This window comes from Choloepus didactylus, chromosome 11, assembly GCF_015220235.1.
Source record: "Choloepus didactylus isolate mChoDid1 chromosome 11, mChoDid1.pri, whole genome shotgun sequence".
Classification (NCBI taxonomy): domain Eukaryota; kingdom Metazoa; phylum Chordata; class Mammalia; order Pilosa; family Megalonychidae; genus Choloepus; species Choloepus didactylus.
In genome coordinates, this window is record NC_051317.1 from 16,482,566 (window position 1) to 16,554,654 (window position 72,089).

A 72,089-nucleotide genomic window follows, 5' to 3' on the forward strand; every position below is an offset into this window, starting at 1 on the left:
GTCTTATTTTTTCTTTCCCAATTTCCCAAGTATCTATTAAAATTCATCTCAAATGCTCCAACATATCTGTCAAAGATTATCAAATATGTTTTCAAAATACCAAAATGCATGAGATAATCTATAAGTTCTGCTTGATACTACCACCAGAGACCTCATTCCTTTGTCCTTCTGCTCCAGCCTCACTTGGATGTTACAGTAACTAGTCTCCAAAGCTGTCCTTTACCCAAAATTCCTGCTATTCACACCCTTTTATTGTCCCTTCTTCTTGAACCTGGGATAGCCTTATGACCTGCATTTTGAATAATAGAATGCTGGGAAATGATACTGATGACATTCAAGGCAAAGTCATCCTAAATTATGCTGAATGATAGTCAGTATTCTTTCTGAGTCTCTTGGAATGCTCACTCTTGGAGAATTCAGCTATAAGAAGAAATCCATCTACCCGAGACTGCCATGCTGTATGGAAGCCCAAGCTGCTATGTGGAAAGGTCACGTGGAGAATCAGAGTTGCTTGTCCAGCCCTCAGCTCTTTTAGTCATCCTAACAATTTGCCAGACATGGAAGTGAGAAATCACCTTGGACTACCAGTCTAGTCTGGTCTAGTGTTTAGATAACTCCAGCTCTGCCCACTGCAACTGAATGAAAATAGCCCAGCTAAGTGCAGTCAATTCAGGGAATCATGAGAAGTAATAATGAATTATTGTGAATACACTGACTTTTGGGGTGGTTTGTGTAACATCAATAGATAACTGAAACAGTTGCTCTATATGTCTACTGAAATTTTCCTTCCTCTGTTTCCTAGACCCTGTGCCTTTCTGTTTGCTGGTTAAGTCTTCTTCTTCTTCTCCCTTTTTTTTTTTTTTTTGCCACAGACTTCCCTCCCTTAGCTTCCTGAGAAAGGATGCATGGGGAGTAAATTTTTAATCCTTCTATTTTGAAATACATTTGAGAAACAGGTTGACCAGGAATAGGATTCTAGGTTGAAAATAATTTCTCTTCTGAATTTTGAAAACATTCCTGCATTATTCTCTATCTTTGCTATTTAGAAGACCAATGCCTTTCAGATTCCAAATAATTTCAATGCTTTTGTTTTATTTTCTGCGAGAGTCTTTTAATATCTTCTCTTCATGTCTGATGTTCTTATTTTTCATGATTATGTGCCTTTTTGTAGGGAGTCTTTTTATTCAATGTTTAGCATTTGGTTGCCCTCCTAAACTGGAGACTCATTCCTTTAGTTATTGCAATTTAAAATTATTTCTTTAATAATTTCTCCCCTATATTTTCTCTATTTTAATGTTCTGGAACATCCCTAGTAATTTGAACTAGATAAATTGATTTTTCTATTATCTTTTCTGTCCTGTTTTCTGTCCCTTTGACTTTTTGTTAGGCTTCCTAGTAAGTTTCCTTAACTTTATTTTTGAAGATACTCACCAAATATTGGAGTAGATAGCATATTTTTAATCTGCAAGGGCTCTTTTTTTGTTATCTGAGCTTGCTTTTTTACAGCCTCTCTGTTTTCTCTCATGGATGTAAAATCTTTCCTTTTTTTAAGGCTATTAACTTTTTCTTTTCTTTACTTTTTTCTTTTTCTTTCTTTCCTTTTTTTTTTTTTTTTTAGTTTTTTTCCTGCTCTCTCTGTTGTCTATGTTTTCCCTGGGTTTCTTTTTTTCTGCCTTACTTGATCTCTTTTTCATGTTGAAAACTTTCTGTGATCCTTGGTTGTCCATTCATGTTTTAAAATGACACACTCAAAACTAATTAGAAGCATGTTTGAGGCACATGCTTGAGCGGCATTGTTGGGGACACCCAAATACCAATATCTATAAGTGTTTTATTGGGAGGGCCCATTCAGTTTATCCAGAGATTAAATCCCTCAGGATCTAATCCTGAAGTGGGGGAAGAATCCCACAGTTAAATGGTCATACAGTGGGAAGACTTTCTCTGAATCTTCTATTTTCACCCTGAATTTCATCCCAACCCCTTGTTTTGCCTGGCTTCTATGAGTCCAGAACCTCATTCAATATTTTTATTTTCACAGGGAACTTCAGTGTGAGCAGTGGTGAATGCTTGAGTCTCATTTGGCTGGTTAAAAGCAAATGAGGAATTAAAAAAAAATTATCTAGGATATTTGTGCACCCTCAAATTTCTTCTCTGGGGCTAGGTAGACGGTAGCCACAGATAGGCTTGGTCTTATGGCTCTATTATCCCAGGGTCACAGGTCAAGGGAAGGAATAGTGATTATGAACATGGGTTTAGGAAACAGGCAATCTAGGATTTGAGTTCTGATTCTACATCTTTTCATCTGTGCATTGTAAGTAATTTATTTAACCCCTTAAGCCTTGGTTTTCTCATCTGTTAAATGGGAAAAATAACATTTAATCCTTAGCATTTGTGAGGATTAAATAAGGCATCCATATCACTTAGCAGCGTGTCTAGCATTAAACAATCAGTAAATAATGATGATGATAAAATCCTGTTTTAGGAAGCACATCTGGTTGGTCAATATTGATGTGATTCCTCTTCAAACTTGTTCAGTAGTGCTAGATATATCATTGAACCTATACAGTTCAGAAGGGCCATAAATATCATCTAGTTGAAGCCCTGAGGTCTGGTTTATGAATTATCTTTTGTGCTCTTCCCCATCAAGTCGCTTCACTAACAAGTGGTAGTGTTGGGCCTAGAATTTGGACCCATTTGTTGTGTGAATTTATCCTTGTAACTATCACAGTGCGCTTCCTCAATGGAGACTCTTCTTTTCCTTGCCCAAATAAACTGTAATGGTTTATGTGACTGTTGATTGTAGCCCTGCTTCTCTTTCTCCATCATCAGGGCAAGGAGGCCAAGGGGCAGGGTATGCAAGAAAACAGAATGGGAATGCAGCCAAATTCTGGTCTAATTTTCCTTTGTTTCCTAGGAGGAGTCCACGTGTAAAACACGCACCAGTATGGACAGTTAGATGCAAGTCATTGCAGGCTGCAGAGCAGGCAGGATGACTGTACCCAGGCACAGCTTTCACTCGTGCTACACACAAACACACAGACAGGTGCTCATGCACACGAAGGGACCCTCCTGAATGCTTGGACAAGGAGGTACACGTATGCCCACACCATCACCCCTCACACTGGCACACACACTAGTGGCCCAGAGAAAAGTGCTCAGCACATTTTATCATACATCCCAAACTGAGAGAGGCTATCCAGGAGGGTGGGGGTAAGGGAAGATTGTAAGGCAAAAAGAGAACTGAAACTAAATGGTCCTGCCCTGTCAGCATTAACAGGGGTATAAGAGATATACTTTGGCCAGACAGACAGACTCCTGGGGCTTTCAACAGTCAAAATGTCCAAAGGGCCTCTCTTTCTCTGGCTGGTGATTGAGCTCGGGCTGCTTTATCTGAGTAAGTGTTCTGAAGCCTTTCGTGTAAGTGTCCCCACAGGGCCCGTCAACCTGTGATGGATTCCCAGTCACTGATTTGGGTCTCAGCAAAGCAGAAACTCACTTCATTCCTGCATCCCCCTACCCCAGGCTTTCTTCTTTGCAGGATCTCCCCCCTGCCTTTTCACCCAGGGGCCTATTCAGAGACAAGTTGGGGGATTTTAGGGTGGATAATTTTTGCTTATATCAGAAATGGCAATTTAAGAAGAGATACAGAAGTGACAGGTAAAATAAAATGGGGAAACGACATTTCCTTTGCAGATGGTATTAGCACAAAGCCAGGGAAATTTGTTCTGGTAAGAGCCTTTGTTATAATTCTTTTGCTTCTCTTTGTTTTAAGGAGCATTGGTTGGTTTTGCCGGGGTTGAAGCTTTAAGGTGAGGTTTCTTTTCTGCATGTTGTTTCCAGGTTTTGGCTGATACAAAGGCAAAGTTTGGCCAGTTCAGCTCTTTGACATCCATGTGGTATAGTACAGTGTGCTTTTGGCTGAGCTGTAGCTATGTCTTGATCACTAATTGTTGGCCATGGGAACATATTTAATTTGCTCTGTCCTTCCAGTTACGAAATGCGGAAATGGTATGACACCTGTTTTAATAGTCTATGATTTAGGAATAGGCAATATCTCATGTCTAAAACTCATTGAGTTTTAAAAGTCCTTGATTATTTGTTTATGAATCTTTTAAATACCCTGTGTGAGAAACACATACCCTTCTACCCCTCAAGTCTTTGCTGTGCTGCTCTTTCAGCCTTTCTTTTCCTCCCTAACTCCATGTGTCCTCAGGGCTCCACTTAAGTCAGGCCCTGCCTCTCTACCCCACAGTCCCCTGACAGGTTTATGTGCTTCTGCCTTGAGCACCCATAGGCCCTGAAGTTCCCTCATCAGAGAACCTATCACCCTTGTGGTAATCATGTGCTTAGCTGCCTGTCTTCTTTGAGCTCCAGGAGGCCGGCGACACATCTGTGTCGTTTCTTCTTGTATTCCAGAACCTGGTTCAGTGCTTGGAACATAGTGGACTCATGAGAAATACTTGTTGGTTAATGAAAGCCATCCCTGCCCTTTCATTTTGAGTTTGGCATGGGGGTCTTCTTCTTTGGGAATAAGAAAGCTACAGTTTGGTTTCTTACAATGATTTTTACTGGTCTTAACTTGTCCTGGGAACTTGGAGGTGTGGAGGGTTTTGTTATGCTGAAAGTTGCTAGGGTCTGTGGCCACATTTCCTGCTGTTTGCTGGACACTGAGCGAGCGGGCTTCTCCAGCCCTGCCTGCAGAGCTGCTATTTGTTGTTGTTGTTATTTTTCACTTGTGCCTTTTCTGAATTGTCCAGTGAAGGAGTTAGAGTCTGATCAGAATCACCAGAGATTAGAGTGGGATGGGTGCTTATAGGCTGCCTAGTAGATGGTGAAACCGAGACACCCAGATTATGGAAGTGCAAAGGAACCAAGCCAGCACCAGAACCAGGTTATACCCACCACCCCAGTAATTCTCCACAGGGGAACCAAAGTAGACTGACCATTCCTTATCATCAGGATACTTCTGCAGCTGGAAGGAACTGTTTCTTGTCCTGTTTCTAAACTGGAAAGTGCCTGATCACTTGTACTAATACTTTATTAATTTCATGTGGCATTTGAGACTATATCTCATGTGACCTTCAGGTCTATTTCTAAGGTGAATATAATCCCCTTTGTCTTAGGATAGCAATGAGGTCAAGATTGTCATGACTTTTGTCCAAGGACACAGAAGCAGTAAGTGGCAGAATGAGGTTTACAACGGAAGCCTGATGGGTGTGTTCCTGCTACACCAGGCTGCCTGCTTCCTTTTATTTTTTAATTAATTTTTAATCTCATGAGACATATAGAAATATCCTTTGTGAAAAAAATAAAAAGGCAATAAAGTTAAAATTCCTTTTGCTTAGTACTCTCAGACCTGGTCCCTTTCCTCAGATTAATGAATTTGGTGTTTATCCTACCAGGCATCTTTCTAGGCATTTATATCTGCACCCACAAACATGCCAACTATTTTATTTATTTGTGTTACACAATGGAATTATCTCTAAGGTGCCATTTAAAACTTTCCCCCTTTTATACATTAGTGTGGCTTGGAGATTTTCACGCCAATTCATACTGATCTATCACATTCTGTTAATCATCTGTGTAAAGTTTAGCCATTTCCAATGATGGACATTTACATTTTTCCATTCACATATATATGAAAGCTGCAATAAACACTTGAAAATATGTTTCTTTGTGCATTTGTGTTTTTCTAGTGAAGATAATACAAAGTGAAATTATTAAGGCATACCTAGGAGACGCACATGCTGGATATTAATAGAAATTGCCAAATTGCCCCATTTCACTCCAGTTTACTCTGACAGGTGAAGCCATTCTCTAGGTCCTTTCCAAAAGTGTCTGACAGTCCCTGCTAATGCACAGCCTGGCCAACACTTGATATTATCCTTGGTCTAAACTTTTGCCAGTGTACTGGGTAAAATGTAAGGGCTACTCATATTTCTTCCTCTATGAATTGCCTATTAGGTCCAGTTTTTTATATGCCAGTTTTCCTATTGGTCTTTTCTTTTTGTGTTAGGATGCCTCCTTCTGTACTGTGATACTTGGGAAAACAAATTGTTGTATCTCTAGTGGAAATAATCCTTTTGCATATTTTAATTAATTAATAAGTAGTAAGAAGAAGCTCATATTTTAGAAGTTTAAAATAATTTTAGGTATTTATGTGTGTTATAGGTTGCTAACACAGCTGAGGGGGATGGTAATGAATTTCCAATTTTTTTCCTGGTTTCATGGGGGGCAGATGGGCTTCCACATCATTAAGGAGGACTGTGGGTTTGGGGAGGGCTCCAGGTTGCTCTGAGTTTGGTATGCCCTTTCACTGTGGGAGGCGACTGTGAAAAACTCAGCAAGGACACTGTCCCACCTGCTCTCTGGGTGACTCTTAGGGCTCCATGCTCACCTTGTCTTAGAGGGAGATATCTGTGTGTTCCTGACAGCTAGGTCAGGTAGGAAAGGAGAGCTCCTGGCCATTTCTTCTACAACATGCTGACCGATTTGGTCAGCAGGGTCAGTGACTAGAGAATCCCACAGGAGGGTACCTTGGAGGAAACAGTGAGAAGGAACCCAGCCCCCCAGGAGGGAGCAGGATGTGATCCTGGTGAACTGAGATCAACAGCCTGCCTGGCTTTTGCTTTGATAACATTTTTAAATATATAGAACAATTGTTGATGCTCAGTTAAGCCAATGGGCTTAACATCTGCTGCAGTGGAAATGCTTCTCAGATCATCAGAGAAGGAAGTAATCTTAGAAAAGCTGGTTCACTGGGTCGCAAACACTGGGTGAGTGGCCAACTGCACAAAAATGACCTGGAAAACCTGGTTAGTGTAGAGATCCCTGGGTTTCAACCTCAGATATTCTGACTCAGGGTCAGGTAATAAAATATGTATTCTTAACAAGCTCTCCAGATCGTTCTGATAAGCAGCCACGTTTGGGAAACACTGATAATTCTTTTAGGAATGGTGAAACATCCCTTTTCATGTGTATCTAGTAAACTGAAGCATCCAGCATTTTGGTATGTCACAGGTGCCATTCTAGATAATTCCTTCCAGCTCTAATGTTTTTAAAAATGCATGAACTCTACCTAACTTTATATTATTTAACAGCAAACAAACAGCACAGAGAGATGAATTTCCATTTCCAGTACTGAAATGACGGGATAATGGCCTGTGGCTTAACTCTCTATCCTCCTGCTGAGTGGGAAGGTAGAGGGAAGCCAATTTGAGGCACTCAAGTCAGTGGGGCATGACTAGTGCTCACTCAGATACAGAGGGGAGGGTGCTATTTTTGGACCTGGCATTTATATGAGTTATTGTAACTGGGTAGCAGGGTCATTGTTCATTGGAGAGATTTAAAAAAAATGTTTTATTAAATAGTCCTCAAGGTCAGAGTGTGAAAACCAGCAAAAAGTTCTCGCTGTGGACATGAGTTCAGAGACTGAGATGGTCAAGTGGCTCCATCTGGGTAACAGAAGCATGTAGAGTCAGGAGCTAGGCAGCACTGAGGCACACATCAGAATTCATGCTGAAAAAACCTATACACGAACTACTCACTCCATCTTTCTGGAAGCATCTATTTGCACAATCACTACATGGGATTCTTGAGAGATTTGAGTAATTGCTCAATCTAGTTTTCTTTTTTTTTTTTTTTTTTTAATTCAGTTTTATTGAAATATATTCACAAACCATACAGTCATCCATGGTATACAATCAACTGTTCACAGTATGATCATATAGTTATGCGTTCATCACCACAATCTATTTCTGAACATTTTCCTTACATCAGAAAGAATCAGAATAAGAATAAAAAATAAAAGTGAAAAGAGAATACCCAAACCATCCCCCCATCCCACCCTATTTGTCATTTAGTTTTTACTCCCATTTTTCTACTGATTTTTTTCCAATTTTTTAACTTTGTTTATCAAAAAATTAAAAACAAACAGGCAAACAACAACCAAAAAAACCCCACAACATTTCAAACAAAGCAATGGATTAAGGAAAACAAATAACCTAAAATAACTACTTTGCTTCCAATATGTTCCTACCATACCCCAAGAACATTAATAAACTGTGTCCAAACAGAGGAGTAAGAAAAACAAATAATCTAAAATAGCTACATTGCTTCCAACATGTTCCTACCATACCCCAAGAAAATTAACAACCCCTAAGAAAACAAAGGAATAAGAGAAAAAAAAAAACCTAAAATAACTCTATTGCTTCCAACATGTCAATCTAGTTTTCTTATCTTTTCTCACAGCAGCTGCCACCTCAGAGATCATTGTGCAGGCATTTTTGGGTCAGTCGGTGACACTGCCCTGTTTATACACATCCTGGTCTCCGGACAGCAACAGCATGTGCTGGGGCAAAGGCCAGTGTCCCAACTCCAAATGCAACGAGCCGCTCCTCCACACCGATGGAAGAAAGGTGACCTCGAGGAAGTCATCAAGATACAGACTTCGGGGGAATATAGAGAAAGGTGATGTTTCCTTGACCATCTCAGACACCCACGAGGCTGACAGCACCGTGTACTGTTGCCGCATTGAGGTGCCCGGGTGGTTCAATGATGTGAAGAGGAAGATTCACCTGCAGCTGATGGAAGGTGAGCACGTGAAGGGAGTGGTGCCTGTGGATGGAGGGATTCGGTGGGTTAATGGAACCCGCGGCAGTGAAAGGGGTGAGTGGGAAGAAGATGAAATCTGAACTGTGTGGCCCTGCCTAGAGGAGCCATGACGTGGAGCAGGTGGGCAAACTCAGATGCCCACGGGGCTCAAGAAGGCCAAGGATATGAGTTGGGAGTGGGACAGGGTGGAAGAGGGGTTTGTGGATTGCAGGGTCCATCTGAAGAAGGCAGCTGCTACTTATCTGGTGTATTGTTCCCTGGCAGAAATTTGGGCCCAGCGTTTTTGGATCTTCCGATTTTATGTGAATTACACCGATTTCTGCATTTTGGCAAAGATTTCAAAATAAATAAAAACAGTGTGAACTAAATAAAAGATGTCTGTGGCAGCTTTGGCCCCTAAGCCAATATTTTTCAACCCCTGGCAGAGGGGAAGGGGCATGGGATTTGCAGACAGTCCTAGCAGTTCTCAGGTGTTCTATGCTTCTGTTACTATCAAAAGCAAATGTTATTATCATTTGCTTTTCATAAATTTGGAATAAGACTGGAATGCCTAAAGATCTGGGATGCATGGAGTGCCTCCTATGGTTGAATTATTGCTTACGATAATTACCTTTCATTCTTGTTTGGAATGGAGCTTCTCAAAGTGAGCTCTGTGTACCACCTATACAAATGTCACCTGGAGGATTCTTGAGATCTATTACTATCCGGACCCCCATCTCTGAAGGGAGGGTCTGGATATCTGTACGCTCAACAAGCTTCCCAGATGACCCTAATGCCCTCTGAAGTTTAAGAACGTATAATGTAAATGGCTCTAATTAAAGAACTTTTATATACATTCGTTCTCTCAGAGCAACTCTGTGAGGTAGGAGCTATTACTCCCATTTTGCTGGAGAGGAACATGATGTTTCTGAAATTAAATGACTCCAATCCAAATCTTCTTTTTTCAAGCCCAATCTAACTAGCTATTATATTATAAAATACTTGTTGACCCTAATACTCTCTTGGGTCATTTCTGAGTTCACTTGAACAAATGGTACATTTCTGGTCCATTACAATTAGTGAAAATTTGGTATATTTAAGAAAGGATGATATCTGTAGAATAAATTGTGGCTAACGAACCCAAATTCAGACATTGAAGGGGTGAGTGATGTTGTCATGAGCCAGTCTTTAATATCTGAAGGAGACTACATCCTCACCCTGTGCTGCCTATTTTGAGCTCACTTTTGATGCAGTCACTCATTAATTTATTCATTCATAAAATAATTTTGGAGCCAGACACTGTGATAAGTATTGGGTTTGTATCAGAGAACAAAATAAATATGAGATTTGCCCTCATGGAGCTTACAGTCTAGTGGGAGAAGCAGACCATAAACAATAATCCTGCAAATAAGTGTGTAGTTATGGAATGCAATAAGTGCTGTGGAAGTAAAGCATGAGAGTGCATACCAAGAAGCCTAATTGTTATTGCAGAATCAGGAGGACCTCCCTGCGGAAGTGAGCTTTTAGCTGAGACCTGAGGGTTAAATAGGAATCAGCCTGGTGCAGAGTGAGAATAGAATGCAGCAAGTATATAGGACCTATGTCTGGAAGGTCAATGAGGTATTCAAAGAACTGAAGAAAGGCCAGTGGGTGGGAAAAAATGAATGGAGACAGGAGATTGGAATGGAAGACAGGGTCAAGCCAAGTCAGGTATTGGCTCCCCAGCAAGGGCAGGAGGATGCAGTAAAAAGTTTTAAGCAATGGATTGACATAACTAGATTTGCAATTTTAAAAGATCACTGCAGCTGTTGCATTAATCATAGATTATAAGGGACAAGAGTAGGGGCAAGAAACCCAGTTTTAATAGGGTATTATAGTAGACCTGGCCAGTGGTCCAGGTGAGGGCAGCAGAAATGGAGAGAAATGGACATATTCCAGATATATTTGTGTTTGTTTCCCTTTTCCTCCATCTCTGCTTGGTGTTAGACATATTCTCTATTTCTTATAGCCCCACTGACTACACAACAAATGACAACTCCTCACCCAGCCACCACCACTGGCATGACAACGACCACAGCTGCACTCATCACAGCAGTGGCGACCACACAGCTTACAATCAGAACTTCACTTCAGACAAGAGCCACTGCTGCCCTGACAACAACGGCCACCACGTGTCCTCAGATAGCACCAAGCTCCTTTCCAGAGGCAGCCACAGTTCTTCTGGCCACTCAACCTTCCATAGAAGGGCCCATCCCCACCACAGGTACACACTACAGTTGGAAGTTCTTCTTTTTGCTGGGCAGATTTATCTTGGACCTTGGGAGCAGAGTTCTCCCACTGAATGCGGCAGCCCAAGGACTTGCTCTTTGGTCACGTCTCTGTCTCAGTGAGAATGTGGTTTGACCAAACTGTTCCTTTTCTTTGTTTTATGGTTTCCTTTTTTCTAGTTATTTTCTTCATCTTTTTGAAAAGACAGCATTTTTGGTTCTCCTGTTGACCTTCCAGGAATCTTACAGGACACGCTTATTGAAGAAACAGGAACGGTCACTCTGGGTCAGACTCCAGATCCTTCCTCTCAAGGGTTAAGTCTCTGCTTGGGCCTTAGAGATTACTTGAGGAAAGGCCCCCAGACACCTTAAAATATCCCCTGGTGATGAACTGGTTCTGGTTCTATTGGTTTTTTTTAGTTTTGTTTTTTTTTCCCTGGATCCCTCTAGACTGTGGACTTGTACCTCTTTGAGTTGCTGGTTCCATAGCTTAGGGATATTGTCGAGGATTTCACCATGTTTCAACCTGTGATTCTGATGCAAGAATATTGGAACGTAATCATGGGATAACTTGAAGGCTTTCTTAGGAACTTCAGCTACCTCAATAAGGACTGAATAATTCAAATAGCTTTATGATACTGAATTTGCTAATTCTATGATACTGAGAAGTCACTTAAAATCCATGAGCCCCAAACCAATCTATATCTATATATTTCTGTATATGTATTCTCATTGCCTTCAAAAGAATCATCTTAAAACACAATGTTTGTAGTTTTCCGCTGATTCTAAAAATTAGCTATGATCTTTGAAAACTTAAAAAGCAATATGAGGACTATAAAAATAGCCCAGAATTCTACTACCCAGCAAAAACACTTATTTGTTTTTTAGCTGCCTTTTCTCGAACTTTTTTTTTCTCTTCCAGAATCAGTAACTTCCCTTCTCCCCAGTGACTCTGAGACAAGTGCTGAGGAGACTTCTAGAGACATGGTCTTGCCTTCATCCAAAGGTATACAGACACACACACTCTCTTTTCTTCTCTTCACCCTTGTATTGAGGTGAAAGGAGCACTGAATAAAAGTGTGGTTGAATCAGATGGCTTAGAAATGATCTTTGGGTCCCTTGCGTCCCTAACATGAAGCCCAGTGGGACAAATAGGTGTCATCTCAAAAAAAAAAAAAAAAAAAAAAAAAACCATTTGTGGTTCAGTTCACTCATTGTGGTTCTCCTAGCTCTGAGTGGGTGCCAGCTATGGACCAAGTCCACTAGTGTAGGCTCTAAAAGGTGCTTGTGCAAGAGAGAGAGACAAATAGAGGGGAAGAGATTGAGAACCCTTCCTGATTCATGCACTTCTCCATGGTAGCACATCGTGGGAATATTTGCCTTCACGCTATAGGCTGGGTGGCACTTAGTGGTCTTCTCCAAATCCAGCACACCAGTCTCCTTTGGTGAAACCCCTGAGGGTTGTACTCACTTCACTCATTAGCTTTTTTATCATTCATTTGTCCTTTTATTCATCCATCAAGACTTCCTTTAGGTACTTACTAGGATCCAGGGGGTAGAGAATCCACAAAAAAAATGACATGATTCATATCCTTAGGAGTCCTGGAAAGGACCGTCTGGGCTTAACTCCCAGTGCAACCACTTTTTGCTGTTGGTCTTTGCCCTTTGTTTATTCCCAGGCTTATAGAGTTATACAACTTCATGTACGTGAGGGATTTGGATGAGTACCTGGCACATTACTAAGCACTCAGAAGGTAGCTATTACCTTAAAGGGGCTTGTAATCCAGTAGAGGAACAGACATGTACAGGGTAATAAATCAATGTTTGCCATAGTACAATATTTGGGAGGCAGCTCAGTAGAATGATTCATGTATGCCCTCTTGTTTCATGCTGCCTGGGCACAAATCCTGCCTCTTGCCTGCTGTATGACTTCGGGAAATCCTCTTAATCTCTCTGGGCCTCAGCTTCCTCATTGGTAAAATGAGATAATAGAAACACTATCTCACAGGCTTTTTCTGGGAATTAAATGAGAAACTGCTGTAGATCAGGCCTAACAGTGACTGGCTCATAGGAAATGCTCAGTAAACATTAGTTCTTTTTTTGTCAATGATATGAGTCATTACAGGGAATGGTGGGCACTAAAAATGGGAAGACAGGCCTTTATCTGAGTTTATTTTCTCTTCTCCTTTGTTTTCTCAGAGTCCAAAGTTTGGGTTCTCCAGTCAAAATCCCCAGCATCGATGGGGAAGATGAGTGGATCAGTGACATTTCCTCAGCCAGGGGGTAAGGAGGCTGTGTTCCTTGAGTGGTTTTGACATTAGCGATGGAACAATCTGTGACCTGCCTGCTTGTCCTGGGAATCAGATATTTTTATTCCACTGTGGGCACGTCTGACATCCTAACCCAAGCTATGATGACAGTGAAGCATGTTACAAGCATCAGTGCTGGCTTCCCCCCACCTGTGCCTCATTTCCGATCCCCTTCTGTTGAGATCATCCCTCTTCCTTAGCAACTTCTGACTTGAAACTAACAATGGTAATAGGAAAATCACCTATTTGTTTTTAAAAGTATTACTTTATTTTAAATTACACAAATATTGCATTAATGTACTTTTGTTAGAGATACATTTTTTAAAAGATAAAAATAAAATGCCCCTTTGACTCCCTGTCCTCAAAGTCAGCCCTCTCCCTAGGTAATCACTGCTATCATTTGAAGATGGCCATTCCAGATCTTTTTCCATTTCCTTATATATGCGTATACATATAGAAATGCATAGTTTGGTTTTGTGTATTTTTTTTAAATGCTGTCATACCATAAGTGGCCATCTGCACTTTGTTTTATTCCCTTGACATTATATATTGGACCACTTTCTTCTTAAGTCCATGCGGATCTGCAGCATTGTGTTAAATTGCTGTTGAGTATTCGATAATAGGGATACACATTGTATATTGAGGGGTGTTTAGGTGGCTCCATGTTTCATTATTATAAAATAGTGCTACAGTGTGTATATGCACATCTCCTATTTCAGTAGCTCCATGTTTCATTATTATAAAATAGTGCTACAGTATGTATATGCACATCTGCTATTTCAATGGCTTGGCTTAACAATAGGAACTTATTGGCTCATGGTTTCAGAGTCTCCCAGGGTCGTTATGGTCAGCCTGGCTGGCAATCTTTGAGGTTTCTTAACTTTTCTATCACATGGCAATGCACATGAGAGTGTCTTCTTTCACTTCCAGCTTCTTGCTTCTCCTGTGGCTTCACTCTCCATCTACTTTCAGTCTGCTTATAAAAGACACAAGTAATCCAGATTCAAGCTTAACCTGATTTAGTTGGTCCATACCTTAACTGAAGTAACATCTTGAAGAGACCTTATTTAGAATGGGTCTACACCCACCAGAATGCAGACCAAGACCAAGAACATGTCCAAACTGGGATACACAATTCAATCCACCATGCCTTCTTAAACATTTATGCAAGTATTTCTATAGTTAGGGAGGTGACCAAGAAGTAGAAATGCAAGGTTAAAAGAAATGTGCACTTTTAAATTTAATACTTATTATAAAATTTTTCCTCCAGAACAGAGTATCTGCTTTCCCATATCTTTCCTACACTTGATATTACCATTTGTTTATTTTTTTAATCTCCTGGGAAGAAAATGTTATCTTGTTCCTTGTAGTTCCAATTAACAGAGAATATGAGTATCTTTCTCAATATTTATTAGCCAGAAAAAAACCATCTTTTAACTCTATGAAGGCAGTATCATAACTTGCAAAGGCTCAGAACATTGAATTGGAGGGAGACAGGCAAGAGTGAATGGCAGGCGGGATGAATCTGGACCCGGCATCATGGGATTGAGAACATCTTCTTGACAAAAAGGAGGATGTGAAATGAAATGAAATAAAGCTTCAGTGGCTGAGAGATTTCAAATGGAGTCGAGAGGTTATTCTGGTGGACACTCTTACGTACTATATAGATAACACCTTTTAGGTTTTAATGTACTGGAAGAGCTAGAAGTAAATAACTGAAATTATCAGACTGCAACCCAGTAGCCTGGACTCCTGAAGACGATTGTATAACAATGTAGATTACAAAGGGTGACAGTGTGATTGTGAAAGCCTTGTGGATCATACTCCCCTTTATCTAGTGTATGGATGGACAAGTAGAAAAATGGAGACAAAAACTAAATGAAAAATGGGGTGGGATGGGGGGATGGTTTGGGTGTTCTTTTTTTACTTTTATTTTTTATTCTTATTCTGATTCTTTCTGATGTAAGGAAAATGTTCAAAATAGATTGGGGTAATGAATGCATAACTATATGATGGTACTATGAACAGCTGATTGTACACCATGGATGACTGTATGGTATGTGGATATATTTCAATAAAACTGAATTTAATTAAAAAAAAAAGTGAATGGGAGGGAGGTGCATAAGACTGTAAATCAAGATGAAATGCAATTGTGATCTGATGTTGAAAACTTTCAGCATGCACTAACTTATACAGTGGGAAGACAGAAAATCTGGGCTTGCGTTTATAACTTAAGGGAAACTGAGTGCCAAGGATCCAGATCTTCTTTGTCTGTGGGATGGGGTAAGAGTGGGGAGCAACTAGATAAGAGAAGGCAGCAGCAGAGGAGTTGATGGAAGAGATGGGGAGAGAGTTCTCAAAATGCTGTATTTTATTTAAATCTCAAACTATTTTACATTAGATTCCATGGGAATAAGAGGTTATCTGATTTAAAAAAACTTTTTTGTGTGTGGTAAAATAACATAAAATTTGTCATTGTAGCCATTTTTAGGTGTAAACTCAGTGGCATTAATTACATTCACAACATTGTGCTACTGTCATGACCCTCCATTACCAAAACTTTCTCACATCTGATGTTTTAGCCTCTTCTATAACATCTCTCACAATTTTAATTTCATCCCTCTGTGATCAAATACTGGGAGAGTGAATGCTTGTTGCAACATCAGTGGGCTGCACTGTGGGAAGAACTTGTTATATGGAGGCCAGTTGGCGTTTGTGTAACATTTAGTCATTATGGAAAAACTAAGAATTTTTGAGTATATATTCAGTGCTGCAGCAGTGCCATGCTTTTTTTTTTTTTTTTTTTTTTTTATATGAGCCACTTTATTGAATCTCTCTTTGGCATATGATCATTTCCCTACTTTATGTAGATTTCCCACAGTCTCACAGCTTCCAGAGGCCAAATCTAGCTCCAATCCTATGCTCTTAGATATTAATTTATTTTGCCTTTCCTCCCAGTCTGAAATAAAAAGTCGTATTCTTTTCATTTACCATCCTCTCTCCTAATTGGTTTTTTTTTTGTTGCTGTTGTTGTTTTCATTTTTTGTTGAATTTTATTTTGAAATAAATTCAAACTTACAGGAACAGTTGCAAAAACAATACGAACCCCATACGCAGAACTCCAGCATACCCTGACCCCCTTCCCCCGATACCTCAGCTCCACCAACTTTAACATCCTGTCACAGCACCATTTCTTTCTTTCCCCCCTCCCTCCCTCCCTATCTATCATCCACCATCTATTGTTCTGTCTTCTGAACATATGACAGCAAACTGCACACATCCTTGAACAATATAATTCACATATGCATTTCTCATGAACAAGAACATTCATTTGTGCAATCACTTTAAGCACAGCTAAGAAGTTCAAGAAATTCAACATTGATACAAAGCTTACATTCTATATTTCATTTTTTTCTTACATCCCAACTGTGTCCCTTTGAGCCTCCTCTACTCCATCCTCAGATCCCATCCAGGATCATCCTTGGCATTTAATTGTCATTATCTATTTAGACTGTCTTTTTTTTTTTTTTTTTTTTCAATTGTGGAAACATATATATAGCATAAATCTTCCCATTCCAACCCCTCCCAAGCTTTCCATTAGTGGGATTAATCACATTCACATTGTTGCAATGCCATCACCTTCCCACCATCCATTACTAGAAATTTCCTGTCACCCCAAACAGAAACCCTACACTCATTTCTTACTAACTCCCCAATGCCCCTTCCCCCACTTCTCATAGCTTATACTCTCCATACTGTACTTTTCATCTCTATGATCATATTCTCTGATACTTTCTTTGTGTTTACTGTGGGGCTTAAATTTAACATCTTAAATCTATAACAATCTTGCTTTCTTTGATACCAACTTAACTTCAATAGGACACATAAACTATGTTCCTATACTCCTCCATTCCCCCACCATTATGTAGATCTTGTCAAAAATTACGTATGTTATATTGAGTCCAAAACCACTGATTTATCATTATACTGTATGTCTTTTAGATCCTGTAGGAAGTAAATAGTGGAGTTACAAATCAAAAATATAGTAGTATTGGTATTTATATTTACCATGTGATCTTTACTGGAATCCTTATTTCTTCATGTGCTTTCAGTCAGTTGTTTAGTGTCCCTTCCTTTCAGCCTACATAATTCCCTTTAGCATTTCTTATAGGACTGATTACTGGTGGTGAAGTCCCTCAGCTTTTGATTATCTGGGAATGTTTTCATCTCCCCCTCATTTTTACCCTCCAGGTGTTTGTGAATTTTCTAAGTCTCTGATGGTTATTGACTTCTATTTGTATTCCATGTGGTCAGAGAATGTGCTTTGAATAAATTCAATTTTTTTAATTTTATTGAGGCTTGTTTTATGTCCCAGCATACAGTCTATTCTGGAGAAAGTTCCGTGATCACTAGAGAAGAATGTGTATCCTGGTGATTTGGGATGTAATGTTCTATACATGTCTGTTGAATTTCTCTATCTCTTATCTCTCTTTTCTTTGTTTCTCCATCGGTAGGGCTCCCTTTAGTATCTCCAGTAGGGCAGGTCTTTTGTTAGCAAAATCTCCCAACATTTGTTTGTCTGTGAAAAATTTAAGCTCGCCCTCAAATTTGAGGGAGAGTTTTGCTGGTTGGAAATTTTTCTCACCCAGAATTTTAAATATGTCATGCCACTGCCTTCTTGCCTCCATGGTGGCCACTGAGTAGTCACTACTTAGTCTTATGTTGTTTCCTTTGTATGTGATGAATTGCTTTTCTCTTGCTGCTTTCAGAACTTGCTCCTTCTCTTCAGTATTTGACAGTCTGATCAGAATATGTCTTGGAGTGTGTTTATTTGGATTTATTCTATTTGGAGTTCGCTGGGCATTTATGCTTTGTGTATTTCTATTGTGTAAATGGTTTGGGAAGTTTTCCCCAACAATTTCTTTGAATACTCTTTCTAGACCTTTACCCTTCTCTTCCCCTTCTGGGGCACCAATGAGTCTTAAATTTGGACATTTTATCTGTCATATTCCTGAGATCCATTTCAATTTTTCTGATTTTTTTCTCCATTCTTTCTTTTGTTCTTTCATTTTCCATTCTGTGTTTCTCGAGGTTGCTGAGTCATTGTTCAGCTTCCTCTAGTCTTGTACTATGAGTATCCAGACTCTTTTATATTTGGTCAACAGTTTCTTTTATTCCCATAAGATCATATGTTTTTTAATCTACTCTTGCAATTTCTTCTTTATGCTCTGCTAGGGTCTTCTTCATGTCTTTTATATCCTGTGCCATGCTCTCGTTGTTTGTCTTTAGTTCTTTGATTAATTGCTCCAAGTACTGTGTCTCCTCTGATCTTTTGATTTGGGTGTTTGTGTTTGGGTTATCCATATCATCTGGTTTTTTCATATGCTTTAAGATTTTCTGTTGTTTTGGCCTCTTGGCAATTGCTTTACTTGCTAGGATTCTTTTAGGATATGAAAGATTATTGAAACAGCAGTCTCTAATTTGTCAGATCACAAAACTTGGTGGCGTACACATTCTCTAACTAACCAGCAGATGGCATCCGTGAGTCACCTATTCTCCTCAAGTCAGTTCTCCCCAACTTTGTCTTTGTGGTGTGTGGGGATCTGATTCTTGTGGGGTTCAACTGGTGCACCAAGTTTGGGTGTGTTGTTGGTGCTGCCCATCCTGAATGTGGGGCATGTTTCTGAGCAGTTAGGGAGGCAGGGCAGCTTTAATAATCAAACCTCCCATGTGTTCCTGGAGATTTAAGGCTGTTCCAAGAGTCTAAACCTTCAGTTTGGTCTCGGCACAGATTGTCTCTACTGCTGACCCATAAGTCCTTGATATTGGCATATGGTCCCTGGGATTTTCGAGTGGGCCCCTCTTCCCAGCCATGCCCTTCTCAGGGCCTCTGTTGAGGGATGGCCGTGCTATGTCACAAATGCACGCCGTCCCTCAAGGAAAGTTCTGGGCCGCCAGACCATGCAGGGGTGTTCCCAGCCTGTTGTAAGGATAGCTGAATGGGGTGTGTTAATTTCCCCCTTTTCTCACAGCTCTGCCTTCCCAGCTCCGGGGAATTAGCTGTGGGTGCACTAAAGGCTATTGTCCATGCCCAATATTGTGGCATGTGCTTGTGTTCCTGGAAACAGTTTCTGTCACACTGGATCCTTTCACGCATCTCTGGGCTGTGGTGCCTGCGCCGGGCAGGAGCATTCTCAGCCCACTGTGAAGATGGCTGCAAGGGGCGTGGTTTTTTCCCCTTTTGGCTAATCTCTATCTTCCTTGCTCCGAGACAATTAGTAGCGGGTGTGCAAAAGGCAATCTTCCATGCCAGATATTGAGGCATTCGCCCAGCCCATTCCTGTCGCACTTTACTGTGTGGTTCTCACTGCCATATCTGCAGCTGCTTTTGTTTTTTTTTTTAAAAAAAGAACTAGTCCACCTCCAAACGCCAACCCATGGTTTTCCCACACTGCAGCACGCCCGCCGGACATTCAGCCAGCTCACTCACTCATTTCCGAACGCAGACTACCTGTTTCACCAAATGCACGGTCCCTGTGGATTTAGCAGACCTTGTCCAGCTGGTGCATCACTGGAACTGGTGTTCTGGGTCACTTTCTCGCTTTTATCTAGTATTTTTCACGGAGGTGTTTTTTTGCCCTGTCTCACCTAGCCACCATCTTAGGTTCGCCTCTCCTAATTGGTTTTTGAAATGAAACATTTATAATTGCAGTTACCATCAACTGAGGACTTGAATACAGTTATGCCTTACTACTAGCATTCTCTTATTTAAATCTCACATCAATCTTCAAGTCAGGCACAGATATTATCTCCATTTTACCAGTAAAGAAATAGAGGATCAGAGAAAAGCTAATGTCTACAAATAACTTTCTATAGTTTTTACACCATGTATTTTATGTGCATTATCTCGTTTATTTTTTCTCAGAATGCTAGGAAGCTACCATTATCACCTTCATTTTAGAGTCCAGAGAGAGATAATGTAACTTTTCCAGTAAATGCAGACCCAAGTCTCTCTGACTCTGAAGCCACCCTACCCAGCCTGGGTGCTCCTTCCTCTGCTCTCCCATCTGGAGCTCCTTACAGAATAAAACAATTTCTTCATTCCCATGAAAATGCTCTCAATGCATATCAGGGGGCCTGAATGCCCTGCTGGTCTTTCTTTCCCTGGCTAAACATCCCACTTCTTCATGTAAAGTTTGGATGAGAAGGTTTTCCTGGTCAGGGGCTAGTTTAAATCCTTCCAGAGGGTCTTATCAATTTTTATTCCCAAAAATTATCATTATCCAGGAGGGCAAATCCTCACCTCCACTTTATGGCTGACTGGAAATGGAGCTCAGATGTGTGGAGTGACTTGTCCAAGATTACAGCTAGGAAGTGGGTGAGCTGGGAATCATGCCCAGGTGTCAGGGGTTTTAAGCTTGTGTCTGTGAACTTCCTGCCTGGTGGTGGTGGTGTTTTCAGATGGGGTTTCTGGGTGGGGTAGGAACCTACTGAAATTATATGTATAAGCGTGTGTGTGTGTGTGTGTGTGTGTGTGTGTGTACATTTTTCATTTTTCTGGGGGAAAAGTCCAGGGCATTCATTAGATTCTCAAAGGAATCTGCAGAGGCTAAAATGTTTAGGAATCATAATTCAAATGCAAACAACCTGCAATGACAACAACTTTCACGAAAATATTGCATATAGGTGTCTCTTCTATTCTATTCTCTCCCTCCCTGTCTCCCTCCTTGCCTCCTTCTCTATCTCCCTCTCTTTCCCTAATTCTGTTAGAGGAATACAAGCTCTTACTCCTCCAGGTACCCGGGAACCCTAATCATTCTTTCTAGCCCCTAGGATTAATTTCATTTCTTGCTTGATAGCAGGAATGTGTGAAATGGTCCCAAACTGCCCCCTAAAGACCCCTTCTCTATTCTCTTTATTCAGTAGGGACTCTGAAGCCAGGGTGGATAGGATCACAGGACTCTGTCATTTCCTAAATAAATCAGGCAGCCTAGGATTAGGGTCCCTGCTGGCTACCCCTCAGGCTGGCTTTTACTGCCTCAATAACATCCTATATCCTTTCCTTCTAGTTCTTTCTTCTCACAGCCTTCTGGGCCCCATTGGTGGTGGTTAAAGAAGCTCAGATTTGAATCCCAGCTCCACCATTTCCTGTTTTGATTTGTTTTTCCATCATAGGCAAGTTACTTCTTCTATTCTTTTCTAAATCTCATTTTCCTCAAAATATAAAATGGAGATAATAGTAGCACTTATTTCATAGGGTTGTTAAGTGAGAAAAATTCCTGGTGTATAATTAGTGTCCAGTAAATGGTAGTCATCATGGTGGCTCCCCATTTCCTCTCCTCTTTACCTCTCTATTGCTAGTCTCACTTATGCACCTTCATTTTATGCCAGTCCAGCAGTGCAGCAAGAGGCCACTTCCTCCCAGCTGCCTCCCTGTCCCTGATAAGTGCATAGATACTTTTTGGTTTTATGATTTTTTAACTGCTAATCACTGCAGGGAAATAGCTGATGAGTGACAAAATTACAAACTTGGGGAAGTTACAAAAGCTTTTAAAATCTCATGGTAGTAATTTTCTGTTCACTACTAGACTAAATCTTAGATTCTGAAAGCTTTTCACTGACTCCCTTTTAGAAGGCTTTGTAGAACTCTCAATTGTTGGTTTATTCATGTGGGTGAATGTCTTTAATCTTCCGCTGCTTCTCAGTTGTTTTGTCCTCACATTGCTCAGTCGTTGGAAGCTCTGTTCTATAACTAGGCTTGAAAATCAAGTAATGGCTGAAAAAAGAGCTGTGGTCTAGTTTACCATCAAGGATGTACAGATTTCTGTTGTGCATTTCATAAGGCAATTCCAAGTACACATCTCCTATCCCAATGCTCTCTTCCACTACTAAAGTGTTTTGTCCAAAGGCATTATCCAAACAAACCCTACCCAGGGTGAAAAATCTTCACCTTGACTCTAAACTGCCTAGAAATGGAGCTCAGAGATGTGGAGTGACTTGCCCAAGTTCACACAGCTAAGCAGTGGGAGAGCTGGGACTTATACGTAGGTTTCAGGTGTTTTAAACTTGTGTCTGTGAACTCCTCGGGCATGGGGTGTCTGTGGAAACCTGGGGAACTGAGGCCCAGAGAAGGTGAACTAGTTGACAGAGGTTCTGCAGTGAGTTAGGAGGAGAACTGAGGCCAGAGCCGTTCTCCTGGCTCATGTAAGGTAGCCTTTGTTTCAGACCCGTCAGTTATTGTCTCTCAACAGAGCTTCCTTGAGGGAAGATTTTCATATTTGCTCCTACAGTATTGGGATTCACTTTTTCTCAGTCCCCAAATGGATCATTATACTCATCATCAGCATGAAGTCAAAGCTGAAGACCAATTTCAGATTTAATGTACCCCAATATAGATGAGGTCTTTGCAGTCAGTCTAGTAAAATAGGAAAAAATGAACAATGTCCTGATAATAGCTTTTTCTTTCCTTGTGATTCATACAGTAGCTTTTTCCTTGTAGCAGGGACAGTGTGGTGGGGGCATTGGGTGGGAGTATTTTAAGGAACATCTTTTCTATCACTGTATTCTTTCTGTTTTGCAAAGCCAGCTCCAACTTCATGGTCTGGAGCAAGGTGGTCTTTCCACACAATCAATTCTCAGAGGGAAATGTGGATGAAGATGGAATTTTATGTCTATTTTGTAACTCTGGCATTTGGTTTAGAAACATGGAAATAGATAACATGATATTTGATAAAGGCCTTTCAAGTATGTCATTCATCAAACATGGCTTATCAATTTGCAACTCTGTATGTAGCACAGAACATATTAAAATAAGTTAAGTCACAACCTGTGTTCTTAAGGGCGTCACACTTTTTGGGGATAAGATAGGCGTGTGCATACAAACCATCATACTGTGTACTCTGCTTTGGGGCAGAGGTATGAAAAGATGCCCTGGGCACACAAAAAACGGAGAGATGGATTCTCTCTTGGAAAGGTGGATCAGAGTCAGGGTCAGGTCAGGGCCAGGGAAGTTTTCATTCAATGACCTTTCAGTTGGTTCTTTGACAATGAGAGAATTTCATTGAGGAGGGAACAGCAATGCAGGGAGAATAGCATGAGTAAAACCAGCAAGACCAGGCAAGTATATGAAATCTTTGGAGATTATGGAATGGTCTAGTTTAATTGAGTGGAGACAGGAAGCTGGGAATGGTCTGGGTTGTTAAGGTACTTGAATGATGGGTGAAGGAATTTAGATTTTGTTCCAGAGTCATGGAGAGCCATTTCTGTGTTTTGAGTTGGGAATGACATCTTCAGTTACATTTTAGGAAACAATGGCAATTGTGTGACAGATATATTAGAGGCGAGCAAGACTGGAGGTGAGGAGGCCACCCAGGAGGCTTGCACAATAGTTCAGTCCAGACTAGAATGATGACAGCAGTGACCACAGAGAGGGGACAGAGTCAAAGACATTTAAGACGTAGAACTGAGAGGACTCAGTGACCAAGGTAAGAAGTAAAGGATGACTGATTGTCCTCATTTGGGAGCTTGGGCCAATTTCTTGAGTTATCTGGTAAAGCAATGCACAGGAAGAGGAGTGAAATTTGGGAGATCCTGAGTTTGAAATGCTCCTGGGAAATGTCTACCAGGTGTTTGGAAATGAGGGTCTGGGCTGACTCAGGGATGCCTGGGCTGGGAGTGGAGGTCTGCTTTTAGGCACCCACTTCTGATCACAATAATGGTTACCATGATGAGAGTCCCATTATAAGTTATAAGTGCAGGATAAGGACCTGTTAGTATGTAACACTTTCATCTATAGTAATCTCATAGGGGATAGTTCAGCATTAAAGATATAACTGGGAGTCATTGCTAATAACTCACACTTGCTGAGTGCTTATTGCCAGGATTGGGCTCAAGGCTTGTAATGCTTTGTCTGATTTAATCCTTACCCTGGATCTGTGAGGAAGATTCTATTATTATTTCTGTCATAAAGGGGAAGAAACTGAGGCTTGGAGAAGTTATACAATTTTCCAGTATTTGAACCCTAGGTCTCTTTGACTCTTGAACTTGAACTTTATTATATTTCCTCATTAGCAAAGGGGGGATAATTGAAGCTCCTGCAGGATAAGCTAAAGATACTGTGTGAGATGAAGGAAGAGATCAAGAGGATCAAATGTAGGCCTTTGGGAACATCTGTGTTGGGAAGAGGTATGAGGAAGCAGAAAATCCAGCTAAGGAGGCAGAGTAGGAAATACCCAAAGAGATCACAGCAGGAGGAAGCTGGGGCTGAAAAAGGTTAGATATTAGGAAATTCTGGAATTCTGGTCAAGTAGGGTGAAGCATTTAAAAAGGTGGCCATGAATGGTGGCAGAGTTATCATTAGGTCAAGAGCAGGAGCTCTCTGGGGGTGGACACCACGAAGTCCAAAGAGCAATTGTTAGAGTATGAATGTTAGGTGTTCTTTCAAGAAGTCCAAGGGTGAATGCTTAGCAGGGAGGCAGGGTGGAGAGAAAAGGGGGTGATGAATGGAGCAGTGTGTCCTGGCATAGGAGAGGAGTATGCAGTCAAGAATGCAGAGGGGGGATTTGGTCTAGGAGTGAAGATGAGAGAGAAGGAAGGGAGGGTAGAATGGATGCAGATGTGAAAGCAATCAGTCCTCATGTTGAACTCCCAGGGAGACAGGAAAAGACTAGGGAACCAAGATCTTGAACTTAGAGATCAGCTAGTCCAAGAATTATAGGCCTGCTTGGAATCAACAGGGAGCTTAGTAAAAATACAGATCGCTCTCCTCAACCCCAGACTCACAGAATCAGAACCTCTGTGGGTGGGCCCAGGGAATTGCATGTTTAAGAAGCTTCCTCAGAAGATTGTCTTGCAGGCAAGCCCAGTCCTGGTCCCAAGAAGGCATTTGGGAAATGCAGGTATAGTGCATTTTGCAAATAAGGAAACTGAGGCACAGAGACATTATAAAAGTTCAAAGAGGACTGAGAATTTGGCCCTGAGATTCTTTCTGGCTCCCAATTCAGAGCTCTTTTTCCTTATGTTGTATTATTTTATTAAAGACAAAATCATGTGCTGTTAGAAGTTAACACTTGTTTTTTGGCCTTTAGTTGATCAAGGGCATACAGAAGTTGTAGGAAAATTGCCATTCCCAGTAAAAGTTAAGCAGAAGGAACAGAGGAAGGCAGGGGAATGAACCAAATCTCATTTTCACTCACAAATGCCATTGTTAGAAAGAAGGAAATTGGATGCTGTTGATTTCAAAGTCAACATCTTTCGTGAGGCATTAGCAGCTTTGTTTTATCTCCATGCCCAGTGCTGTTCACAGGCTTGAATCAGTTGGTAGCTTGGCAGTCTGCAGGATAAAGGAAAAGTACAAAAAGTGGATTCTCATTATTCTTCTCACAATAGCATTATATTCTACCAACCATACAAATTTTTTTTTTTATTAATAAAGTTGGAATTGAATCCATGTAATTCTAGCATCTAACAGCTCACCTTCAGAAAGGTCAACAAAATAAGATCAAAGAGAATTGCCAAGCCTTAAAAGAGGCATGTTTCTCATAGGCAAGCAGAGTGAAACAAGAGGGATGGCCTGGGCCATCGAAATATATTGAAATAGAAATCAGATCTGGACTTAAGATAGGTTCTTATTAATGTTTAAGAAACTGAGCTGAGTGACCTCTCCACAGACCAAAAGCCTCTCTGAGGCTGAGCCAGGGAGGAGGTCACAAACACTAGAGAGATCTCTGATTACATGGGTGGTGGAATAAAGGGGTAAATCTCTGTTCTCCCCACTGTGACCAGGTCAACTACTAAAGGTACAAATGCCCTTTGGCAAGAGCTTTGCATCTGAATATGGGGACTGTTGAACTCTGTGATGGATAAGAAGTGGAATTTTGAATCCAATGTCATCTCTCTACCATTTATTAGCAATCATTACTAGCTATGCAGCCTTCAGCAAGACATACAACCTCTCTGAGCTCAGTTTCCTCCTCTTACAGTAATTCTGCCCAAGTTAACCTATGCTGTAAAATCATTTTGAAGCTCAGATGAGATAATATATGTGAAAGTGCTTTGTACACTTTCAGGTGCATACACTGCCTGTAATCATCATCATCATCATTAATATTAATAATTACCAGAATCTCAGAACCCATACCCACCTGGGCAAATGAATCTCTCCTGCATGTGCCTTGAAATGGTATAGACATTCACTCTCCAACACTCCTCTCGTCAGAGCAAGTGTATGTGAGTGTTTGCCACATTTTCCAAAGTCCATAGAGCCCAAAGAATAAGAACTTGGGCTCTACGGTTAGAAAATCCTGGCTTTGAGATTGCTCTGTTCCCTCCCAGGTATGTGACTTCAGAAAGTTGCCTGACCCCTTTAGACCTCCAGTTTTCACTGTGAGGTGAGGATAAAAGTGGCAGATCAGCTGAGATGGAACATGGGAAGTCCATGCTTGAAATGTAGTAATTTATTGTGGTATTTTTTTTTTTTTTATGGTGATGATGTGCTGTTGTTTTTATTAGTAATTCTGGGGGTTCTTGGTAGGACATGTTCCTTCCTACCTCCTTCAATCAAGATTTACTGATGGATCAGCTGGTGTGGGCAAAGCAGAGTGCTAAACATTTCCCTACAGAGAGAGTGGAGTCCAATGGGGAAGGATTGGGTATGGGGTCTTTTCTGTGCTTCACTGAGACCCTCAGGCATTGGCATGTGACAACAATCGCTCCAGCTTGAGGTGGGGACTCCAGCTCTCACACGAATGATGAGATTTTGCTGCTGAAACTATCAAGTCCAAGCGTCAGTGGGACAATGGAAGATTGAGGCAAAGGTCAGAATTGGAGTGACTTGAATAATGGCGTTCTAGAATCTCTGGCTTCCTTCTGTCTACCTCATCTAACTGAAATGTGAAGGTGCCTCATCATCCCTTCTTCTTTCTGAACCTCACTGGGTTTCACTGCAGTTTGCTATCTGTTTCCTTTCTCAATGAAACAATTGACTCCACTCCAGTATTGCCCTTGGAGCTAAGGAAAACCCAACTTGCAAAGGTAATGTGCTGTTGATTCATTTGTATATTGAAAACGTATGGAGGCTCCAGAATTTATGGAAGTAGGTGACTTCAGTAAGTTTGTGTTTTCACTTTCAAGAGGAGCTTTGTCTATACTATGGGTCAAAAATGTGGGTTCTAGTCACTTCCTTTGCTACTCGTTACTATTCAGCCTTGTGTGAATGAATATATCTCCAGGTTTGGGGTTTTCTCTAAGGAATTGGAGGTTAATTTCGAATTCCTTCCAACTCTTAAAATACTCCAATTGTGATTTTTGAATCCTTTTGCCATCCATGGGATTTTCAAAACACTCATACCACCAGGGATCCAGCAGGGGGCAACATAAACCAGCTGTTATCTACTAAGGAAAGGAAGCGTTAGGGGAGGGCTTGTACCAGTTGTCAGTTAAAAAAATTCTAGGACTGTGTTAAGATTATATTTCTGAATTGACTTATTTCAAAACTAATTTTGTTTTAAAAGTAGAGACAGATGAGGCCCAGTCTCTGTAAATTCAACGATGAGTCAACATATGTAATAGTAGTCTTAAAGAAGATAGAATGCTTTTATTTCTATTGCATTCCTGGCCGGAAGCCCACTGATTAGAGAGATTGTGTTTTCAAATAGGATTTTAATACATTCTGTTTTTGCTCACAGCGTGGTTACAGCCATGAGGCTCTGAGTTGTTCAGAGTTGGGTTCAAATTCTGCTTTTTTCTTTTAATCCTCTTTTGCTTGGGCAAGAGATTTAATCGCTTTCAGTCTCTAATATTTATACATCTGTAAAATAGGCATTGTAAGCATTAAATGAAATAATGTACATAAAGTGCATAAGAGATAAGTTGGTACAATCTCAGTATTTTCAGGCGAAGAAACTGGCTCAGAGAGGGGAAGTGTCTTGCCCAAAGCCCCACAGCTAGGAAAGCTGAGATAAATGTTTGGCAATGGTAGAGAGAGTTTGAGGATGCCCAGGTGAGGTTGGCTGAGTGGAAGCCTCATAGTGCTTCAAGGGCTAGGATTAAATTTTGCAGCCTGGAGATTCCATTTTTGCCTAACATAAACTCAAGGGACCAAAATAAAAGCCAGAAAGCCAATTTACTAATTTTCAGTGTGAACTCGTGAGTACTTGGCAAGGGTCCATATTTTGGTATTTTTCAGGTTAATATATTCTTACCCTGCAGGAAGATCCAATATTAATCATAAGTATTGGTGAGTATAAAGACCCAGGAAAAGTGGGGTTAATTTTAAGTTTCTTTTATTGTTCTTATTAAATTTTAAATTATTTTTAATTTTAATTTATAAATGGCAAAAGTTCAAAGCATACAAAAGAGCTTGAAATGAATAGTAGTCTTCCTTTCATCCCAGGGCCTGCTTTCCAGTTCTCAGCTCCAGGGCCACTATTCTCAGTTTTATGTGTGCACTTGACAGATTTCAAGGACCAATGTCTCTATATCAGTTTCCTATTGCTGCTTAACAAATTACCAAAAACTTAGTGGTGTAAAACAACATAAATTTATTACCTTATAGTTCTGGAGCTCAATAGTCCTCAAATAAAAATGTCAGTAGGGTAGCACTCCTTCTGGAGGCTTTAGGGAAGAATCGTTTCCTCACCTTTTACAGCTTTGGGACGCTGCCTGAATTCCTTGGCTCATGGCCCCTTTCTCCATCTTCAAAGGCAGCAGTGGAGCATCTTTAATTTTCTCTCTTTCCCTTTATCTCTTCTGCTGTCAACTTGAGGACTCTTGTGATTACACCGAGTCCACCAGGATTATCTGAGAGAGTCTACCCATCCCAAGATCAGTAGCTTGATCACATGGCAAAAGCCCCTTTTGCCATCTATGATAACATATTCAAAGTTTCCAGGGCTTTGGACATGGAAATCCTTGGGGATCATTTTTATGCCTTCCAGTCTGCGAGTTATGTTTGAGACACAAATGACCCATTCTTCTGCCGACCAGATTGATAATGTATTTTTGTTAGTAAAACATTTATTTATAATTTGTTTACAACTACATGAACATACATGTACATTTTGAAATATATCCCTCCTCCCAAAGTTTTAAAGGATGAGATTTAAATACATGCAAATAGAAGTCTCATGTTCCCCACACCCAGTGAATTGTCTTTTATACTCACGGTGAGCACTGAGCCCTCTTTGGAGATCACTGCTCTGGACCACGCTTCTTCTAGATTCAAGGTAAATCACTGTCTTGAACATTCCTCCTTTCAGCTTGATGTAGGGCCAGCTATTTCTATGATACAAATGTGCTTGAGATGGATATAATGAAGTTGTTAAGAGCATAGGTTTTGATGTCAGTTGGACAGGTTCAAATCCCAGCAGCATCGCCTACAAGCAGCCTGACCTTGATCACAGTTCTTAATCTTCTAGACCTCGGTTTTCTCAAGGGCGGTGTGTGAATCATATCTACCTCATCGGATCACTCGTGGAGATTAGATGAAGTGGGCTGAGCAAGTAGAAAATGTTCCATGCATGTTAGTAATAATATGGCATTAGGCTAATAGCATTTGAGTTTAATGCTAGACCCTTCGATTGTGCTTCATCTTCTTACATCTGCTCAGCACCCATTTCCTCTTTCTTAGGTTCCTCCCATCAAAGGCTGCCTTCTTCCTCTGCATGTTCACTCTCTAATTCCCCTCTTATAGAATTGTTTTACTTGCATGTTCTGGGAGGCTTCTGCCTTTGCCTGAAAGAACTCATGCCAGAGTTCAGTGCCTTGAGGGGACTCGAAAACCAGCAGTCTTGGCTTGTCACACCTGATCCCCATCACCTCCCTTTGACATTGTTACTTTTCAAAAGAAAGAGTAAATACCACCAACTTGGGTTTCTAGTTGCTATTTTGTGCACAACACTGTAGCCCTAGGAGGGTTTCGTGGTTGGGCTTTTGGCATTTTCTGAAGAAGGAGAAGAAGGGAAAGGGAAAGGGGCATGGGGGAAGGAGTGGAAGGGGAAGAAGAGAAGGAAAAGAAGAAAAGAGCGGTTTGATATTACCCAGCAGCATTTTTGTTTGCAAAATGCCTCTCCCGTTGGACAATTGCAATTTAAAATATAGATTAGCTCCGACAAAACCAACCCAGATGGGCTTTTCTCTTTGATGGTTTCAATTTCAGGCTTATCCGTCACAAATGATTATAATACAACAGGATTTTGACAGAACCGGGGTAGGAGTTTTGAATTCTTACCTACAAATTCCAGCTCTAGGGGATAATAGCAGAGAGCAAAACAACAATAATTACTTAGTTGTAAGATATGAAAATATGCTGAACTTCCCCCGGGGATTTTTATGCTCCTAGGCATTCCAACAAGTCACTTTCTACAATGAACAAATAAGCTCTCTTCTACCAAATTATGAGCCTTACAAAAACTATCACATTTCTCCTTTTGCCTTGAGTACAGGGGAGCTCGGGGGAAACAATGATCAGTTAAAGTAATTATTATCCTAGATATTATATTCAGCCCCTTTAGAAATGTGGGTTTGGTGTTCTGTTACTATTTTAATGTTTTATTGTACATGTGACTTTTACTGAAAGCACTATAAAATCCTTCCTAGACAATTTTTTCCTGCTTTGGCTTCTGGGATGCACCTCCTACTTTCTGATATCTCTGATCCTTTCTTCTGCCTCCTTCTCCTCTCCTTCCTCTGCCCACCCTTTAAGTGCTAGCATTTCCCAGGGTTCCTGTTCTTTCTGGACACGTACGTAGTCCTTAGATTCTACACCCCCAGAGTTTTAACTTCCATTTGGGTACTGATGACTCCCATTTCAGTATTTCCAACTCCATTTTTTTTCCTGAGTTTGATTCAGATTCAACTATATCAACTGCTTGTTAGGAGACTGTGTTTCCTTGTGCCTCACAGATGCCTTGAGCTCAATTACTCTAAATTTGAGCTCATCACCTTTCTCCCCAGACCTGCACTTGTGCTCTGCTATTCCCAATCTTGGTGATTCATGGCCCAGTGTATCAAGCAGGAACCTGTGAGTTACTTAAGACTCTTCTCTCAGTGTCTATATCCTGTTGATCTCCCTCCTTAAGGATTTCTGAAATTTGTCCCTCTCTCTTCATTTCTATTAGCTCTGAATTTCCCAGTATTGGAATCAGATGGTATCTCTTGTGTTGGCTGTTTCCCACTGTTTCTCCCTGACTACAGGACCAAACAGGGACTTACCAGCATGAAACAAAAGGCCCTCCATGACAACTAATTCCTGCCCATCTCCTGGGTTTCATCTCCTGTCCCTCTCCACCCCTCATTTTACAACTTAAATGCTGCTTGCAATTTGACATGGGCACCATACTGTTTCCTGCTTCCATAGCTTTGCTGAAGCTGTTCTGTCTCCCTGCAGCACTGTTTCCATCTCTTTACCTGGCTGATTCTTATACAATTGTAACTCAGCTCAGGGGTATTCATTCAACAGATATATCTTGGGCATCAAGTATGTGCCAGGCAGTGTGTGTGTGTGTGTGTGGGGGGCCATGTTGAAGAGGCAGACATGGGCTCTGTTCTCATAGATCTTAATTCTAATTTAGCTTTCCTGAATGAAGATGCTGGGTAAGTTCCTCTCCTTTTTGCCCCTTCTCCAGCATCCTATGCATGCTCTATCACTACACTTGGCCTGTGAGAGTGAAATAATCTTTTGGTCTCCCTTCCCTAATGTGCTATAAATTTCTTGAGGGAAGGGGCCATATCATATTCTTCTCAGTATTTTTAATGTTCAGAACAGTGCTCAGCACTTGGTAGAGTCTCAATATGATTCCCTTGTTAAACTCAACTGTCATGAATAAATGACTCCATGTTTCAGCTAAAATTTCACATGCTTTACCCCACCCAACAGGTATGTCATTCTTCTTAAATGCCCCTATGACATACTATACTATGTCTTCTTGGCATTTGCACAATTGTAACTATTTTTTTTAATTTTTAATTCAGTTTTATTGAGATATATTCACATGCCATACAATCACCCATGCTGTACAATCAACTGTTCACACTAGCAACATATAGTTGTGCATTCATCACCCCAATCTATTTTTGAACATTTTCCTTATACAAGAAACAATCAGAATCAGAATAAAAAATAAAAAAAAAGGAACACCCAAATCACCTCCCCATTCCTGTTTTTCATTTAGTTTTTGTCCCCTTTTATCTACTCATCCATCCATACACTGGAAAAAGGGAGTGCTATCCACAAGGTTTTCACAATCACACTGTTGCCCCTTGTAATCTACATTGTGTAACTATTTTTTAAACAATTTATTATGTAAATTGGTTTTCTGCACAAAATTGTAAATTCTACAAGGTCCATGGTAAAGCTAGCCTAGCAAATGGCCTATAAGAAGTGTTCAATGACTATTTGCTAACTGATGACTGACTCATTTTCTTGCCAGATAAAAATCCTGAATGCATTGCTGGGTCCTGGGCATAACTTGGACCAAACTACCTAATTTGCTGGCCCAAATGCCTCACTCTACCCATCTATAAAATGGTTCTCTGTGGGATAATATCAGATAGCAGATGAGGTTTGGATAAAACCATATCAAAACAAATGTGCATAAATAAATTTACAAAGGGGAAAGATGGGCTTAAAAATTTAAGCACATCAGCTGAAATTCCAGATGGGGTTTGAAATGCCTATTTCTGGATGTAGTATTTTATTCTTCCCTAGGAAATATTATAATCATTTTCTTCTCTTTTTCCTTCCTAGTATCTGAGACGGCAATTCTTGCACAAAATGAAGTTGCATTAGAACAGGTAAAAAGTGTATAAAGTATGTGAAGTACATAACTTAGATTTTAAAAATTCACAGGGTAGTAATTTGCAGAGATAGACTAGGGATAACAGGATATTGCTAAGTGGTAAAACTCATTGCATTTATTATGAAATAGCTGAAGAATTTATAGACATTTACTCTTGGCAGAAATGTTGATATTGTCACTCCTGTAAATGCAGATGCTTTGAAAAGCAAAAAAAAAAAAAAAAAAAAAGGCAAAATCATTACGTCTTCCTTTTGCGTGTCCCAGGATTAGACACACTGCAAAATCAACACCTGCTACCAGTTTTTCTTCTTGTTTTCTGATGGTACCCTTCATTTGTTTCCCTTATTACAAGAATGATTCAAGCCACTTGAAGTAAAATCTTCAGGCTGCAAAGAAGTCCATAAAGGAAAAGTGTAGGTCCCTCAACCTTCTTTCTTCTTTCCCATGTCTCTCCTCAGAAATTTCCAACTATTGTCTTGGCCTTGCTGCTGTGCCTCCTGGCTCCTATGTGGAGTTAGGGACAGGAAAGGAGAGCAATGGGAGATGGTGTAGCCCCCACAAAATGCTTAGCTGCCTGCAGAGCAGCTCTTCTCGAATTATTTGGTGTCAGGTCTGCTTTATACTTTAAAAATTAAACCTAAAAATTAAAAACAATAGTAATTCATTTAAAAACAACAAAAAACCTATTACATGTTAACATATATTTTATTTTCCCAATGTAAGAAAAAGTTAGTGAGAAAGGTGACATTGTTCTCCATTTTTGCAAGTCTCGTTAAATGACTAGCTAAACAGGGGAGAGAGGGGTTCTGGCAATTGCGCCACACATTCGATGTGCGTCAGAGCGATGACGTCATCACGTCACGTCGCTGCTGGGAAACTGGGCTGTAAATCTGAGAGAATGGGGGTGAAAATAACGTCCCATGAAAATTGTTTTGATCTCGCGGGCCCCCAACTACACTTTGAGAACCACTGCTGTAGAAAATTTGAAATTGAGCTCCATTTTCTCTTTAATCCCGTTTTCTCTAGAAACCTAAGTCAGCCATGAAAAGAATTGCACAAGGCTAGAAAGAGCTCAAAAGATTTAGGCAGTGGCCAGGAAAGAGGAAACGAGCTCACCACACTGTTAACCTTCTTTATCTTCAGACCCCGAACCCACAGTCCCACAGGCCTGATGTCTAAGATTTAGGAAGATTTGGGGATGTAGTTACCGTGTTTTAAGTCTTCAGAGATTTTTTTTTAAATTACAATTGGTAAGGCTGGCTTTATTTTGATTTTGAGATACACTGAGCTAAAGGTGATGAAACGCAGTCAAGCTGCTGGGGATTGGAAGGGATTCTGGGGACGGGAAACTCCTGTGTTGATGACGTTAAGAAACGAGCAAGCCGATGCCTTCCTTGTGCCTCACCAGGTGACGACGTCCAACTACTCGGACCTGCTGATGATCATCGCTCCCTCCGTGGGATTCGTCCTGTTGATGCTGCTCGTGGGGTTTGTGCTGCGAGGTAACAAGGGCAGGACCGGGCGGGAGGGAGCATCTCGGGGCGGTGGCGATTTGAGGATCTGGAGGTGGGGATCTTGGTTTCTTGCCCCTCTCTCCTGCAACCCATAGAGTCCAAACTCAGGCTGTGTCCAGCCCAGCCAAGGATGTAACAGGTAAGTAGACTCACTGTCGATAAGATGCTGATGGCTTTATGCATCATCCTCCAGATAGAGTTTACATTTTGGAAAAGACAAAAGGAGTAAGAACAACCTCATTTATTGACTGCATACTCTGTGCCAATCCTGATGCTACACTTTTTTTTATTGTACTATTTTAAACATACTCATGCTAACTCTTGACCTGCCTAATTCACTTCCTCCTCATTACTGCCTTATATGTGGAAAATACTATTATTATGCTTGCCCCAGGAAGAAAACCAGGTATGATCCTGGGTTTCTTATTTGTTCCCTTAGAGCAGGCTTTCTTAACTTAGGGTCCACAGATGGACTTCAGGGGAAATATAAATCCCTTGAAATCATGTGCAAAAGTGCTTATATGTTCATACTTGCATTTTTCAGAGGAACAGGAAGTCCTAAGTTTTCATTAGATTCTCAAGCTGGTCCATGACCTAGCACCTCCCACCACCACCAAAGTTTAAGTCCGTAAAGGAGCCATGGAATAAGTTTATAGTTTTCATGTAAAGTATAAGCATATGGCACATGGATCTGTTGTAAAATGGAGAAAAATATTGTTCTGTAGCCATTAACAAAAGCTGTTTCAAGGTAGTGAGAAGCTAAGACTAGTCATCATAGCAGCTGGTTTCAGCACCCAATGTGAAACTTGTATATTTCAACACCTGTTCTAAGCAAATACTGCAAAAGGAAATTTGAAATTTATGGAAGCTTGCTATTAGTCCCTGTACAAATACATGATTACCGTTTGGGAAAATTCTGGGTATGTCTCACAAAGAAAGGTTTTAAAACCCAAGTGAGTAGTCGCATTCTGGGTGGGCAAATGACTAAAAAATGAAACAGCTTAGCACCATTGCCCACTGTTTTGGAATAATTTTGTAATTGCTGAGCATTGCTTGAGGGCATGGAAGACAATCATACCACCTGGGGAAAGGAATGGCTTTCCCTGCCAAAGCCAGTCCCTAACTTCTCACTTTTGGACCACCTCTGCTCTTTACAAGATAGCTTTGGGCATCCCCCTGGCATTTCATGTGTTCTAGCACTCTGCTCACATTGCGGCCTTGTCTTTTCAGGGAAAGTCACGAAAACCAATTGTTTGCAGAAACACACAAGGTAATTCATCTTGCATGACTGATTGTTGTAATGATTGTACAAGCTGTTTCAAATGATTAGACACTCCTCAGTGGTTTAATTACTTGTGCTTGTGTTCTGATTAAACACAGGATCGGAGAGATGTGGCATTAGAGGTGAAAAAGATGTGGGGGTAAAGCTCACATTAACCTCTCTATGAGTAACACTGTGTCATGTCTATGCAAAATGCAAATGCAAAGACGGGTTGCATTAGTAGAAGTATGACATGCAAAAAAAAGAAGGTGATATGTCACTATTCTGTGCTTGAAATTCTCTGTTCAATTTTGTGTGACTTGCTTTAAAAGGACATTGATAAACCAGCAGAGTTCATTGAGAGGAGAGTTGGCAGTATGAAGAATGGAAGAATATGTAGCATATCATTCCTGGGATTTGATTTCTCTATCCAGTTGGCCCTCTGGAGCAGTTGTGTGTGTGTGTGTGTGTGTGTATGTGTATGTTGCTTTTTAAAAATAGTGTTTGAGGAGTCTCTGGAAAGAGATTTTGGATATTGTCCTGTTCTGTAGCTATTTGGGGAAGAAATGACAAGATTTTGTACAAACTGTTTTTGAAGCCTCTGCCTTTACTTAATAATGGCAACAATACCACAGTATTAACATATAAATAATAACATGTAGAGAAACTGGGGCCCAGCCAGGTGACTTGCCAAGGTCAAGCTTGAAGATCCCTTTGGTAAATAAACACAGATCATGATTTTATATTCTGTCAATATAGAAACTTTTAATTCTCTCATTATACTAGATTGACAAAATCCCCATACCCCTTGCCACCTCAGTTTTCCCCATCTGTAAAATGAGGGCCTTGTACTACATAGACTTCAATCCCTTTTAGGTCTAACAGCCTTTGGTGGGTTGCTTTGTAATTCAGTATCATCCACTTTTTTTCTGGTCTTGGTGTTTCCTATTATCAGCCTCTCTTTTTCCTTTATAGGTTAGACGACTTTGCAGAAAGAAAAAATGTCCTCAATGGCATTCAACATGGAATGGAAGAAGATGGTCTTTTCACACTCTAACATACTACTTTTTCTTAGGATCGAGGGTGGGGAGGGGTGATGTATGAAGTATCAAAATAAGTTTCAGGATGCATTTTTTAAAAAGCCACACCTATCCCAATGATGTCATTGATCCAGTCTTACTTTAATTTCACAAATGAAAGGTATTTGAGAGACCACAGCTTCTCTGCCTCTGTTATTTAATCTCTTCTGCAGTATCATTGCTAAGTGACCTTCTACAGCATGCTTTAACACTTTCAGTGATGGTCAACTCACTGAAAGGGAGTCCATTCAATTTCAGGGAAGTTCTGAGACTTAGAAACATTTGAAACAACATCTGCCTTCTGAGAGCATCTGCCCATTGCACTTACACAGAAAATTTCTAATCTTTCTTCTACTTGGTAGCTCTTCAGATATTGGAAGGAAAACCTTATGTTTTCCCAATTTGCTTTGCTTGTGGACCATGCTTTCTGGTCCCTTTACATCCCTAGTTGCCTTTGTCTTGTATAGACATGTATCTCTCCCTTTATTCCCAACTTTCAGGGTTCAGTGCCCAATCCAGATGTAGCATGAACTGCCAGAATCTGTATTTACGCTGCAGATATAATGATGTGAAATCACACTATAATTTAGACTCACGGCTAAAACTTTCAAGTTTTTTTATTATTCTCTTTTCACATGTGAGTGTCTTTTGAGGTGACCATAGGGTCACCATCTCAGTTCTCTTTTTTTTTTTTTTTTGAGAATTGCTGCTCTGATGGGAATGTCTAAGGACTTTCTCAACCTTGAAGCTTGTCATGTCTGGATTTTTGTAATGGCTATAGCAGTGGTAGAGGAGGGTGTGGTGATCCATCTATGAGCATGGTGTAGTTGGACTGACTTGAATCCCAGAAATGCCACTGTGCGGATGTATCTTTTTTTTTTTTTATGCAATTTTATTGAGACATATTCACATACTATACAATCATCCAAAGTGTACAATCAATTGTTCACAGTACCATCATATAGTTGTGCATTCATCACCACAATCAATTTTTGAACATTTTCATTACTCCAAAAAAATAAAAATAACAATAAAAATAAAAGAAAGAAAGAACACCCAAAACATTTCCTATCCCCATCCCCCTATTATTTATTTACATTTTGTCCCCATTTTTCTACTCATCTGTCCATACATTGGATAAAGGGAGTGTGAGCCACAAGATTTTTACAATCACGCAGTCATACCATATAAGCTATATACAACTGTCTTCAAGAATCAAGTAGAATCAGTTTTGTCTTCAAAAATCAAGTAGTTCAACAGTTTCAGATATTTTCTTCTAGCTATTCTAATACACTAAAAACTAAAAAGGTATATGCCACATGTTGCCAGGGAGATTTACACCCCTGGGAGTCATGTCCCATGTAAGGGGAGGGCAGTGAATTTACCTCCAGTGTTGGCTTAGAGAGAGAGGCCACATCTGAGCAACGAAAGAGCTTCTCTGGGGGTGACTCTTAGGTATAATTATAAGTAGGCTTAGCTTCTCCTTTGCAGTAACAAGCTTCGTAAGGGCAAGCCCCAAGATCCAGGGCTTGGCCTTCTAAATTGATAGCCCCCAATGCTTGTAAGAATATCAGGAATTCCCCAGGTGGGGAAGTTTAATATTTCCACATTTTTTTCCCAGTCCCATATGGGAAATACTCTTTTTTTTTTTTTTCCATTTTTATTGAGATTGTTCAGATACCATACAATTATCCAAAGATCCAAAGTGTACAATCAGTTGCCCCTGGGTACCCTCATACAGCTGTACATCCATCACACTTAATTTTTGTTCAATTTTTAGAAACTTTTCATTACTCCAGACAAGAAATAAAGTGAAAGATGAAAAAAAAAAAAAGAAAAAGAAAAGAAAAGGAAACTCTAATCCTCCCCTATCCCTAACCAGCCCCCCTCAATTGTTGACTCGTAGTATTAATATAGTACATTTGTTACTGTTTATGAAAAAATGTTGAAATACTACTAACTGTAGTATATAGTATGTAATAGGTATATAGTTCTTCCCTATATGACCCTCTATTATTAACTTCTAATTGTATTCTCATACATTTGTTCTGGTTCATGGAAGGGATTTCTAGTATTTGTACAGTTGATCATGGACATTGCCCACCATAGGATTCAGTTTTATACATTCCCATCTTTTGACCTCCAACTTTCCTTCTGGTGACATATATGACTCTGAGCTTCCCCTTTCCACCTCATTCACACACCATTTGACGCTGTTAGTTATTCTCACATCTTGCTACCAACACCCCTGTTCATTTCCAAACATTTAAGTTCGTCCTAATTGAACATTCTGCTCATACTAAGCAACCACTCCCCATTCTTAAGCCTCATCCTATATCTTGGTACCTTATATTTCATGTCTATGAGTTTACATATTATAATTAGTTCCTATCAGTGAGACCCTGCAATAATTGTCCTAATGTGTCTGGCTTATTTCACTCAGTATATTGCCCTCAAGGTTTTGTCATCAACCCATTTTTTTTTTAATATGGTTTTGTTCACTCACCATACATTCCATCCCAAGTAAATAATCGATGGTTCTCTGCATGGTCATACATTTATGTGTTCACCACCTTCACCATTATCTATATAAGAGCATCTACATTTCTTCCACAAGGCAGGAGGGAGAGTCAAAGAAGGTAGAGAGGCAAAAGAAAGAGGAAAAAAAAAGACAGCTAGGAAGCAGCAAAAGGAAAAATAACCTTAAATCAAAGTAGAATAAAGAATCAGACAATACCACCAATGTCAAGTGTCTAACATGCCCCCCCATCCCCCCCTCTTATCTGCATTCACCTTGGTATATCACCTTTGTTACATTAAAGGAAGCATAATACAATGATTCTATTAGTTACAGTCTCTAGCTTATGCTGATTGCATCCCTCCCCCAATGCCTCCCCATTTTTAACACCTTGCAAGGTTGACATTTGCTTGTTCTCCCTCGTAAAAGAACATATTTCTACATTTTATCACAATTGTTGAATACTCTAGATTTCACCAAGTTACACAGTCCCAGTCATTATCTTTCCTCCTTTCTTGTGGTGTCTCACATGCTCCCCACCTTCCTCTCTCAACCGTATTCATAGTTACCTTTGTTCAGTGTACTTACATTGTTGTGCTACCATCTCCCCAAATTGTGTTCCAAACCACGCACTCCTGTCTTCTATCACCCTGTAGTGCTCCCTTTAGTATTTCCTGTAGGGCAGGCATCTTGTTCACAAAGTCTCTCATTGTCTGTTTGTCAGAAAATATTTTGAGCTCTCCCTCATATTTGAAGGACAGCTTTGCTGGATACAGGATTCTTGGTTGGTGGTTTTTCTCTTTCAGTATCTTAAATATATCACACCACTTCCTTCTAGCCTCCATGGTTTCTGCTGAGAGATCCGCACATAGTCTTAGGAAGCTTCCTTTGTATGTAATGGATCGCTTTTCTCTTGCTGCTTTCAGGATTCTCTCTTTGTCTTTGACATTTGATAATCTGATTATTAAGTGTCTTGGTGTAGGTCTATTCATATCTCTTCTGTTTGGAGTACGCTGCGCTTCTTGGATCTGTAATTTTATGTCTTTCATAAGAGATGGGAAATTTTCATTAATTATTTCCTCTATTATTGCTTCTGCCCACTTTCCCTTCTCTTCTCCTTCTGGGACACCAATGATACGTACATTATTGTACTTTGTTTCATCCTTGAGTTTCCGGAGACGTTGCTCATATTTTCTCTTTCTTTTCTCCATCTGCTCCTTTGCGTGTAGGCTTTTAGGTGTTTTGTTCTCCAGTTCCTGAGTGTTTTCTTCTGCCTCTTGAGTTCTGCTGTTGTATGTTTCCATTGTGTCTTTCATCTCTCATGTTGTGCCTTTCATTTCCATAGATTCTACTGGTTGTTTTTTTGAACTTTTGATTTCTGCTGTATACATGTCCAGCGCTTCCTTTACAGCCTCTCTCTCTTTTGCAATATCTTCTCTAAACTTTTTGATTTGATTTAGCATTAGTTGTTTAAATTCCTGTATCTGAGTTGAAGGGTACGTTTGTTCCTTTGACTGGACCATAACTTTGTTTTTCTTAGTGTAGGTTGTAATTTTCTGTTGTCTAGGCATGGTTTCCTTGGTTATCCAAATCAGGTTTTCCCATACCAGAACAGGCTCAGGTCCCAGAGGGAAGAAATATTCAGTATCTGGTTTCTTTGCAGGTGTGTCTTAGAAAATTGCTCCACCCTGTGATGCCTCGGGTCACTGTGCTTTTCTGCCTAGCAGGTGACGCCTGTTAGCCTATAATTCTTGACTGGTGTGAGGAGGTATGGCTGTGTTCCCCCAGGCTCTGGGGTCTGGTTCTGAATGGAAAGGGCCCCACCCCTTTCCTCCTAGAGAAGACAGAGCCCCCAGGTGGAGGTCATTAGCATTTCAGTGGTCTCTCTCTCTGCTTGTGCTGTCTCCACCCTTCTCTGAGTCACAGCCCTGGAAACTGAAAATGACTGGGGCTTTCTCCACTGAGCCAAAAAAGAAACAGATAGTCCTCTTCAGACCCAGTCCAAGGCGACCCTCTGGCTCTCCCAGGTCAGTTGTCACCCAAAGCCTCTGTCTGTTTTTTGGGGATGCGTACCTGTAATGAGCAGTTCACACTCGCTACTTAAAACCCCAGTTGGAGCTCAGCTGAGCTATATTCGCTTGCTGGGAGAGAGCTTCTCTCTGGCACCACGAGGCTTTGCAGCTCGGGCTATGGGGGAGGGGTTCCACGACTTGGTTCCGCAGGTTTTAGTTACAGATTTTATGCTGTGTTCTCGGGCATTCCTCCCAATTCAGGTTGGTGTATGATGAGTGAATGGTCTCGTTTGTCCCCCTGAGTTTATTTACTAGTTTATAGTTTACCTGGATTATTTACTAGTTGTTTCTGGTTTTTTGTAGTTGTTCCAGGGGGACTACTTAGCTTCCACTCTTCTCTATGCCGCCATCTTGCCCCTCCGCCTGTGGGGATGTCTCAGTTCTCTTTTGCGGAGTTTAATTTTGGAAACATGCAAGAGTCTCATTGGAGCAAAATATGGTGTGGTGGATGACATGGTGTTAACCAGAAATGTTGCATGGATATGGCTGAAATAATTCAAATGAGTTTCTCTGAATGCAAATCATGGGAATTTGCTTCTCATTAAGAACAAGTTTATTTAAAAACATTGACAACAAAAACTAGCAACATAAGGAACCCTGGGAGAGAGATTAAAGTTGTTGAATGAGTGAAAGAAAAGTATGTGAATCTGAGTGAGAGAGGCCTCTGGCTGGGCAGAAATGTGGAAAAGTACACCAGATCTGAAAGAAATTTCTTAGCAGCATATTTAGGGCAATCACGGCATTAATGGAACAAGTACATAGTGTTTTAAGATAACAATCTTTGGGGTGTCTACTCTCTTGAAATTACTTTTGAGAGACACAGAGAGAGAAAGTCTCATTACGTTACTGGTGAATCTCATGGATTCCTTGCACAGTTAGCTCACACTGATCCAGCAATTAATAAAAATCCCCCTCCCACCTGGACACTTGGAAAACCACTTGTCCAGAGAAGTCTGCCTTCTGGCTCTTCTTTTGGTGCTGAAAGAAGTGGCTTGTTTAGCTCAACTAATAGAAACAACTAGTAGCACATGGGTAGCTTCTTTCTGGGGCTTGACTTGCTTCTCTTACTTTAGTCATGATTTGGGCTAGTAAGCCAAACTCAAGCATTTGAAACTGAGGAGACAAAAAGCATCTAGAGTCAGGTTCAGGGCCTCTAGTTTCCCATCTGGAAAATGGAGTGGGTCTAAATGACCTTGTGTATATATCAGGTTCTAATATTTTGTAAGTCAAAATATCTGCCCACTGAAACTTAGCTGATGTTCCCCTTGCATCTTCTAAAACAACCACTACCATCAGTACCACCACCAACTTGGGTCTGACTAGAAAAAGAGGAAGGCAAAAATCTCCATAACAGAAATTGAAAGATGGTTATACAAGGACCAAGTTCAGTGAACTGATTGTTTACTTGGATCACATATAAAATTCAGGAGATCTCAAAAAAAAAAACAAAAAAAAACAAAAACTAACCAAACTCTATAACAGAAGTTCAACGAATATTCTGCTGTTTTCATTAAATCATTTCCAAAGCATATTTCTGAAACTCCTTGATCAGACCAAGAAACATTTAAATGAGCAATCATAGTTCTTTAGAACTGGTAATGGCTTCCAGGAGGCTACAGCCTAGTCATTCTCAATTTTGGTGGCATTCTAAAGCAACTAGGAAGTTTTTTAAAATACAGCTTCCTGAGTCCCATCCTTCAAGAGATTCTTTTTTAAAATTGTTCTGAGATGTAGCCTGGGCATCTGGATTTTTTTTAAAACTTGCAAAAGTGATTCTAATGTGCAGCCAGGGCTGAGAACCACTGTGGTAGCCCAGAGGTTCTCAAACTATGGCCCCCAGAGCAGTGGCATCAGCATCACCTGGACCTTCTCTTCATCCCAGACCTTTTGATTCAGAAACTCCAGTGGTGGAGCCCAGCAGATCGATCTGTGGTTTAACAAGCTCTCCAGGTGATTCTGATGCACATTAGCATTTGTGACCTATTGCAGCATAACAATCTCTAAAATGTGGATGGAAATTTCAAGAAAAGATTCTCCCTTAACCAGGGTTCCATGGCAGTGGGCTTGGTCAGGCAGACGGTCAGGAGTTTCCAGCAGCAGCTAAAGGTCCAGGTAGAGGTCAGTGCCAGAGACCTCATTTAAGCTAGCATCACTTTCTGCCTGCACTCCTGCAGTGGCTGCCTAACTATAATCACCAACTGCACTTTTCCCCCTCTTCAATCTGTTCTCCATGCTGCAGCAAAGATATCTTTTTAAATTGTAGATCTGAGATTCCTGTCTCCCAACTTCCAACCCCTTTTATGCATATCATTCAGTCCTACATAGATGCAGCACACTTAGTATCTACCTGAGACAGAGGTGGGCACATTTCAGTGACCTCAGAGGCCAGGGAGATGACATGCATGAGGGAGTCAACGGAAAGTTATGTCCTGTCACAAATTGGTGTGTGTATGGAAAAGTCCTGTGCATGCAACACGTGGCTGCAAATTACAAAAAGGCAGCTGGATTGAGACACCCAGGTCCGAGGGTGGGATGGAGTGGGGGGCAGAGTTTGTCAAAATGATGCATTAATAAATAATTCTTATATTGAGACAGAAGAGATTGTTTATGTATCCCTTCTCTTTCCCTCTGTGCAATCAGAATGAGTTGGTACCATCTGCAGACAACTTTCTTGTATCTATTGTGTGTGGACTCAGGAGAGAGAACCACTTCCTTAAAGGAACTTACAATTTAAGTGAGACAAAACACACATTGGAATGCAGTAGAGTGGTGTCAGTGTTTTTCTGTTTCCACAAGGAAGGACTTTGATGCAGCTGATGTTGTATGGTGGGCTCACCATCAAACCTGGAGGATTTAGATTAGCCTTTCTGCCACCTTGACCATGGCCTTTCAAAGCTAAATGAAATAGATAACATCTAAACCACAATGGGCACTGAGTATGTGCTCAGTATGTAAGTATTTCAAGGCAGTTATCTCATGGAATCCTCATGACAGCCCAATGTAGCAGGTATACTTTTCCTGCTTTTGGACCTAAAAGAAATGAAAGCACAGACAGGTGAAGGACCTTGCCCCAGGTCCCCTTGTGGCAAAGCTGGATCTGAAACCTGGCTTGAAGAGCTCCACACGCTTAACCACTTCCGTGTAGTTCACAGTGAGAGTCCTCATCTAAGGCTTCATGGATTTGGCACTGTGGTTTCAGTGTTTGGACCCAAATGGATTTTGGTTTGCTCAGATCCAACACAACCTGAGTGTATTGATGGTTCTCCAATTCCAACTCCATTATAACTCAATCTTCCGTCTCCATATTATTTACTCAGAATCTGATTTGCATTTGCAGAGGAAGCTGCAAGTGGAGAACCTGGCAGGAACCTTAATGAAGCCAGGTGGGACACATTTGAATGGGAATGTATTACTCTAACTCATGAAGAGCTGAAGCCAGCTGTCAGCAAGCTTAATTGAAAGGTTAACAGGAATCTGGCAATGGGTGGCAGGGGAGACTCTTTGTCTCTCTAAAGAAAACAGCAAGTTGAAAAGTGGGCTCCCTGGGTGGGAGCAAGAGCAGAAGGAGGAAGACACTTGAAACCAAAAAAGACTGGGTCTGGAATTAGAGTTTCATTTAGATATGGAAACGTGTTACAGTCTTTTAAAAAGCACTGTGAATTCTTAGCTCTCTGAGCAGCAAAGGACAATGAAGAGAAAGGGAGAGTTCCAGGAATAAGATGAATGCTGATGATGTTACAAAAGAGCTGGGGGAGCACTGGAAGGTGGCTTTTTGGAAAAGTTGGGTTCACTTTGCTTGAGCTGAAAGGTGCTGTTCTTTAGTAATACGCTTTATCTGTGTTGCGTGTAGAGTAAGGGGATGGGTGAGCAGGAAATGCCCTTACATATCCTTTGATTCAACTCCCGTATTTAAGCTGATGAAACTGAGGCCCAGACAGAGGAAATGAGTTGTCCCAGGTTAAATAGTAAACCAGGGTTAGAACAAGGACCAAAACAGTTTTCTCCAGACTGGTCCCTGGGGCCATCTTATAAACTTGATTCTTGGATGTTTCAAAATCCACCTGGATCTGCCTCCTTATTGCCCTGGAATCACAGTCATTAAGTTATTGTTGGTGCAAGCAACTCAGCATCTCTTAAGCTTGAGTTGCTTTTCCCAGCACATCTCTGACCCTGTGGTGGATTATTGATTCCCAGAAAGGAGTCAGAATCCAGAAATGCAACATTTATCTGCTGTGTTGCTCTCTCAAGAGCACCACCGTAACTAGGGTACCAACTTGTTCTAGTTTGCCTGAGACTTTCTGGTTTTAAAGCTGAAAGGCTTGTATCCTGGGAACTACCTCCTGCACCCCACCCCACACCACACCCTGCTCCAGGCCCAAGTAAACTGGCATGATTGGTAAACCTAAGTCCATAACTAAACTGAGATTAAAAAAACAACTGTCTCAGTTATTTCACCCATAGCCCCTGCTTGTAACTTGATTGCAATGATTATTTTGTTCTTCTGTGACTTTTCAATTGGACCCAAGTGGATTTATAGTTTGTGCCGACCCTGGGTCAGGCTAGTATACTAATCTAAGTTCTAGACCCTTGCTATTCAAAGTGTGGGCCTCAGATGAGTAACATCAGCATCTCCTGGGAGCTTATTAGATGGGCATAAGCTCAGGCCCCACCCCAGACCTGCTGAATCTGAATCTGCATCTTAAGATGCCTGAGAAATTTGTTTGCACATTACAGTTTGAGAAGTACTGGTCTAAAGTATTGTTTTTCAAACTTGGCTATATATTGGAATCACTTGGGGAACTTAAAAATTAGTGATGCCTGGCTCCTCACCGAGGTTCTGATTTAATTGTGTGGGGGAGGCCTGGGCATCAGGATTTTTCAAAGTCTCTCAGGTTATTCTAATGGTCAGCAAAGTTTGTGAACCAATCTTCTGAAGAGAGGGTAGCTTTGCACTAGAAAGTAATGTTAATAAATCAGGTTGCAGTTTGGCCTAAGTTACAAATTTATGTAGATCTAGTACCCCCACATGATTTTTCTTAAAATTACGATGGATAAAATTGCCCAAGAAGATCTGAGGAGACAAGATGATGACCTAAATGTCACAATTACTATGGAAGAGGCCCATTAAAGTAATTAAAAAACAAGATATAAAATTTGATTTGTTGGATTGGATCATGAGAAAAGAGAAAAGATAAACAGAGAAGCGGTGTCCAAGGGTCACGGTGGCTCTATCAATCTGTTTTGAAGACATCAAACAAATACATGAAGAGATGACACCAAGTCAGGAGAAATATAGAGGATGGGGTAAGTGCAAATCTTTGTTGCAGATCAAGGAACTTCGTAAAAATGAGAACTTTTTGCCCTCTGTGAACTAAATGTAACAGGATACCTTTCTCTGGGAGAAAATAGTCATTCATTAGATTGGTAAAATTGTATTTAGCTGAAAGTAAGTGGATATTAAAAAAAAATTGTGACTTAATAAAGACTTATAATTATTTCACCTAACTGGAAATGTGGACTTAGGCTGTTTCAGAGTTGCTTCAGCAGCTTTACTAGGATGAGGTATTAGGGTCTCTGGGATTTTCTTGACTTTTCCCTCCTGGTTGCAAGATGGTTACCACAGCTCTAAATATGCTCTCACACAAAAGTATCCCAAGTGGTAAGGAAGGAGGTGAGTGGAAAGTGGGATTTTTCCCTACTCTGGCTTTTATCCTTTTATCCAAAGGAAATCTTTCTTAGAAGTTACCAGAACTCTTCCCTGTATGTTTCACTGGCAGAACTGGGCCACATGCTCACCCCTTGGTAGAGGGGAATCGGTCTGTTAGGACTAATTGATGCCAGTCATTGCTCATCCCCCAGGCTGCACACATTGTCACCCAAACACAACATTGGTTAGCATGGGAGAACTTGGGACTGGCTGATGGGTAGATAACCTTGATTTCTGCCATATTCATTCATCCAACAAAGGTTATTGGGGGTCTCATATGTGACAAGGGACCATGCTAGGTGCTGGGGTTTAGCAATGAATAAGACAGACCCAAGCTCTAGCCCCAGGCAGTTTACAGTCTACAATGCCATTTCTATCTTTATTGGTATTTTGTGATCCCAAAGGTTGGGGTGAATTCTAGTGCACCTGAGAGGTGAAAAGAGTGAGGGAATAAAAAGGGAAAAAAGTTTAGAAATTCTGCACACACAACTTCTTGAAGCTATGGAACCACACATTTGATTCAAGGGCCACAAGTCAATGGATGAATGGGGCTAAAACATTCAGACCTAGGAGGCAAATTATAGCAAGAATTCTTAGCTGCAGTGAAACATTATAAACCGGGCAGAGACTAGTTGGCTTTGTCAAAGTACAATGTTAGACTAATGGAAACAATCCCACTTTTTATTTCTATGCTGCTTCATACTTTTCTAAGCATTTTCAAACATATAGTATTCTGTCAGAGGAAAGTCATAGCCTATTTTATAGAGGGAAAAAATGAAAATACAGAGAAGCAAAATGACTGGTTCCCATATAGTTAGTGAGACATGACTAGAGTCTCATGGTTCCTCCTGAATCCAATAGATCAAGATCATCTTTATAGGGTGCCTTCCTTGTGCAACTAATCTTGGGCTTAGATCTTATAACAGGCTCAATAATCATCACTAATATTGTCTGAGCACTTACTGTATGCCATGCTCTGTCCTAAGCAATATAAATGCATTATATATTCAATCATACTCTCTCTATGACCTCATTGCCAGTGTCCTTGCTGTTTGACAGATGAGGACATGGAAACTTGGGTAGATAAAGTAGCTAGTCTACAGAAGCGCTGGGATTCACACTTGGGAGCAGCTCCCAAGTCCAGGGCCTTAACTTCTGTGCTCTAGCCCCTCCAGATGTATGAAAGCAGCTTAGTGGTCTCGACACTCCTGTGCAAAGTAGAAAGGACTCTTCAACTGTAGGCTTTAGGTTTCTCCCAGTTTTTCCTCTCCTCATGATTACATTTTCTCCATCTCTAGACTGAATATGACTGACCGGGAAATGTATAGAGGGGTGTGAAGGGCATGAAGTCAGAAGGACCTTTTGGCCTGGGTTCCATGTTATTGAAGTGACTCAACTTTAGACTTATTTCTAAATGAGGTCCTGTGTGTAGACACAGAGATTGATCAAGACAGAACATTTAAAATATACTACAAATCTGGCCTCCTTCCTCTCTTTAAAACATACCTGGAAAGGCTTACAAAAAATAAAATAAGGAAGTGGCCGGGACCCCTCTCTCCTTCAGAAAGCCGTGGTCCTGCCATCTTCTCCCCTGGCCTTGCTCTTTCTCTGTCTCTTGTCTCTGCCCCCCACCTTGTTTATCTCTGTTTCTTCTACACTGTTTCTTTCCTTCCCCTTCTCCCTCTGAGATGAGGTTGGTGTCTTATCTCCCCTCAGCAGCTCCATCAACAAAGTCCTATCTTTATTTTTCCCCTGATACAGGATGCCTCTGCATCATTTCAATCTGTTCCTCTGAGCTTTGGTTTTCAATTTCTTCCCAAACTTAATCTCAGACCTTTCTTCACTGAGATGAAAAAAGACCTGAAAGAGATTACAAAACCTGACAACACTTTCTGGCTGGGGGATCAAGATGATTAGAAAAGAGAGCAGAGACTTGGCTTCACCATAATGCCTTGGGTATGTCTTGGTGAAAAAAAAAATTCTTAATTAACCAAAGACTCACTTGCTACAACCCTTTTTAATTTTAGCTGTTGTTGACAAATTTTGCAAAGGTGTTGGTGTATGGAAGGAGCACATACCTTGGAGTCAAACTGGCTCAGAACCTGCTGTTGCTCTTGCCCAGCTGGGTGGCTGAGGACAAGTTGCTTGGCTTCTCTTCCTTTAAGCTTCATCATATATAAATTGAGAATAATAATGGTTCCCTCACTGCAAGTACTAAATGTAATAATCCAAGTAAAGCAATTAGCACAGCATTTTGCACCAGTAGTTACCCTGTCATCAATAGGAGATGATGGAGGTAGTTCACTCTCCAGCCATAGCCTGTTTAGTGTATGTTTATTGGAATTTGCTGGCAGGATCGACATAGTCTCCTAATGAAGATGGGAGGAGGGCACTTGGGAGAAATGGAATGTCAGCCCTGGTAACTTGTGATCTGTCTCAGAAGCTGAGTATGTATCCCCTGATCTGCTGTACTTTAGAGAGGCTAAGAATTATCTGGGAAACATGTTAAAATATACATACCTGACTCCCAGAGATACTGATTCAATGAATCTGGAATGAGGGCCTGGAATTTGCCTTTTTTTTTTTTTTTAATAACCTTAAGTAATAGGGGTTTATAGGAAAAAAAAGGAATGTGGGGTTTCAATTATTACAGAGTGAATGTTCATGAAGTTCAGAATATTATTCAGGATATTGCAAATCTCAGCAATGGTTTGTCACCACCTCAGCGCTGAGAACTGATCAGTGGCATGCAAATCTGTTTTCATTATGTTTTTCTCTACAGACACATACAAATGAATAGGCTTCTCAGTCTAGTTATGACTTATTCCAATAGCTCTGTGCATCAGGGATTCCAAAGACCACCACCATGTTTGATATTTCACTAGGAGGACTCACAGGCCTCAGCAGAGCTATATATTACAGGAAAATGATACAAAGTAAAATCAACAGAAGGAAAAGATGCACCCAGTGAAGCTTGGAGGAAACCATGTACAAGCTTCCAAGGGTCTTCTTAAACTGAAGTAAAATGTTGTCTTTTCGGGAAACTCATTAGGGACTCAGTGGACAAGATTTTTTGTTTGTTTTATTAGAGAAGTTTTAGGTTTACAGAAAAATCATGCAGAAAATGCAGAGTTCCCAAATACCACCCCCTATTACTGACACCTTGCTTTAGTGTGGTACCTTTCTTACAATTGATAAAAAGAATATTACAACTGTACTGTTAACTGCAGTTCATAGTTTACCATAGGGTTCACTATTTGTGTTGTACAGTCCTATGGTTTTTTAAATTTTTATTCTAGTAACATATATCCAACCTAACATTTGCCCTTTTAACCACATTCAAATATATTATTCAGTGCTGTTAAATATGGTCATTTGTGAAGCCGTTCAGAGAAACAAAAAATCTGAGTTGCCTGATGAGCACATTCCCAGCTGAAGCTGAACAAGGCACCTCTGCCTTCTTGTTTCCACTCTCATCCTGTAAACACGTGTCCTTTCCATGGTATATTTAGTGGCATGTTTTTCACGTTTGTGCTTTTTTTTTCTTTTTTTTTTTTTTTTTTTTTTTTTTTTTTTTTGATTCTGCTGTTTAAAATGGATCCCAAGCATGGTTCTGAAATGCTGTCTAATGTTCCCAAGTACAAGAAGGCTGTGATGTGCTGAATGGAGGAAATGTGTGGGTTAGGGATGTTTCATTCAGGCGTAAGTTGTGCTCTTGGTGTTGAGTTCAATGTTAATGTATCAACAACATATATTAAGTAAGGTGTCATTAAACAGAAACACACATAAAACAAGGTTGTGTATTGATTGGCTATGAAAATTTTGTGAAATAGAGTCTCATGAAAACCTAACCCTGTATTTCCTCAGTAGCAATGATTCAGTAATGGCTAATTCAGTGTTCCAGCAACTGTATAGAATATAACTGGCATGAATAATGGAAATTGACTGTCAGTCTAATTCTCTTCCCATGTGTGATCTTTTTTTTTTTTTACATTTTTATTGAGATTGTTCAGATACCATACAATTATCCAAAGATCCAAAGTGTACAATCACTTGCCCCTGGGTACCCTCATACAGCTGTGCATCCATCACACTTACTTTTTGTTCAATTTTTAGAAACTTTTCATTACTCCAGACAAGAAATAAAGTGAAAGATGAAAAAAGAAAAAAAGAAAAGGAAACTCTAATCCTCCCCTATCCCTAACCAACCCCCCTCAATTGTTGACTGGTAGTATTAATATAGTACATTTGTTACTATTTGTGAAAAAATGTTGAAATACTACTAACTGTAGTATATAGTTTGCAATAGGTATATAGTTCTTCCCTATATGCCCCTCTATTATTAACTTCTAATTGTATTGTCATACATTTGTTCTGGTTCATGGAAGCAATTTCTAGTATTTGTACAGTTGATCATGGACATTGCCCACCATAGGATTCAGTTTTATACATCCCCATCTTTTGATCTCCAACTTTCCTTCTGGTGACATATATGACTCTGAGCTTCCCCTTTCCACCTCATTCACACACCATTCGGCGCTGTTAGTTATTCTCACATCTTGCTACCAACACCCCTGTTCATTTCCAAACATTTAAGTTCGTCCTAATTGAACATTCTGCTCATACTAAGCAAGCACTCCCCATTCTTAAGCCTCGTCCTATATCTTGGTACCTTATATTTCATGTCTATGAGTTGACATATTATAATTAATTCCTATCAGTGAGACCCTGCCATAATTGTCCTTATGTGTCTGGCTTATTTTCACTCAGTATATTGCCCTCGAGGTTTTGTCATCAGCCCATTTTTTTTTTTAATATGGTTTTGTTCACTCACCATACATTCCATCCCAAGTAAATAATCGATGGTTCTCTGCATGGTCATACATTTATGTGTTCACCACCTTCACCACTATCTATATAAGGGCATCTACATTTCTTCGACAAGGCAGGAGGGAGAGTCAAAGAAGGTAGAGAGGCAAAAGAAAGAGGAAAACAAAATGACAGCTAGGAAGCAGCAAAAGGAAAAATAACCTTGAATCAAAGTAAAATAAAGAATCAGACAATACCACCAATGTCAAGTGTCTAACATGCCTCCCTTATCCCCCACTCTTATCTGCATTTACCTTGGTGTATCACCTTTGTTACATTAAAGGAAGCATGATACAAAGATTCTACTAGTTACAGTCTCTAGTTTATGCTGATTTCATCCCTCCCCCAATGCCTCCCCATTTTCAACACCTTGCAAGGTTGACATTTGCTTGTTCTCCCTCGTAAAGGAACATATTTCTACATTTTATCACGATTGTTGAACACTCTAGATTTCACCAAGTTACACAGTCCCAGTCATTATCTTTCCTCCTTTCTTGTGGTGTCTCACATGCTCCCCACCTTCCTCTCTCAACCGTATTCATAGTTACCTTTGTTCAGTGTACTTACATTGTTGTGCTACCATCTCCCCAAATTGTGTTCCAAACCACGCACTCCTGTCTTCTATTACCCTGTAGTGCTCCCTTTAGTATTTCCTGTAGGGCAGGTGTCTTGTTCACAAAGTCTCTCATTGTCTGTTTGTCAGAAAATATTTTGAGCTCTCCCTCATATTTGAAGGACAGCTTTGCTGGATATAGGATTCTTGGTTGGTGGTTTTTCTCTTTCAGTATGTTAAATATAGCACACCACTTCCTTCTTGCCTCCATGGTTTCTGCTGAGAGATCCACACATAGTCTTATTAAACTTCCTTTGTATGTGATGGATTGCTTTTCTCTTGCTGCTTTCAGGATTTCCTCTGTCTTTGACATTTGATAATCTGATTATTAAGTGTCTTGGCGTAGGCCTATTCATATCTCTTCTGTTTGGAGTACGCTGCGCTTCTTGGATATGTAATTTTATGTCTTTCATAAGAGATGGGAAATTTTCATTAATTATTTCCTCTGTTATTGCTTCTGCCTCCTTCCCTTTCTCTTCTCCTTCTGGGACACCAGTGATACGTACATTGTTGTACTTTGTTTCATCCTTGAGTTCCAGGAGACGTTGCTCATATTTTTTCATTCTTTTCTCCATCTGCTCCTTTGCGTGTAGGCTTTCAGGTGTTTTGTTCTCCAGTTCCTGAGTGTTTTCTTCTGCCCCTTGAGATCTGCTGTTGTATATTTCCATTGTGTCTTTCATCTCTTGTGTTGTGCCTTTCATTTCCATAGATTCTACTAGTTGTTTTTTTGAACTTTTGATTTCTGCCGTATATATGCCCAGTGTTTCCTTTACAGCCTCTATCTCTTTTGCAATATCTTCTCTAAACTTTTTGAATTGATTTAGCATTAGTTGTCTAAATTCCTGTATCTCAGTTGAAGTGTACGTTTGTTCCTTTGGCTGGGCCATAACTTTGTTTTTCTTAGTGTAGGTTGTAATTTTCTGTTGTCTAGGCATGGTTTCCTTGGTTATCCAAATCAAGTTTTCCCAGACCAGAACAGGCTCAGGTCCCAGAGGGAAGAAATATTCAGTATCTGGTTTCCCTGAGGGTGTGTCTTAGAAAATTGCTCCACCCTTTGATGCCTCAGGTCACTGTGCTTTTCTGCCCAGCAGGTGATGCCTGTTAGCCTATAATTCTTGACTGGTGTGAGGAGGTATGGCCGTGTTCCTCCAGGCTCTGGGGTCTGGTTCTGAATGGGAAGGACCCCACCCCTTTCCTCCTAGAGACTATAGACCCCCCAGGTGGAGGTCATTAGCATTTCAATGGTCTTGCTCTCTGCTTGTGCTGTCTCCACCCTTCCCCGAGTCACAGCCCTGGAAACTGAATATGACTGGGGCTTTCTCCACTGAGCTGAAAAAGAAACAGATAGTCCCCTTCAGACCCAGTCCAAGGCAACCCTCCTGCTCTCCAAGGTCAGTCATCACCCAAAGCCTCTGTCTGTTTTTTGGGGATGTGTACCTGTAGTGAGCAGTTCACACTCGCTACTGAAAACCCCAGTTGGAGCTCAGCTGAGCTATATTTGCTTGCTGGGAGAGAGCTTCTCTCTGGCACCACGAGGCTTTGAAGCTCGGGCTATGGGGGAGGGGGCCTCACGACTTGGATCCGCAGGTTTTACTTACAGATTTTATGCTGTGTTCTCGGGCATTCCTCCCAATTCAGGTTGGTGTATGATGAGTGGATGGTCTCGTTTGTCCCCCGCAGTTATTCTGGATTATTTACTAGTTGTTTCCGGTTTTTTGTAGTTGTTCCATGGGGACTACTTAGCTTCCATGCCTCTCTATGCCGCCATCTTGTTACCTCTCTGGTCTGTTTTTACAACATCAGTGACAAATAGACATTCAGAATTTCCTGAACATATCCAGCAACTGGAAGCTCACCATCTTCGGTTGAATTCTCATGTGGCTCTTATTGGTTGAAAGTTTATCTTTATGATTGAGAAAATATCTGCCTCTCTATGGCTCCCAGATCTTGCTTCCTCTTTTCCTATCTGGGCTAGAATAGAACAATTCTATTTTCTCTTCCACGTGATGGTCCTTCAGATTTGAAGACAGTTGTCATGTATCTCTCTGCCTTCAAGTGCTCTCTCTTCTAGCCTTTTTCTGAATGTGCTCCCTGCTTCCTCTTAAAATGGGGTTGCTGATAAGAAGACAAATAACCCCATTTAAGAATGGGCAAAAACGGTGAATAGAAATTTCTTCAAGATAGATGAATGGTCAAAAAACACATAAAAAGATGCTCAACATCATCAATCATTAGGGAAATGGAAATAAAAACCCAAATTGAGATACCACTTCGCATCCACTAGAATGGCTATGATAACAAAGAGGAAGGTGTGGAGAAATTGCCGGTGGAAATGTAAAATGGGACAGACACTTTAGAAAACAGTTTAGCTGTTTCTTAAAATATTAAACATAGGCTTCCAGTGTGAGTGTTGCATGGTGGCCGAAGCAGGGTACATGTAGGGATGCTGAGGCAGGCGGAAGGTGGCTCCGAGCAGGCTGATGGGCGCATCGTCAAGATGGAGGTGGACTATGGTGTCTGGCCAAGATATTCGTCAGGTGTCTATCATGGGCACTGGTGACACCACAGTAAATAAGATGTTGAGCCGTGGGCCTAGTGCAGTGGCTGCAGGTACCACCTGTGGAGTGAGACTGTCAGGCAGAGCCATTGAGGACAGGAATTGACCACAAGCTGCTCTAATATGAAAAGAAGTGAGACCAAAAAAATTCTTTTTAAAAGAGAGAGATTTAAGAGACATCAGCCAGTCACAAGTGTGTATCTTACTTGGCTCTTGATATGATTAAATTGTTAAGACCTGCTTTTTGACATAAAACAAATAGAAATTTGAACACTGACTAAATGTGTGATGATATTAAAGAATTGTTCTTCTAAGAAAGACAGAGAGAGTGCAAACAACAATTGACAAAATATAAAGACGTACCCAGTGGCAAGGACATACTAAGAAGGTCAGAGAGTACGGGAGAGACTATGCTGGGAGCCCTGGCCCTAGCTCGGTCACCAGCTGTGACGGTTAGGTTCATGTGTCAACTTTGCCAGGTGATTGTGTCCAGGTGTCTGGTCAAGCAGGCACTGGCCAAACAGCTTCTGCATGGACATTTGTGGCTGGTTAATGAACCAGAAGGCTGGTTTATCAAATCATCAGTCAGTTGGGTGCAGCTGTGACTAATTACATCAATGAAGAGTGTGTCTTCCACAATGAGAGAATTCAATCAGCTGGATTTAATCCAAGCAGTTGAAGACTTTTACGCGAGACAGACAGAGGACCTTCACTTCTTCGGCTAACCAGTGAAGCATTCCCTGAGGAGTTCATTGAAGTTACCAGTTTGTTTCCTGAGGGGTTCATCGAACTTGCCAGTTCACTGCCTGAGGAGTTCATTGAGCATCTTCACTGGAGTTGCCAGTTTGCTGCCTGCCCTACGGAATTTGGACTCATGCATACCCACAGTTGCGTGAGACACTCTTAGAAAAATTTTTTTTTAAATTCATTTTATTGAGATATATTCATATACCATGCAGTCCTACAAAACAATGCGTACATTCGGTTCACAGTGCCATTACATAGTTGTGCATTCATCACCAAAATCAATCCCTGGCGTCTTTATTCCCACGCACACAGAGATAACATGAATAAAAATTAAAGTGACAAAGAGCAAATAAAGTAAACAAGAACAAAAAAAAATGTTAAACACAGAGTTATCATATGGGTGCAGCAATTCCACTGTTAGGTATCTACCTCAGATAAATGAAGACAAATGATTTTACAAAGATTTGTACATGGATGTTCATAGCAGCATTATTCACAATGACCGAAAAGTAGAAACAATGTAAATGTCCATCAGTCAATGAATGGATAAACAAAATGGGGTGTATCTAGTCAATGGAATGCTATTCAGCAATAAAAATGTATGATGCACTAATTTAAGCTATAATATAGATGGACCTTGAAAATATTCTAAGTGAAAAAAGCCAGATACAAAATATCACGTATTTATGATTTCATTTCTGTAAAATATCTAGAATAGGCAGATCTGTAGAGACAGAAAGATTAGTGGTTGCCTAGGGTTGGGAGTATGGGAAATGAGAAGTGACTGCCAATGAACAGAAGGTTTTATTTTGGGGGGGGGGAGGAAATTAGTAGTTACAGTTGCACAAATCTGCAAATATACTAAAAGCCATTGAATTGTATACTTAAAAGGTGAATTTTTTGGTATGTAAATTATATCTTGATAAGCTTTTAAAAATGAGATTTTTCGAAATAAATGGGGAAGTCTGATCACCATAGTGTAAAATGAGACTATCATATTCTATACTGCAACCTGAGACCACAATTCATTTTTTTTTTTTTTTGAACAGCAGTTATCTCACTGGTTTTGTACTGGGCTCATGATGATTAAAGTTCCCCTTGCCTGTATTTCTGGCATATTATTATAAGTGTGAATACTATATAAGAGAATTCTGACATTACCTGGAGGAGTGTGTGAGTGTGTGTGTGTCCTCACATATGTGTATAGATAATACTCAGCCAAATGGGAGGCTTTCAAATGCAAAATCCCTTAATATGACGGGAACAAAACTTAAAATTATTTTTTTCACTTCACTATATAAAAGGTGTACACACAATTTAAATATTTTATCTCATTCCCTTCCTTCTGCCATCTCCAGTTTCCTTCCACAGGGGAAACCACCATTGTCTGTTTTGTGTATGTGTGTGTATATTTCCCAAATGTTTTATTCATGAATGTTCATAATATATGCATTAATATATATCCTACTATATTATACATAAAGGATTGTACTGTATGAATTGTTTGGCACCTTCTTTTCTACTTCATAACACATCTTGTAAATCTTTTCCTGTCAGTACATAAAAATCTACTTCATTCATTTTTAATTGTTGGATAATATGCCACTGAATAGATTATTATGGATGTATCAAAATTTATTTAACCAGGTTCCTATTGATGAATATTTACATTATGACCAGTCCTTTGCTATTACAAACTATCTTGCATTAGGCATTCTCATATTTATATCTTTGTTCACTAATAGGAACACAGTGGATGGTAAATGCTTAGAAGTCAAATTGATGGTTTAAAGACTATGTTCAATTAAAATCTTTATAGTTTAGTTACAGTTATAGTTCCTCTCCAAAGTGTTTTCACAATTTATACTTCAATCCATTTGTTATGAAAATGCCTGTTTTCCTTATCATCAACTTATGATTAGATTTTTCCAGTTTGACAAACTACCTTTTTACTGGAGCAATTTATTTATATTTAAGGAAATTAATGATAAAATTTAGGTTTAAATCTATGATCTTAAATTTTTCTATTTGTTCTGCCTGCTTTGTGCTTCTTTTTCTCCTCTATCTTGATTTCTTTTGGATTAATTTCCTTGAAAATTTTCCATTTTTTTTCTTATCAGGTTGGAAATTATGCACTATGTTTCTATTGTTTTAGTGTTTGCTCTACAAGTTACAATCTGCTTCTTTACCCTTTTAAAGTCTGATGTCAATCAGCACCATCCTTCTCCTAGACCGTAAAAGACCTGAGAACACCTTATTTCCATTTAATCTCTTGACATATTATATTGTTGTTATGCATTTTATTCTTTATACATTTATTAAATCAACATGATATTACTAATGTTGGTTTTTTTAAAAGTCAGTATTCACTTAGTTTTACTGCTTTCACTGTTCTTTATTTCTTTCTGAATATCTGACTTTCCATCTGGGATTATTTTCCTTTGGTTTATAATGCAGCCTTTAGTGTTTTCTTAGAACAGGACTATTTGTAGACATCTCTTAAAGTTTTCCTGTATCTAAATATGACTTTAGTTAGCTTTCATTCTAGGGACATAATTTTCTCTAGATTTAATCTAGATTGGCAGTTACCTTCTTTCAGCATATTGAAGGTAATTTAGTAGTCTCTTCTGGTTTCCATTATTGCTAGAGATAAGTCAGCTGTAGTCTAAAAGTTATTCTTTTGAAATTACAGCAATTTTTTTTTTTTTATCTCAAACTACTTTAAAAACCTTTTCCTGCCTTGGGTTTTTTGTGGTGTCAGGTTTTATGATATGTCTAGCTCTGGGTTTCTTTTTATTTGTCCTGTTCAGGATGTGTTTTACTTCTTGAAAATTGATGAAGATTGATATCTTTCATTAATTAATTCTGGCAAATTATCAGCTGTTATCTCTTTGAATTTTGCCTCACCCCCATACTCTTGTCTTTCCCTGTGTACTTTAACAGAAGAAAATATTAGAACTTTTCACCGTATCCTCCCTGCTGCTTAGCCTCTCTTCTGAATTTTCCATCTTTTTATCTCTCTGAGTAACATTATGAATAATTTCTTCTGTCCTATCTTTCAGTTCATAATTTTTAAAACTGAGTCTAATATTCTTAACAAATTTGTTGGGTTCTTAATTTCAGTGTTTTAAAAATCAGTTCTTTACTTGTGTTTGGTTCTTTTTCAAATCTGCTGTCAATTTTTGTCATTCCCAATTCCCCACCCAAATTTTCAAGCTCAGCTTTAAAATTTTTTTTTTACAAATTTTATTTATTTATTTATGTATTTATTTATAGTTCTGAACTCCTTTATTTCATTTCTAAACTTATCATTAGTTGCTGAATAGTTAGGGTCATATATTTTTATACAAACTTCATGATACTGACCAAATCAAGGTTATCTCTTTTTCAAATGTAAAATATTATATTTCTCCCAAGTATCATGGTGCTCATGTATATATTATATATAAGTGAAGTTTAAAGTTAAAATATTTTGTGAAATATTGAAAGTAATAACACAAAAATTTTAGAACATTTGTAGCATTGAAGCTATATTTTATTTAGAGATGTGGATTACAGAACAATCATGTATAAAATACATATACCCTATGCATTCCCATATCCCACCATATTATATACTATCCTATAATTAGCACCTTGCAATGTTGTGGTACATTTGTTTAATTGATGAAAGCACATTTTTACAATTGTACTACTAACTATAGTCTATAGTTTAACTTAGGGTTCACTGTGTTGTACAGTTCCCTGGATTTAATTTTTTTACTCTAATACCATATGCACAACCAAACATTTCCCCTTTGACCACATTCACATATATAATTCAGTGCTGTTCATTACATTCACAAGGTTGTGCTACCATCACCACCATCTATTACCAAAACTTTTCCATAATCCCAAATAGAAATTCTGTATATTTTAAGCACTAACTCCCTATTTCCCATATCCCATCCCCTGGTAAACTATACTTTAGATTGTGACTCTATGAATTAGCTTATTCTAATTATTTCGTATCAGTGAGATCATATAATACTTGTCCTTTTGTGTCTGGTTTATTTCACTCAATACGATGTCTTCAAGGTTCATCCATGTTGTCACATGTATCAGAACTTCATTCCTTCAATTGGCTGAATAATATTCCATTGTGTGTATACATCACATTTTGTTTATCCATTCATTGGTTGATGGACACTTGGATTGCTTCTATCTTTTGACAATTTTGAATAAAGGTGCTATGAACACTGGTGAGCAAATATCTGTCCTAGTCCATGCTTTCAGTTCTTTTGGGTATATACCTTGAAGTGGGATTGCTGGGTCATATGGTAATTCTATACTTAACTTTCTGAGGAACTGTCAAACTGTCTTCCTCAGTGGCTGTATGGTTTTACATTCTCATGAACAATGAGTGAATGTTTCTATTTCTCTGCATCCTTTCTAACCCTTTTTATTTATCATTTTTTAAATAGCAGCCATTTTGGTGGTGTGAAATATTTCATTGTGGTTTTGAGTTGCATTTCCCTATTAGCACATGATGTTGAGTATTTTTTCATGTGCTTTTTGGCCATTTGTATATCTTCCTTGGAGAAATGTCTATTCAAGTCTGTATTAGTTAGGGTTCTCCTTGGAAACAGAATCAATGAGAGATGTCTCTTATTATCAAATTGTAAAAGTGACTCACGCAACTGCGGGAGCGCACGAGTCCAAATTCTGCAGAGCCGTCAACAAGCTGTCAACTCCAAGGAAGACGTCCGACGAACTCCTCGGGAAACGAACCGACAACTTTGACGAACTCCTCAGGAAACGAACTGGCAACTTCAACGAGCTCCCCAGGAAAAGCTTCACTGAGCAGCTGAAGAAAAAGTGAAGGTTCTCTAACCTTCCGGCTTATAAGCCTCCAACTGATCACCCGGACCAAATCCAGCCAATTGCATTCTCTCACTGTGGAAGCACGCCCCTTGATGAGTCATCAGTCAGCTGCAGTCAATTGACTGATGATCCGACAAACCAACCAGCCTCAAATAGCTGCACAGGAATCGTCAGGCCAGTGCCCGCTTGACCAGACAGCTAGGCCACCTAGCCAAGTTGACACATGAACCCAACCATCACAAAGTCTTTTGCCCATTTTTAAATTGAATTTTTTGTCTTTTTGTTGTTGAATTGAAGGATTTCTTTATGTATTCTGGATATTAAACCCTTATCGGATATGTGGTTTTCAAATATTTTCGCCCATTGTGTAGGTTGTCACTTCACTTTCATGATATAGTCCTTTGAGGCTCAAAAGTTTTTGATTTCGATGAGGTCCCATTTATTTGTTTTCTTTTGTTGCTCACTCTTTGGGTGTGAAGTCTAAGAAACCATCACCTAATACAGGTCTGGAAGATGCTTCCCTATATTTTCTTATAGGAGTTTGATAGTTTTGGATCTTATGTTTAGGTCTTTGATCCATTTTGAGTTAATTTTTGCATATGATGTTTGGTATGGATCCACCTTTATTTTTTTTGCAAATAGAGATTCAGTATTCCCAGCACCATTTATCGAAGATAGTATCCTTTCCCAGCTCTGTGGTTTTTGCCCCTTCATCAAAAACCAGTTGGTCATGAATGTGAGGGTTGATTTTTGAACTCAATTTGATTCCATTAGTCTTCATTTCTTGTGCCAGTACCATGCTGTTTTGATTCAAGCTTAGGTTTCATTTCTTTGAAGACACTATGCATGATTGTCTGATAATTCCACTCTCTGGGGTCTTCATGGATCTGTTTCTGTTGTATTTGTCTCTGCTTTGTTCTTACTCCTTGTGCCGGTTTGAATGTATTATGTCCCCCAGAAAAAGCCATATTCTTTGATGCAATCTTGTAGGGCAGACAGAATAGTGGGGATTAAGTTGGAATGTTTGAATTAGGTTGTTTGCATGGAGATGCGCCCCACCCAACTGTAGATGATAGGATATTTCCATTGAGGCATGGCCCCACCCATTCAGGGTGGGCCTTGATCAGTGGAGCCATATAAATGAGCTGGCTCAAAGAGAGAAAACAGAGTGCAGCTGTGAGTGACGTTTTGAAGAGGAGCAAGCTTGCTAGAGAGGAATGTCCTGGGAGAAAGCCATTTTGAAACCAGAACTTTGGAGCAGATGCCAGCCACGTGTCTTCCCAGCTAACAGAGGTTTCCCAGACGCCATTTGCCATCCTCCAGTGAAGGTACCTGATTACTGATGTGTTACCTTGGACCCTTTATGGCCTTAAGACTGTGACTGTATAGCCAAATAAACCCCCGTTTTATAAAAGCCTATCCATCTCTGGTGTTTTGCATTCTGCAGCATTAGCAAACTAGGACACTCCTGGTGTCTTAATTTTTTGTATGGAGGTTAGTGCATGTGAAAATTATTTGTAGAAATAATTTGAGGCCCAATATAATATGATCTCTTCTAGCAAGAACTTGCATTTGCTTTTCCCAGACACCTTTAGGTAGCACCAGTCTAGGACCACCTTAGCTGAAGTTCAAGTCTTGAAGTTCCATGAATTCCTTAGATGACTTGAAGCCAGTTTGCAAGTCCATGCAAGAATAGGGTTACTATTGGTTTGCCCTTACCTCGAAGGTATAGCCCTTTTTGTCCTATCCTAAATGGGTGGGAGTTTGTCATAGTCTCTGTCTTTGGTGGTTTCTAGGCTTTGACTTTTTCCTCTAGTTCCAAGAGGCAGCCAAAACCATAGCTCGATTTTGCAGATATTTTTTTGTATATTGGAAATGTTTCCAAGGCAGAAGCAACATTGATTCTGGACTTACCTTTCTAGTTTAACATGTTCTATATTTTTAGTTCTGGTAATTTTTCATTATTTTGTTAACTCTTTGAAATTTTAAGAATATTTAAAAATACTTTGTTCAGGATTTTGTGTGTCTACAGTAGGATGGTTGGTCCAAATTACCTAATCAGCATTACTAGACCTGGGTGTTCTTTAAAGATGCTTATTTTTCCCTACATCCTAGCCAATGTTATTAGCAAATTTATTAATAAAACTGTTTTCTTTGAAACAAAGATAAATGGAACAAAAATTAAAGTTTTATTTATTTTCACAATAGGACTCTGGTGCCTACCTAATAGCATGCATTGATTTATCTCCAAATCCAAAAGTCTACTGTCTGGTATATTGATAATACTTAACCTGGAGGAAAGTAGACCAATGGATATTTGACATCTGTGTACAAAGAGTTGAAAGACTGACATTGGAAAGAGGAAACTGTCTTGTTCTATGTTATTCCAAAAGGCAATTTTAGAATTGGGGATGGAAATTCCAGATGTCAATTTCTATGTAACCAAAGGAATGCTTTTCTACAATAACTTATACCGGTGAATATTGTCATGAGGAGTAGTACATTGGTCACTTGGCATTTGTTTGTCCTGGTTTTCCATTTTAAATGATTTCTTTTCTGCATTTTCAGTATTTAGAGTTCCACTGGAGCTGACTTATTTCCCTTCCAGTGATGGCATATAAGATGGGCCTATCAAATCAGAGCACTGCCTAAGTTCCCTCTCCTACTCCCCCACAATAGTGAGTGGTTCACAAATGCGCACAAGAACCGAGTTAGGCCACTCAGAACCAAAAAGACATGATTCTAAGACATTTGTTTGAACTGCCAGGAAAGCTAATCCTTTTCCTGCCAGCCCTGAAGGAGAGAATGGGAGGCTGCAGCTGCCACTGTGCCTCCACAAGGAAAGAGTCTATTTGAGAGGAAGTAGAGCTCAGATATAGGGATAAAGACCAGAACTTGGTTGATCATGCTAAGACTAAAATTATAATCTTAGACTGTTCATGTTCTATGATAGGAGGCAATAAATTCTCATTTTGCTTAAGCCAGTTTCATTGGGGTTTCCTGCAATTTGGAATAAATTTTTAACTAAACTGGGTAGAGAAAACCCATTCACAGGGGAGTTCAAACAGAAGAAGATGACCAACCTTCAATGTCACTCAGATGATATGGACCATTGACTTTGGGGACTTCTAACTTGAGATTCTTGGCTTCTCCAAAGATCTCCTTTATTTTACTTTTTTCAGCCCAGTGGATTTGGTAGCTTCAATTGACTCCAAGAACACTGGGTTGGTTATCCCTCAGGGCCCAACCAATATGGAAGTCAATATGTGCCCAGTACTGGAATGCATATTTAAAGGAGAAATCCACAATGTTTAATCTTGGAATGAATGATTTATGCAGAGCTGGATTATTCACTTTGCACTAAATTAAGTTGTCTTATTTAGCCAAAACAAGGCTTCCTGACAGGATATGCGTCATAGCCTTGGCTGAGTAATGAATTTCACTGCCAGGATGAATTATTAATTAAACCTTTGTATCATCTGCCAGGAAGATGAAGGAAAACTTGTTTAATTTTAAAGATGTTCATATCCAGACATATATACATAAAAGAAGTTTTGAGTACTGTACTTTAACACTCCATCATTTAATCATCCCATGAATATTTATGGAACTGGATCTGAGTTATATTACAGTGTTGGATTATTTTTAGGCCAAAATAAATAACATTCCCCATCTGTGGATGTAAATGTTTTTCCTCCTTTTGTAGTTATAATTATATATGTTTTAGGTCCAGATGTTTAATTTATTTTAAAAAATGGGAAAATTTCTTTTCAAATCAGCTGAAATACCAAGTACTTAATAACGATGACTAATATTTGTATGATGTATTTAATTTTGTAAAGTGTTTTTACCTCAATTTCCTCAATAAATAATAGTTAGCTAGCACTTGCTGTATACCAAGCAGCTTGCTAGAAATATTACACAGATATTATCATTTAATTCACAAAACCCTGCGAACTAGGTACAATTATTATTCCCATTTTGGGAGGGTAATTAAGTCGCCTGAAGCCATGTGGAGCCAGGGTTTAAATCCCAGTGGTCTGACTCTGGAGTACAAGCTTTTAACCTCTAGCCCAAGCAATCACTATGGCTATTAAAAATTGGATATGGCCATCTGCTAGGAGTCTAGAATTCTACCAGTAATCTTTGTAAATCTGCCTCATTAACATCCCCTTTATCAGAGGAAGAAAGAGACACAGGGTTAAAACGACATGATAAGAGGACACATTGCTGTATATTGGGCTACAATTCCTTTCATCACCAAAAGAAATCCAAGTATTATCTCCAGGTTAGATAACACATTCATTGAAGAACAAAATTTATCTTTTGAACCTCTTCACTATACTTTACACAGTTATAATGGAAATGAATTTTAAACAATAAATCCAAGTGTGAAAAAAAATCCAAGTATTTCATTTTCTCTAAATCAGACTCTAAAACTACATCCCAGTGGGCTGTAAGGAAATTAATTCTCAATCATTTTTAGAGGCTCCCCTTCCCCTACGAGGGGTCACATCCAAGTCTTGGAGGCATAAGTTATGGCCAGAAAATGGGAGAAAGACTCCTTCATTTTCAATTCATTGAAATCTCAGTTACTAAATCTATGGTTGAGAGGGTATATCTATTGAAGACATATGTCTCAGTTACTTTTGTGCCAAGCTTGGGCCCAGAAATATTTGTCCATGTTGGAATCCCCAGTGACTAGAGTCCAGCCACCCCAATTACTCCAGGTGTTGCCGGAGCCGGGACTCTGGTGCAGGCTCGATTTCTTGTCTCAAGAAAGAATTCAGGGACAAGACGAATTGTAGCAAGCAGTCAAGTTTATTTGAAAAGCCGGCACACACGGGGAAATAGCAAAGGTTGATAAGAAGGGATACACGCTGGAGAGGTCAGCGTGGGTGGGCCCCAAGAGAGGGGCTGCACCTGGTTGAGCCATGTCCAGGTTTTATATGTTAGCTTGTTGCTAGGCTTTAGGACAGGGGCTGGGGTGGAAATTCCCATTCTCCCCCCATCCTGGCTTAACCCCTCCTTTTCCTCTATCTGGCTATCTCAGCTGATTATGAGAACTGGGGTCTGGTTCTCCTTGCACCCAGCCCCTCCTTTCTTCCTTTGCCTGTCTATCTCAGCTGGTTTTGAGAAGTAGGGTTTGATTCTCCTTTTGCTCGGCCCCTCCTCCTTGCTCTCCATCTGGCTATCTATGGCTTGATGCTGACCTTCCTATCTGAACTGACCGACACCCCTGGCCTGCCCAGAGTGCCCTATTCTAGCCTGTTTCATGGACAGCCATTCCCCTCTCCAAAGGCTGACACATCTATTAAGCACTACAATGGCAAAAGGCCTCTTTATTTTGTGGATCACCTCCATCTCCTTCCCATTCTTGGGGCAGCTCCTCTTTTGTACTCTTGCTTCAAATTTTCTGCTTCAAAGGCACTACCCTTTCTCTGCTCTCCTCACCACCTACGCCAAGGAGTTCAAGTTTCTGGAAAACAAAAGTCAAGAAGTCCAGTGCTCTGAGGACAACTTCTGCTTTTAATTTTGCAACTCAAACCTTCCCAGAGGTATGAAGCTCAGTGGTCCCTGCTCTGTGCGGGGTAGGGAGACAAAACAGGAAGAACAAACCATCAGCTATTATCTCAAAAAATCAATAAATCATCTGGTCATATACTTTCTCTTCAGCTCCTTCTCAGAGAAGAGAAACAACAAAACACATGTGATTGAGCCCTACTCTCTTCCATGCCTGGAATACTGATATCAAGTCTAGATGCTGCTTTTCAAAGGGGATGTGAATGTACTGAAGAAATTTTAAACACCTTAGGAAGAACTGGAAATGCTTACTTAAGAGAAAAGTAGCTGAAAAGCTACCTTGGAGAAGAGGGGTCAGATCTGGTCTGTGGAACTTTACAAAGAAGACCCAGTCCCAATGAATAGAAGTGACGAGAAGTAGATCTGTGGTCTATAAACTGAGAGATCTTTCTAGAAAACAGCTGGAATGATCTGGGCTGCTTTGGAGGTAATAGGTTTTTCTGATTATGGAATATTCGTACAGAGACTGAAAGACAATGAGTCAGGGGTATTGTAGAGGTGATATTGAAATAGCACTTGGGTTAAAGAGACCTCATATTTTATTTATTTATTTATAAACAGTTTTATTCACTCAGCATACAATCCATCCAGATTGTACAATCAGTGGATCTTGGAATAATCACCGAGTTGTGCATTCATCACCATACACTGTGGATTCTTGAAAACTAAGATGGTCAATGCTACATGATAAATTCCAACAAAGATAAGGTAAACTATTCACCTTCGTAAGTTCTGTGTGTGTGTGTGTGTTATTCTTTCTGAGTATGAGCCTGAAATCCTGATGAAAGCTAGATTTCCAGACATCTATCTGGAAGACTTCCTGAACCGAAAAATGTTCATGAATGCAGACCAGCTGGCCTCAAGGTAAATGTGAGGTCTTCCAGCAGAATGAAGTTCTGCTAAGTGTGACCAAGAAAGGAAAAAAAAAAAAGATAAAATGAAGGCACTGGCCAGTCTAGTCCAGTGGTTAATGAAGCAGAGAAATTGGAAGCTGTTCTTATCTGTGATCTGGGGACCTCCTGGCAGACACTCTATTTCCCACTGCTAGAAAAGCAGGTTCTCAGTGCTTGACAGGGTGCTTGGAAGATGGTCTGGTCCCAGAGTCTTCATGTCACAGGTGGGTAAAGTGAGTCCAGAGAGTACATGGAATTCACCTGGCATTTACTAGCGATTTAGCCTGGAACAGAGCCTTTACCACAGCCGACCTCCTCTTCGCCTAGGGTGAACTGTGCAGGAGTATCTTCCTAAAGCATCAGTGTTGTGCCAAGTTTTGAGAATATAATGTCTTGAAAAATTTGCAAAGCTTGGCTAAAAAGGGAGGGCCCCCCTTTTCTACTTCTTTGTATTCAACTTGGCAAGCATTTCTCTTGCTACTCAAATAGGGTGCAAACGAATCCCCTGGGGGATCTTGTTAAAATGAAGGTTTTGATTCTGTAGCTCTGGAGTGGGGCCCACGAATTTGCATTTCTAACTAGCTCCCAGGGGCTGCTACAGCACTGACAGGGCTTACTGATGCTGGAGGGCTGTCACCTGAGAGCCTGAGCTCAGCAGCCGTCAGCCCTCTCTGCTGCACCACCTCGTGCCCCTCAATGGCCTGCACCTGGACTCACATATCCCCTGTGAACTCATTAAAGGCGGAAGGAGACTGGGCCAACCATTTCCAATGCTATTTGTCTTCCTCACGGAAGCGGCAACAACAACTAGAGTTTGCTCACAAATCCTGCTTTGGTGGACATTCCGAAGAAGCTCCAGGTAAGACAATTTGGCAGTAGGCATGGTTGCAAATGGTTCTCACTGGATTTAATTCTGAGGTCTCCCAGAAACTGGGGCTTAATGATGTTTGCTGAACAGAATTAGGGTCAGTTTTCAGGTAGAGTCTTTGGGGGTTCCTCATTGCTCTATAAAATCAAATTGAGTACATCAGACCTTCACACTATTAATATTTGCTTTCTCTCTTTGCCCCCCTCCACCTCACTGAGAAAACCTATTTGGAATCTACATTGGTTTGTTCTGAGAATTTCATTACCATTGTGCCATTCATAATTCATTATTTAATCTTGTGGATAGCTGGAATAAAATCACAGGCTTAATAATCTCTGCTCTTTGTGAGTAATTATAAAAACGGTATCCTGGTAACAAGATATTAGTAGAAATATAGGGTTACCAACCTTCATAGCATAGAAGAAATTAAATGGTGAGTAAAATAATTTTATCTTACGTTTCCTTTCCCGTAACTCATACAGGGTGGGGCAAACCTGTGGCATTGTATTCTGAGGTAGGCCTTTTAATTCAGAAAGAGGGTTCAACCAGAACTATTCCACATGAACGCCAATATCTAGAGTCCCTTTCTTGATGCAAAAGTAGTATGCTCTACACAGTATTTTGCCTTTTGTTTCTTTGTTTAATACTGAGTTTAGAAATCGTTCTGTATCAGCATTCATAGATCTCCCTTGTTGATTTAAATGTTAACTGGTGTTCATCTGCATGGAGGATCCATAATTTATGAACCAACCACATATTGATGGATGTTTAGAATGTTTCCCAAGATCTTTAACTAGCTTTTTTTTAAAAGAGAAGGTGTGGGTTTACAGAACAATTGTGCATAAACTACAGGATTCCCATATACTTTCATTGGTGTGGATTATTTGTTACAATTGATGATAGCAAGTGTTTATAATTGTACTGTTAATTAAAGTCCATGGTTTAACTTAGGGTTCACTGTTAGGTATTGTTCCATGGTTTGTTTGTTTTTTAATTTTTATTCTGTTACAATATACACAATCTTAACATTTCTCCTTTTAATCATATTCAGACATATATTTCGGTGCTGTTAATTACATTCACAATGTTGTGCTACCATCACCACCATCCATTACCAAAACATTTCCAGTATTCCAAATAGGAACCCTGTTCCTTTTTTTGTTTTGTTTTTGAGAGTATATGAATCAACCGTATTTATTATGTATTGTCAGTGGAAGTGTAAACGGGGTAACCACTTTGAAAGCTATTTGGCATAATCGTTTTATTTTAAAGCAGGTTTATTGAGATATATTCACATACCACACAATCCATCCAAAGTGTACGATCAGTGGCTTTTAGTATATTCACAGAGTTGTGCATTCATCACTACAATTTTAGAACATTTTCATTACTCTGGAAAGAAAAACCCCATACCCCTCAGCAGTTACCACTGAATCTCTCTATCCTTTCCCATCTCTACATAACCACTAATTTATTTCTGTCTCTGTAGATTTACTTATATTTATATTTTATATAAATGGAATCATACAATATATAGTACTTTGTGTCTGGTTTTTCACTTAGCATGTTTTTTAAAAAATTATTTTTTAATTAGAGAAGTTGAAGTTTTATAGAAGAGTTATGTAAAAACTAGTGTTCCCATACACTTCCCTATTGTTGACTCGTTCATTTTTTTAAATGCAATTTTATTTAAATTGCATACAACCCATTTATAGTGTGCAATCACTGGGTCATTGTATCATCACACAGTTGTGCATACATCCTCATGATCAATTTTAGAACATTCTCATTGAGGCTATACTTTTTATGACTTAATTTCCATTCCCCATCTCCATCCTGTCACCTGGTAACCTGTATTCTAGATTCTGATTCTATGAGTTGGATTATTCTAATTGTTCGAAAACAATGAGATCATGCAATATTTGTCCTTTTTGTGTCTGGCTTGTTTCACACAACATGACGTCTTCAAGGCTCATCCATGTAGTTGCATGTATCAGGACTTCATTCCTTTTTACAAGTTAATAATATTCCATCATTTGTATATCCCACATTTTGTTTATCCATTCATTGGTTGATGGACACTTGGGTTGTGTCCATCTTCTGGCATTTGTGAATAATGCTGCAATGAACATCAGTGTGCAGATATTTTTTTGAGACCCTGCTTTCACTTCTTTTGGGTATATACCTAGTAATGATATTGTGGGGTCATATGGCAGTTCTATACTTAGCTCTCTGAGGAACTGCCAAACTGCCTTCCACAGCGGCTGGGACCCAGCAGTCTGAATTTGCTAATCCAAAGCAGTGATCAGTGATCAGCGGTTTGACCCCACCCACCCCTGTTCTTGGAGAAGAGGAATTTTATGTTCCTTTCTGTTACCAGCAGCTAGCGAGGGACTGGACCCTGCAGCGGCCTCCCCTGAGAAGAGGGAATGTGTGCCTGTAGCCATTGTGCAGAGAGAGCAATTTATAGTTCTTCACTGCAATTTATCTGCCTCTTCCTTCTCCTTCTTGGATGCCGTACAGTGTTCTTCTGGCCTCTGGAGTTTCAAAATAGTTGTTTCAGACAGTTCCTGCCTGTTAACTAGTTGTTTTGGTGGGAGGACTGAGTCCTGGAGCTCACTGCTCGGCAGTCTTCCTCTGAATTCCTAAAGTAGACTGAGCTTGCATTTTTAAGAAGCAGAATTGGAGAAAGTGAATGAAGCAAGCGGTCCCTGAGTAAATGCTGGCTTAGTCTTGGCTTTGGTATCTCCTCGAATCTTGTAGAAATTATTTCTGAGAGGAAATTGGGGGCTGTGAAGATGATAGATAAATAAAAAGGCTATTGCTGAGGAAAGGAATGAATAACCAGTGTTCAAATGCAAAGAGCCTGGCTGAAAGGGCATGGCAAAATGCAAATATCTCAGAGGGAGGGGCATGGAGAGCCCAGTGCTTGCTTTGTCCTCAGCATTCAGGAGCTAACAAATTCTCTCACCTAGGAAGAAAGGTCATTGGATCAGTCTAGGAACTGCCAAACACTGTTGGTGAAGAACAACACAATGGGAAAGACTTAACTAAATGAAGAAGGCTGAGGCTTATGTGAAATCATTTCCAGCCCTGGCCAGCTGAGCAGGGCTGTTCCTAAGAACCATTTTTGTGCTTTTATCACCCCCACCCCCCACAATCCCAGCAGGTTGTGCCTGTTTGGCTGAATAGATGAAATTGTCCTGTTTCAATACCTCATTATAAAATTCAAGGGGCCTGGAGCCTGGCAGGAACTCAATGAATTTTAGCTGGTTAGGATTCTCTGGCTCTCTGAATATTTCCAAAGGTCTGTTAGCTATTTCCAGCCTCATGTCCCACTGGTGCTTGGAAGCCAGTATGTTCCCCACAGAGCACCTTATCATCGTACCTCTCCTTCCAGGGTTCCCTTACATACACCGCCTGACACTCAATTGCCATGTCTACTTCAGGCCCTCATTATCTCCTCTCTGGACTATTATGGTAGCCCCCTGACAGGTCTCTGTGCCTGCCGTATTTTCCCCCGTGGATTCATCTAGCACCAGTGCTGCCAGGGTGCTTTCTCAAATCACAGCTCCAATGAAGGTTCTCATTTTCTGCAAAACTTGTAATGGCTCACCTTGCCCAGAGGTAACAGTCACAATTCCTTATCTGCACGTTGAATGGACTCTCTGAACTTGTTCCCTCACCCCCTCACTCGGACCTCTCTTTCCAAGCTTAGCTCTTACTATTTTCCATGAATCCCCTCTGTTCTGCCAAAACGGTCGGAATAGAGGCTAGAATCCAGATCCCCTTCAGTGCCTTTCTGGCTTATTTCACAGCCTTTCATCCTTAATACAACACAACCACAAAACAACTTCCACATCCTTAATAAACTGGAGTGTATGGAGTTAGCCTTTTCTGAGTTAATTGCAATTCCTACATAATTTAAATTTTCTTCCCACCCTTAAATTACAACTACCGCTTATGGATTTTGTTAAAAAT

The 72,089-nt window shown here is 40.1% G+C and overlaps 1 protein-coding gene across 3 annotated transcripts; it reads left to right on the plus strand.

The window, feature by feature from the left end:
• The first annotated feature begins 3,313 nt into the window (after window positions 1-3,313).
• Window positions 3,314-36,952, plus strand: TIMD4 (T cell immunoglobulin and mucin domain containing 4). 3 transcript variants are annotated; one of them, XM_037799185.1, is made up of 9 exons: window positions 3,314-3,394; window positions 8,251-8,592; window positions 10,601-10,855; window positions 11,782-11,865; window positions 13,059-13,142; window positions 32,913-32,959; window positions 34,373-34,466; window positions 35,709-35,748; window positions 36,715-36,952. In XM_037799185.1, the coding sequence occupies exons 1-9, from the start codon at window positions 3,337-3,339 to the stop codon at window positions 36,794-36,796; spliced, it is 1,086 nt and encodes a 361-aa protein (XP_037655113.1). In that variant the 5' UTR covers window positions 3,314-3,336; the 3' UTR covers window positions 36,797-36,952. The 3 variants fall into 3 exon arrangements, with proteins under 3 accessions (XP_037655113.1, XP_037655115.1, XP_037655114.1); XM_037799186.1 differs by having other exon boundaries at window positions 3,328-3,394; window positions 8,254-8,592; XM_037799187.1 differs by lacking the exon at window positions 10,601-10,855.
• Window positions 36,953-72,089: the final 35,137 nt, after the last annotated feature.

Excerpts from the sequence above, each read along its gene's own strand:
- TIMD4 (XM_037799185.1), top strand. The coding sequence starts at position 3,337 with ATGTCCAAAGGGCCTCTCTTTCTCTGGCTGGTGATTGAGCTCGGGCTG. Across the intron at positions 10,856-11,781 it reads AGGGCCCATCCCCACCACAG|AATCAGTAACTTCCCTTCTC; the intron begins GTACACACTACA and ends TTTCTCTTCCAG. Across the intron at positions 13,143-32,912 it reads GACATTTCCTCAGCCAGGGG|TATCTGAGACGGCAATTCTT; the intron begins GTAAGGAGGCTG and ends TTTCCTTCCTAG.